Genomic DNA, 60,948 nt, shown 5'->3' with positions numbered 1-60,948 from the left:
AAACAAAAGGCTACATAAACCTCGTGACGAAAAAAAAGCAACATGAAAAAAGCGCCATGTACATTCGGCGAAGAAAAACGAATCATAACAAAGCGCCCCCCTCAGTGACAGCAGGGTGATATCGACGTTGGTGATTTCAAAAGAAGTTATGTTTGTTTTTCTCAAATAAAATTACGGAAATAATGTTTTATTGAATATGGATGATCAAGTATCAACAAATGCAACGTTTTTCATCGTTTGTTATCATTAGAACATCTTATTTTGCTTTTATATAAAAATGGTAATTGAAAATGGATGCTCAACATTCAAATGCGTTTTTCTCAAAACGCATGGTTTGTACATGATGCTTTTTGAAATGTTGGCATCGAATTGGCACCACAATTACCCAGACGACTTAAACCGACAGTGTGCCTTTCGATCAACGATGATATAGAAAGGACAGTTATTTAATCACTTCGGACACTTAAATATCATTTGCTTATGCAGCAATTCACACGCCGTCGTGCCTCCCGATCAACGATGATATAGGAAGGACTTTTTTGATTATACCAAACAATTAGCAAACAAAATAATCCTGTTCAGCGTCCACGCGTTCCAATTTTCCACAACCGACTCCCAATATCTCGGAAACGGTTGAAACGGAAACGATTTTCAGATTTTCCTCAAAACAGTTTCAGCCGGATTAAAAAACACAAAAAAAAAATCGAATGACGGAAATCTGAGAGAATTGCTCTAATCTAGTTATTTTTGAAGGACTTTATATTGTATCTTGATTATTCACCAATAAAATCGAATTGAATTGTAAATATAGAAATTTCAAGATTTTTATATTTTTTCTAATTTTTATTTTAAAATATTTGTTTTTTTATATCTTTTGTGTTAAGTTTCCGTGTTTAAATTTTATCTGCCAGAAAAACAAAATCCTTTCTTTTAATTTGAAGATCCTGCGTTCTGTGGCAATTTGGGATTTTGAATATTTTTTTTTTCATTTTTTCCTAAATTAAAAAAAAACCGCGTGGTTTATGGATGGCCTCTAAATTGCTTTTTTCAATGCAGCCGCTTTGCTTTACTTTAATCTCTTCTGTCTAAATTTTGAATACTTGACATTAATATATTCAAGAAAATCTGTGATATGTACAAATGAAAAAAATAACAAAACCCAATTTTATCGCATGATTTTATTACTAATTGTTTCCATTATTATTTACACAACTTTATATCTAGTCTTACGATCGTATGGTTGAGTTTTTACTAAATGACGCAACGTTAGTTTTAAAACTATGATTAACGGCTGGCCGGCGCCCTGAACTGTGCACGCGCGCTTTATTGTACGGCAATGAGAAAAGAAATAGTTCACCCGGTACGGTTGAAACAGGAAAATGAAAATTAATCAAAAAAAGAAATACAAAACACACATGAACTACATCCTAGTGGGACCACTCGTTGCTAGATGGATGCCATCTGTCTCAGCATTCCATCGCCAGCGAGTTGGAATTTTCGTTAAACTCCCGCGGCAACGCCATACTGCTGCTGTCGTCCTGCATCCCAGCGCCAGCGGACGAACCGGCCGCGCCAAGACCCGCCGACGAAGAAGTGGCCGGATTCATTTGAGCATCGAGCGCACCATCGTCCATCATTCCGTTGTCCTCCTCGAGGCCGGTTCCGGACGTTCCGTTCGCGGCACCGTTGGCCGGAGTGTCGTCCCAGTTGATTTTGAACCGGGTGACGCGCGGTTTCGACGCCAGAATGTTGCGGGTCATCTGATGGAAGAGCGGTTTGGCTGGGGGGTTTTCGCGCAATTCCTGGTCCGAGTACTCGTTGTTGATGAAGTAACCGACGCGGACAAACTCCTGGCCCCGGTACGAGCAGGTGAGCAGGACCACCGTGACGCCGACGGCGTCCTGTTCGGGGATGCGGGCCACGTTGGGGGGATCCGCCTGGAACACAAAGATGTGACGACCCTCGGGCACCGGTCCCACGTAGATGGTGTCCAGCACCTGGTCAAAGTCTTCCGATTCGGCCGACCCGACGTAGATCATCTTCCACTCGAGGTCCTCTTTGAGCTCCTCGATGCACTCGAACGTCAGCTCGAACTGAAACGGGTTCAGGAAGCTGCTCGGATTGTCCAGCACGACCACGTTGGTGATGTGAACCTTTGCCATTTCGGTGTGGAGGTTTCGACTGTGAAAAGATGGGTTTGGATTAGTTTCTTGGTGCTGATCAGGCCGATATTAAAATTCTATTTACCAAAAAGGGTCCGTAAGGAGACATATTTTAGCAAAATAATTTCACAAAACTTTTAGAGCTTGATTAGTTTTCTTTTGCGTGCTTATTTTCAGTTAAAATTTAAAATTGAGTACTCACTAATTTAACATGTACATACATGAAAATTTGCTGTTTTTGTAAGCTTTTGTTAATTGATCCTAATTACTATCTGTGATTCATCAAAGTAATTCAGTTGATATGCTGCATATTGCAAAATCACCTTATCAACTCATTACCTATGTCAGATAACAACGTACAAAGCTCCCCTTGAAAAATTAACCATGAAAATACCATTCCCAGAAGCACTCGGAAGTGCATAGGCGGATGACCCCGTTCCCAATCACCTCACACGTCCAACCTTCTAGAAAAGCCCCTTCCCTCGAAACTAACCTGCGCCAGAGCACGAACTTTCACGTCGCTTTTCAGTCACGGATCGCACCGTTTTGCAGCAACTTTTACCGGGACTCGACGGAGCGCACCTTCCGCTAGCTTCTTCCGGCTAAATCACTCGCTTTGGCACCCAAAAAGTCCGTTATTTTCAGAAAATCTCCAATTCCTTCGCAGAGAGCATCGGCAGGGAAATTCTGACACCAGAAAGTGACACTTTGTGCAAAACAAAACCGCTTCAAGCTTGCTTTTCCCGCTTTTGTGTTGCGCCAGCGCGTTTGACAGCTGGCTGCGGAGTGACGGCAAGGGGGGTGGATATTAGATCACTTTCGCGGTGGGTTGTGGATGGTGTGTGGATCGTGTGTGTTGGGTCTGTGAAGTTGGGGAAGGTGCATGCAAGTTCGCGTGGAGAAATCTTTTCGCGCCAAAAGGAAGAAAGTGTTCTGGATTTTGCAACAATGGTTTTATTAAAATTTATTATTTGGTGTTTTTAGTTATGAAAGTCTGTCAGTATACGAGTAAATTCATGGTAAAAAATGTTGATTTGAAGCAATTTAACTAATTCAAGTAATTAAAAAAAAGATAGAATCATTACAGTACCATCCCGATGGTTCAACAACTTGACACTTTTTTCAGTTCGCCTGGTAGTGAGAAAATTCGTTCATCCCCAAGTAACATTTTAGGCTTTATCTAAGCTGTCACAACCGCTATAAAACCTATCAGCCAAAACCAACATTAAAACCACTTAGTCGTAAAAAACTCCCCAGAACCTCGATAAACCACACTTAAAACCCAAAAGGACCTTCGCAAAAGGTTGTTACGGCCTATTTATAAAGCCCACATAGGAGTTCAAGGCTTTAAAATGAAATCCTAACAACCTCCTTAAAGCCTTGATAAAACCTTTGTTAAAATACATCTTCATGCGTCTTATGACAAACAGATTTTATTCTGGCAAAAAATAAGTCTTCGTCTTGCCAAATAAAATTATGGAGATGGTTGCAAAAATGGTGATGATGATATGATAGATATTGGAGGTACTTAAAATAATTTCAAACCTTATTTCTCGAAATTGGTTGCTCAAATTCAGCTGCGGTTAAATTTTTATTGATGATTGTAGGGGAGATAGAGCCAAAAAAATCAACTCGCTTCATCAAAAATCATTATTTTGTAATCATAGTTTTTAATGTGAAAAAATATTGTATTGCTAATCTTTGCAAAAAAAAAATGTTCAAATTATGTTTGAACTAACGATGCCACAAATTCATCATAATTGTGTGTTTTCATCAAATTATGATTTTTAATTTTTTTCTGCCTGCACTGAAAGAAACCAACATAGCAAACTCAAGTGTTTTTTCACGTGAGTGTCTCCAAAAATCTACACGATGCTTTCACGTGCTTTTCCATTGGCCCTCACGTGTTTTACATTTCAAATGGATGTGAAAATAACTTGAAACCAGCTGATCGTTAGCGAGAAACCTTCCACTCTTTTTTCCCATGAAGTTCCTTTCAAATTCAAATGAATTTCTCATCGATTTGCCCCATTCGACATTTCTTTTGATTTTGAAGTGGAAAACACGTTAGATTGGAATGTTTTGGTTTTGAAATGCGTCTGACGAAAAATCTCCATTAGTAAGATGGCCACCGACGATGGTGGTGGAGAATTTGCTTTTCGGATCGCTTCGTATTAAAATGATCGTTTAGCCAAATAACAAATTTCGATACTTTTACTATTTTGAGCAGGTGGTAGGTATAATCTAGTGAAAGAGTTAATCTGTTTGAAATTAATGCGTTTTATTTTTTAGAAGATCAGGGTTTTCTTCGGAATCTGCTCTAGATCCGGAGCTGTTCGTCCTGAAAAAGGTGCTTTTCGAGATGCATTATGGATATCCAGGGCGAGCTACGGATTCGCCAGCTACCGGACCGAGAAGTTCGTGGTCGCCTCGGTGCACTTTTGCTCGGCCAGGTTAAACCCGTTCCCGAACGTCCTGGTCGTTGTGATTCTCCGGTCCGGCAGGGCGTGCACAAACTTCGTGGTAGATCATCAAAACGCTGTCGGAACCTGATCAAAATTTAACAACGCAGCGTAACCACGAGCGTAACAGTGAAGTGAAGTGAAATGAGTGATTTTTTTACATGCTTTCAAAAATGTTTTTATTTATATTAATCATAGTTTAAACCGAGAAATAAATTAATAAAAAAAAGAAACCCCCTCTCATTTTTTACACAAATGAAAATCATTGGAAATCTGTTCCTATTACACTACAAGAAGATGAAATAATAAGAAAAGCATTGCAAATTCATGTGCGTCGTCACGTGAAGGTAACGTGTTTTGCTGTTGAATTTACCGTGTCGCGCGATGAGATTTTTCGAAGTGATTTGCACATGAGATTCACATGTAAAGTCGTATGGGGCAGATTCACGTGTGAAACATGTGACATTGCTGTAAGCCTTTCTTTCAGTGTAGATGGCGGTCAATCATATTCAATCAGAGCACGCGTTTAGCGCCATATTTGGAGCCTAACATTTCAAAAGGGCACATAATTTTTGTAAACAATAGTGTATCCCTTTCACTCAAATGACAGTTTACATAAGGTGTGAAAGGGACACACTCTTGTTTAAAAAAGTTAAATGCCCTAATGAAATGGCAAGCACGATTTATGCACTGCTATTTGGCCGCGATAAATGCTCTTTAAGGAGCTTATGGTTTTAAGTGAGCTACATGCCTAATGGCACTTGACAGCTACAACACCCTTGGTTTTAACAAAGTATACGATAAAACCGTTTGGCATGGCATTGCCATCTGGTTTTCAAGCCTCTATTAAAACTTTCATAAAACCTTATAGAAAACCAGTCGGCTTTTATTTTCACCCGGTTTTATGTCCGAGGCATAAAACCTTGTTAGAACCTATTAATTAGCTCTTGCTTGTTGGTTGCGGGTAATGCCCAAATAAAACTATTAAGCATTCAAGATGCTACAATAAAACCTTAATAAAACTTGGTGGTGGTTAGTTGGTTTATAAATGTTAATTGGGACCCTATTCACTTCAAAAAAGACAACTCCAATACTTCTAACTTACGTGAAATTGTCCGAGGATTCCGAATATGACAAAATTGAGACCAATATGTGCCGCTATGACGGTCTACAGGGCAAAAACTAACGTTGTAAAATGTTTATTATAGAAAAATCGAAAAACTATGAGAAAAACTGTGATTGGCCAAAAAGTTATTTCCAAAGGCTTATAGTCCATGAAATTACCTATCTTTTGATCTATGGGAGTATGGGTGTTGGAGGCTGTTGGAAAAAGATATTAAGGTTTTAAAAAAATCCATTTTTAAGATTTTTAACAGTAATTTGCAAAATCTATGAGAAAAAATCAAACAAATCCTGGATGTCTACGGCACATTTTGAAGTGCTTCAAAAGACCTTTCGAATGCATCTAAGAGAGTTGGAATTGAAAAAGTTTTACGGAAATGCGAGCAATTTTAAGATTTTTGATGTTTTTCGACCTCAAACTTCAAAGCCCGTTTTACCCCACTTTCCTTTGTCGTAAAGGGCTCATATTTGGCATGAGTTCATCTCATATATAGACAAACAAACGCTGAAAGTTTCATCTAAATCGGAGCACCTCGATACGACCTGTTACACATTGGTGAAAAACTCGCTCTTAATTCTTGACCTAATTTAATAACAAATTACTAAATTACTTTTTCAAAACAACCAATGCGCCATAAGTTTCCTATGTACAAAGGACCTTTTGAAAAAGTAAGCAAGTTATTGAGATTCGTTAAATAGTAACGAAATATGAAAAAAAGACAACATTGATTGTAAACCGTCTATATCATGTTACCAATCATACAGCTAATCGATCATCCCACAGGTAGCTAAACGGATGAACACACCTCCAAACTGAAGGGGTATCAATTTCAACCCGATGATCGGCTCTGTGGCCTCACCACATCATTCACTTCGGTGACTTGACACGGGTTTAATCAGCTTGCGGTTTCTTTCAGTATCTTTACGACGCAAAGTGAAGAACGGAACTAAGGTGTTATAAAACGATTGCCTTTCATTGCCATGGACACAAGCGTATCAGGAGTAACGTTTTATTTTTATTTCTCATTGAATATTTACATTCTTTGTCATTAAGTGTAGATAAGAGCTATCGTTGTTTAATAGTATTTATTCTTGGTATATTTTATGTATCACATCCATATAGTTTTATTTATTTACTGATCAGACCATCAACAAGCACATTCTTTTATTTTCGTAAATTTTTGTGCTTAAGCTTAGAATATTTCAAGTACCACGTGAAACTTACATTTTTTTTATCAGGAAATAAAACAGCTATTCAGGGAAAGGTAAAATATAAAACATTGCACACTTTTTACTGCGACGAGGCGCTATGCGTAAGCAGCATCACATCCTCCGGGAGGGGTTTACGTTTGTAGCCGACTTCGGTCACAAGGAATACCACCAGTCCACCGTAAACCAACAGCAGCATACCAATCATGTTGACCAGCACGGCCGGAGCTGGGAGGTTCGATAAGTTTGGGCTAAAATGAGTATGATTTTTTAAAGTAAAAAAAGTATTTTTGAATGCTACTCAAAAGAACTTACATTGAAAAGAACGCCTTCTCGGAGAGTCCCAGCAACGAAGCCGCAATGGCCAGTACGAAGCCAAGCAGTCCGAAAAACACGTGCACTGGCATGTAGGTTGCACGTAGCGGTTCTCGAACTCCCGGGAACAGATAAGATACGAACCCAAAAACGTATTGCAACTGTAATAATCATGTAAATCATTGGTTTTAAGTTTTTAAATAAATTAAAAAGTTGTACTTACTGAAAAGAGGACGACGGCTGCCATTCCGACCCACGAGTGAAGGGAATACATGTTGGGAATCGGTGGCTTGGCCAGATTATGCGAATCGAAGACGGCAATCAGGGCCACCACTGTGAACAAGAATGCCAATCCGTGAATCGTGGCGTGGGTGATCTTCAGAGGCTTCTTGCGGGCATACCTAAAGCCACGGTACACCAGAATTGCTGAAAAATCAAGAAAATAAGAAACAGAGGTCCACAAAAGAAAGTCTAAACTCACAGTTTCCGTAAAGGAAAATCATGCCCAAACTCATCAGCAGTGGGTGCCAGTTGAACTGGATCGAAGGTTTGGTCCAGCCGAGGCCACCCAAGTGGACGCCGATCCAGGAGCTGACCAGCACGACTATCGTCACGCCCACCATCTGGGTAATCAGGTACAGGATGCGGAAATTGCTGTAGGAGCCAACCGATGCGCCGTTGTTGTCCATTGTTTATTTTACTGAAACAAAATATTTTTTAGTTTTCTTTCTGAAAATATTTTGAAATACTTTTCAAATAGCTTTTTCCTGCTTCCCACGACTTTTAAAAGCACACTCAAACCCCGATGGTTTGACAACAACTGTTGTCAAACGAACGGGGTCGCTTTTTAGTTTGACATCCTTTTTACACGGAGTTCACACACACTACCAAACGTTTGTTTTGAAAGTGTGCGTGACCGCCGTATAAAAATTGACAGTTCGTCACTTTTTAGTTTGACTTTGACCAATCAACGGGGTACAAACTAAAAAAGTGTTAAACGAAAAAGTGACCAACCACCGGGGGTTCACAGCAAATTTTCGGTTGCAATTAGAGGGTGACGATTCTCGAGATTTTCAATTTCCCGGGAATCGAGAGTAGAGTTTGGACATTTCCCGGGAATGCCAATAGTGTCAAAAATTCAAAATGAAAAGTAATAAACTTGTTTGTTTTCAATGAATTCAATTACAATTAATTCATACTAATTCTATAAAACGGTAATTTATGTAGCATCATTATTTTGAGGAACTTTATAAAAACTTTTGATATTTTTTTCGGAATCTGCAAATAAAAATCGTTTCTTGAGCATTTTAAGGCTCGAAATTGTAGTTTGAAATATTTACGAATCTTAATTCACACTTATGATCTTTCGAAATTTGCACAAGTTGTTATTAGATTTTGTAAAAAATTAACTTATACAGCTTATATTTCATTTCCCAGTATCGGGAATTCAGCAATATGATAACAGCGACTCAAAACAACAAATTAAACTGTTTTTTTTTGTAATTTTTAAGGGTAACCGAAATATTCATTGAAGAAATATTTCAGTTATCAGGAAAACCCAAATATTCACAAAAAAATAGATTATGAGGATTGATATTCTCGAGAGATGATATGGAAATCGAAGTTAACTTGAAAAAGCTTGTCCCTCTTAGAAATAACTTAAAAAAATAATATTTGAAAATAAAATATTTGATATCATTTCTGGGTGCAACTGCTTAATATTTTTAAGGTAAATTTTGGGCTCCACATTTTTTTTGGCTTCTCTCAATAATAGTTATTGGAATTTTTGACAAGTTAAAATTTACACTTTCTGAATAAGAAGATTAGAGAAGCATTGGTTTATTCGAACTTGAACATCAAACATTGAACATTCAATGTTCTAAACAATTTTGAATTTTTCAAATGTTTTTCTGATTAGTTTATATAATTTTGCTTCGATGTTTATATGTTTAAAATTTCCCGGGAGTCTCGACCGAATTTCCCGGGAATCGAGAGGTCCAAAAATGGTCGATTTCCCGGGAAATTTTTCCCGGGAATTCCCGCTCGTCACCCTCTAGTTGCAATTTCAGTAAAATAATTAACTGAATGCTACACTCAAAGTAAAAAGTATACTTTCTTCAAGTTCACCCGTCGTCACCCTTTAAAAGGGTATCGAAAATGTACTGAATTTGACATACCCTTTTGAAAGGGTGACGCCGGGTGAACTTGAAAAAAGAATAGCAAGTATCCTTTTTGAGGATTGAAAGTACCCTTTTGAGGGATACTTCTGACTTTGAGTGTATTCAGTAATCATCACATTTACTGAAATTCGGTAATAAACAAAAACATTACTGGAAAATCAGTAACTGGCTATCTGTCAAACTGAAACGTCACTTCTGACTTATTGTTTGGATGCTGCCGAGAGTAGGTAAATCTTCTTTCAAATGTGTTTTTGTATTGTGATCTTTAGAAACAAAGGTAAGAAAAATGTTAATAACAAATGCCTCGATGCTAACCACCTGTTTTTTTAGGTTTGGACGATTGATGAAATAAATGAATGAATAACAGTATTTTAATGACAACCAAAATAAAATTTTGATAACTGAAAAACCAGCAATGATTGCTGAATCTTCAGCAAATGATTTGTCAAACTGCCACAAGAAAATTACTGAATTTTCAGCAAAATAATTTGACGTTTCTTTTGCTGAAATTTCAGTTGTTTTGACAACCATTTTACTGAAATTTCAGTAAATCATCTGTCAAAGTGACAAATATCAGTTAACTGAGAATTCAGTAAAATCTAAATTACTGAATCGTTTACTGAAATTTCAGTAGATGAAAATTCAGTAAAACTTTACTGAATTTCAGCAAAAAAAAAAAATGGTGTGTTGAGTGCGAGGTTGAGTGTATACTATCCAGGTTTTTAAGCGAAGATGGCGTTCGAATGGTGAACGCCCGAAATGTCAAAATCGCGCAGTAGCACCAACATTAGAAAAAAATGTGGCTGTCATGCCATGGCACACTTGTTCCGTAATGTTGGTACCACTGCGTGATTTTGACATTTCGGGCGTTCACCATTCGAACGCCATATTCGCTTAAAAACCTCGATAGTATATAATACAGAGTGGATCCGCTAATTCGAATGAGCGAATCCGAATTAGATCATTGGAACGACTGTCAAAAGCTTTAAACCACGTGCTCGGAAACCGTCGAACAATGGGAACAAACACAAAAAGACAAATATATGAAATTTATTTAAAAAAATAGTTGATTGCTTCGGACAGATACGAAAACGGCCTTGAAAATGGGGGTGGGAATTTTCATCGCGTACTTTCAGCTGCAACGTAATTGCGATAACTTTATCAGCCATCGATGCTGCTGCAACTGCATCGAATACATTCTGTAAACTATTTTTCCAACTAGTTGCGGCTAACCCTCTGAACAAACTGCACCGTTCACAGAATTCGAGTCACGCTTTCCGCACCACACCAATGACCGAGGCGCTGCCGAATGGCATTTTTACTGCCATTCTCAGCAGTTCATCACACACAATATGCCGCCGTACAGACGTTTTCATTAAAATGCCTTTCCAGCCCACACAGTTACTAAGTTTGAGACATCTTGAGTACGATTGGCGCTGGAAAATTCGTCACGTCAAGTCAGCCCAAGTCCGATTTGCAGCAATTTTCCCAAGCTTTAAGGTCACAACACAACCATATGTTGGGCTAAATTTGCGTGCAAAATTTTGTGCAACCGGTTTGCAATCTTTTGTTGTGCTTTTAAAACTATGGATCTCTTCAGCTAAGTGTGAAATCAGTTTCACAAAAAAATGACCAAATTTAGATTTTTTTTTCCTAATCAAGATGCCACCGTTGTTCACTGAACCTCTTCACCAAATAAATTATAATTATTAGAAGAAAGTTTTCCCCTCATTTAGAGTGGTCACACTTTCCACCTTTCACTTGAAAAGATCGATTTTCCCCTCACCTTAGTTTCCGCAATTAATCACGATTGCGATAAATGAAGATGCCTCAAACTTAAAAAATGCGAATTATGGCTGCTCTCCTGGTGTTTTATATCTCGTGCACCTGATCTAAGTTAGTACCATCTGCTAGAAGACAAGTTCTGCTCTGCAGTACCGTATGTTTTTTTTTTTGGCCAAATGCCTTCAGAGGAAACTCGCGTAAGAAACTGTGCTGCCTGCCACGACCGCGAATACCACCAAACTGGCCAAAACGCTGGCGTTTAGCAAAATAAAGCCCGCACACCAGCACCCGGGTCGACGACTCTATTCGCGTGTGTTGGTTAAAATATATATAAAAGCCGAGCAATTGAATTGGATAAAAGCTGGCGTGTATGAATGAAAGTGATCCAACAAGTATCTTTTGAGAGAAATGAAGAAGGTTTGAGAAAACGCGAGAGACGCGAGCGCGAATTTTGATAAAGACTGTGCTCTGCTCTCGCGAGCAATAGGGTTGGATTCTTTTTAACAAAGGTAAAAATGTGCTCAGAAAATTTAAAAATGAAACTTTTACAAAAGATTTGGGTTGATCCCAAGTCGGACTCAGAACATATTTAACTTAACTTTAAAAACCTATACCTTTCTTTAGTGAGAAAGACAAAAATCAAGAAGACTTCTTAGGTGGATTCTTACTCACGTGTTGATTCGCCCTTTTTAAATTTTATTGATTCATCTCAGACTCGACAAGTGTTTGTTAGAGAGTGTGCTCGTTGCAAGAGAGTGTTTGAATCAGCATGGGAGAGTGCGCAGAATTTGTGTTTGTGTGGACGAATCTGTGATAGAATTTTATCACCTTATCACCATCTGTTTAACGGTGTGTTGTGTTGGTACACAAAGCGTTTTATATTCGTGAAGTGTGTTGTCAGTAAATCAACAGTGCCAGCATAGGGGAAATGCTCCTACTTCAATCACATTTCTTTTTTAAGCCTATCAGCACATTACAAAAATCGTTTTTAAATAATTCTAACTAATGAAAAGCTTAAATGGAGATTTGCAAGCTACTATCTCTTGTTGACTTCTTAAATACATTTGTTTAGAGATTTTTGGGTGTTCTGAATTTTTGTTTATATGTTCAAATAAAAGAAATTCGCTTAGGCTGGTACAAATTTTACAAAATTTATTCAAATGATGAGACTATTGCTATGTCGCCCACCGGTCAGAGCCCGGTCAGAGCCGAGGGACAAAAATTTGGAAATATATTTGCATCGGCCTTATCGTTAGTAGTACTAGTCATAATAATTGCATAATTTGTCAACAAATTGAAACAAATTCTTAAGGTTTTTTTTATTCTCATGATCATGACTTTGAAACGTAAAAATAAATATTTTTGTATTGCGGTAGGTTTGCAGTTTCTTATCTTTATGGCTTAAGGATGTTTGCTATGCCTCAGACTACATGTAAACTCACACTTGATTATTTATGACACATTGTAGTGAATTTTATTCTAAGCACTTGTAAAACCACCGCTGAGTTAGAGCCGTCTCCGATTGGCCCTATATGTGATTTTGACATTGAATGTTAATGGTCGTTCTATGTTTCTCTGTTATATGTTCACGAATTGTATTGCCGTTAAGGCTGTCACATTCAACTCTTGATTTCTTACCAGAATGCTGACATTTTTATTTGAATCGGCTATATCGAATCATTATCTTTTGCAAAGAAACATCATGAGCATGAGCATGAGCATGAGAGACCACCCATGGTTGTCCTTCTCCGTTGCTGAACAGAACCGTAATATCCTTTCAGCACTACTGATCATAGGCTTCGACTATCAAGTGGTTTTTCCCTTATCAACAGCATGTATGAATGCGCTGAAAAGATAAAACACCATGATTGCCAAAACAAGATCAGTTGCGAATAGGTAACAGTCATTGGCCACCAACGGCGCCCGCCATGTCAGTTTGTAGATCTCGATTTTAAGGGACGGGAATGTTAGTTAGCGCAGGTTGCTACTAGGGCAGCTGATTTACTCTGTGCTTACACCCCACGAGCGCCAGGAACCTGAAAACTTGTTAGTAGGATAGGGTGTTTGGTCAGGATTCATCATAGAAGATGATGATGCGACCCAAAATCATAGTGTTTGTTGAAAGGTATTATATTTTATTCTCAAGGCAAACAATCGGTTGCTGCGGATGAGACATTTCCCGTTTAACTGTTGTTAAATTTTTAATGAAATGGTTTAATCTTAGACAGCCGGCTGTGGAAAGATAAAACCAAATAATATTTATTTATAAAATGAGGTGTTAAACGCAATGCTGCAATGATAGCGTAGTCTGATTTTTAATTATATAATCATTTAGTTCATGAATTTGTTACGGAATAGACGTGACGAACTCAACCATCAAGTGTCTTCCGATCTTCTTTCTGTTAGCTAGATAAGGTATTGATTTTCGTTGCTTTCGAGCTACGATGCTATAGAGAGGACTTAACACACAAACAACCTACGTCGAGCCCTCCGAGCTACGGAGCTATGGGAAGGTCTTTTCAACACAAGGGCTTGAAGCACACAATAACTCACCGATTAATATGAATAATTTTCAAGATCGATCTTGCTTTATAACTACAGCGCGAAAAAACAGGACAGCGCTTCCCCAGAAGCACTGTACTTATGACGGCATTATTCAATTATACTGACCAATCACCCCATGCACACAAACAGCCACACAAAAGAGACAAAAATTATCACGAAAAAACAGGACTGCGCGTCCCGAGAAGCACTGCACTTATCCATTATCTTTTGCAAAGAAACATCAAGTGAAATACCCGGGGAATACAAGCCATTCCAAGGGGTACTGGAAGCAAAAACCTTTAATGGTGGATACTTAAATGTCTTTCTAAACACCATAATATAAATGTGTTGTTATTGTAATTTTAAAGCACAATCTGAAAATGGATAACAATGAAAAAATAAACATATTTCGAAATGGTTTATGAAAGTAAAATTTTTTCCCCCCTAAATTTTTTAAACCATGCTAAATATTTTGGAATTTTTGTGGGGTTTTGGCAAAAAGAGATATTGTTACAGAGCAAAATACACTCAAACCCCGATGGTTTAACACCAACTGTTGTCAAACGAACGGGGTCATTTTTTAGTTTGACACCCCTTTTACACGGTGTTCACACGCACTACCCAACTTTTTTTTGGTAGTGTGCGTGAGCGCCGTGTAAAAAGTGACAGTTGAGTGTATAATTAGAACAACTAAATTACTGTTTAGATACTGAAGTAGAATTATTTGATGCATTGTTGATTTTTTTTAAGTATTTTCGATTCCAAATTATATACTTCTTTATTCATATCTGAGAATGAAAATTAAAAACTTTTGTCGAAGTTTTAAAAATCATCAAGGACTTTGGTAACTACTCAAAATTATGTTACTTTGCTTGAAATCGCCCAAACTTCTTTTAAAAATTATATCCCGTTTCTGTGATTTTAACTATCAAATATTTTTCTGTGTTTTTCTAACCATTTCTTAAATCAGGACTGAGGAAAAAATACTTTAGATTAAATCAGATTAAATCTGTAATAGACATAAAAATTGAAAGAAAATAGGGGAGAATGGGGGGACTTGATCCCCGAGGACACTTGATCCCAAGCCTGTATCTCGTCAGCATGTGGGTAAAACAATTTGCTTTGTTCTAGAAAGTTGTGCGAAATTGACTAAAACTCATTGTAGAAATCAAAGAAAAAAATTAAAAAATGTTTAGATTGAGTTAAACACATATTTCTAAAAAGTGCTGCAAAAAACTTCCAAGAGATCTTTTTTCTTTGTTTTGATAAGTATAGAAAACACTCAAAAACTATTCAAAAAAAATTTTTATGCATGAATTGTTTGATAAACATATCAACTCCAAAACCCTTACGTATTTGACGTTAAATTTATCGTCATACTATTTTTACAATCAATTGTTTCAAACAGTGCGTTTAGGGAGACTTGATCCCTGCATTTTTAAAGTCAATGGAATCAGCCTCAAGATTGAATAATTGGGTTGGGTTTTCGTACATAGTTTCCTTTAGTATAGTTGGGAGGAATTGCAAAAGTTTTTAAGATTATGTTTTTCCTTGTTTTGACAAGATTTTGATTATCATCCGCGTTGTATTCAGGAGTTTTCGGGAAGTCTAGGACTGCGCTTTTTAGCAACAGTGAAAATGTTTCGGTCGTTTCGCGTGAATTCGCCGTCGTCGTTTGAGCTGTTTCGTTGTATGATGGCATATTGTGAACTTGCGTCGCGTACGGAAACTTTCGCTATCGGGCATTACATCTGGGCGAGGAAACGACGCTGGATATGCAACATGTTTTTAACTGGACCTGGACATCATCACCATATAAGGAAAGCAGCAGCTGCTTCGAAAATTTGGTGAGATCAGTCCATATCGGACTTTTTGATAACTGATATATTCTTGCTTGCTACTTACTAAATACACGCTGGTCCCAGTTTTGCCTGATGGGATCGGAAGTTTAAAGATAGGTCGAGAACCCGTCTGGTTCTTGCTCTATCTTTAGGCGGGGCCAGACAATGCCCAGTGACCTCGGAATTGGACCGCAAGGAGCTCTGTCATTCTGAAATGGGTCACTGGAAGCAGCGCGAGGGCTGACACCACCTAATACCCGGGACTGAGATAAGCTGTATCAGCATAACCAAGTCTGATACAAACTATGCTTTCCCATAATTTCGCTGCCGGCCAGCGGGTATTGGATTGGACCACACACACACACACACACACACACACACACATAGTTTCCTTTAGTATAGTTGTACATAACTTACTGCAGTTTGAACCATTTTTCAAAAGTTTTGTAAACAAAAATTATCAGCTTTTGTAAACATCAGTGTTGCAAAAGAGTGATAGAAAAGCTATCAATAGATTATCTCTGCACCAAAAATATCCGAGAGTATAGCGGCCGTCACTATAGCTTGTGAGATCTCTTCTTGTGTCTCGTGATTCCCAGCGATGTCATTCTCTCTCTATCACTCCTTCCCTTTTCCTCGACTATGCGCTCTCACCGCTGAGTCTCTCAACCTCTCCGAAAACTGCAATGAGAGAACGCGAGATGGCGATTAGGAGCCGACCACGCATGACGCCCCTTCAAACTGCGTTTGCAAAATTGGTTTTGTGGCGGCTTTTGTGGTTAAACGCTGTTGCGGTAGGATGATCGTGGAAGCGAGAATGAGAGAGAAAAGGAAAATGTCAATCGCGAGTGGGTAAACACAAAAACGTGTTCGGCTATGTTCGGCGCTGAGAGTTTCAATGAAGAGAGAAGAGCAGTTGTATTTGAGGCATGAATATTCAGGCGAGATAATTGTAGTTGCTGAGAGGAGATATTTTGATATTTTAACAACCCTGGTAAACATGCTCATTTTTGATCTAAAAAAGAAGATTTTAAGTTTTTAAATATTTTGCATGCTTAACTTGTTATATTTTGAACATAAACGTACAGGTTTAACGTGAAATTGCTGTAACTTTTAGAAAATTAACAGTTTGGATGAATAAGAAACATTTTGCTTAAGATTTCTTAAAAATGTTGAAAGGGGGATCAAATTACCCCCAACATTTTGAAAATGCCGGTTTAAAATATTTTTTTAAAACGCTTGGCATGATTCGAAGAGTTTATCTGATGAAATACCCTTATCAGCCAAACATAGTTGAATGTTCAAGCTTTCCATTCATGCAAAAAGTTCATCGTTTTGTGAGAAATTGACAGAGTTATGTGCGATATAAAAAAGGGGATCAAGTCTCCCCACTCTCCCCTATGTTTCTTTACCACCTGGGTGCTGAAAAGACAGAATGCGTAACGTGATTTTCGAATGCTCCCAACTGCTCCTCACTACTACAAGTGCACTACTACTGTAAACATAAACAAAGTAGAAGGCTTTGTTCAAGCTCAAGCGTGACATATTTTTTGCTGCTGAAGTGACTTGTTTTGAAACATTTTGGATCTCTTAATGTTTCTTAATGTTAGACTTTTCGCTGAAAAATTGAGTGCTTCGCGCATTTTTTGTTCGTAGACTAAACGATGGGTGGCCAAAAGATGCTTTTTTTATTTTCCACGTGACGAAAAATTGCTTCAGAACTGGATGGAATTTTGTGAACCAGAAGAACAATGGAAGTTCCGAGATTATGTATCTTTGTATCTTAAGATTTGTTTACTTCGAATACTTCAAAAGTTCGAGTCATTTTTTCAATCCTGACAAAATAAATAATAGATCGATTTCAATACTTGCCACATCTTGGTATCATTTTTCAAACAGTAAATTGGTTCCACTTTGACAGTTCTAAATTGAGGCCGTTTTGCGAACCACTATTTTGCACCCAGTTTACCACATAATGCACAAAGATATGTCATTTTTTAAAGAAAATTATTCTCATGACCCATGAGGAGTATCGGGTCGCATTAGCAAAGCGGATTCAAAGACAATTTTTTTATTAACTTAATGTTGACATGTTAAGGTTAATGTTAACATTCTCTATATGTCGTCTCCCTAAAGTGTGATAAAGTCCATTTTGTGATGGTACACTACACTACACAAATTTGGAACGATGTTTTTAATAAGAGAAGTTAGAGAACTTATCAAATTAAGTTCAAAATTCTAGGCATAAGATGCTTTAAATTGCTGAAAAAATATAATTTGCCTAATCAATGTCAAGGTTATGATAATCGAGATCAAGAAAATAGAAGTTACAGTTTTAACTGACTATGACTTGTTATGAACAAACATTTTGAGGACCGACTTGGGTGTAAATATGCTCCAAAACTATAAAAAAATTACAGTAATAATTAAAAACAAAATAAACCATTTATTACATTATCTAATCATAAAAAAAATAGTTTCGAGATACTGTGTTGGGCGATATGCAACACAGAACGTGATATTTATTTTAAATAAAATCCGCGCGCGCTTCGCGTCCTTTCAAGTTTCAGGTATTGGTCACAACTTGCACGCAAGCCTGCGTGAAAGTGATCTAAACATGTGATCCACACTGATGTTACTTGAGCAGGGAAACGTTAGCAGGTGTAGGGTCTGACCTCTTCGAGTGTGCCACCCCTTGGCACACGAGGGGTGTCAGTGGAAGTCTAGCGTGAGAGGAGCGACAGTGCTCGAGAGAGGGGAATCAAGAGAATGACAGTGATGGAGGAACGGTTGGTGAATGCGCACGGAACGACGAGTAGTGATGCGGCGCGAGTGGGTCCAGCAGAACCGGAATTATGTTCCGGGAGGACTTCATGAGGAATCGGCGACGGACTACAGGTCAGGGGCGGTCGGGAGGATGACTGGCAGCTAATGAGCTGCGTCCGTTACGCCGGGACCTCACAATCTGGCGACGAGGATAAAGGTCAGGTAACGAATTGTGTTTTTTTTTGTGCGATGAAAGCAAGTTCTAATTCGAGCTATTGTTTTGAAGTTTTATTTCAAACAAGTTTTGAAGGGGAGGAGAGGCCCACAACAGTAGGTTTGAGTGATTTATTTATTGTATAAAGTTTCCTTGTACGATTTGTTTTTATTTATATTGGCCTGCCGCGAAGCCATGCGATTACTCAAATGCTACACTGGGAAAATTCGAACCTATGAATTCAAGTGTTTTGTATTATGAGATGACCAAAGCGGAATTAAAATTGGTTATATGGTTGATCTTGTTGCGTGACTGGTTTCGATGTGGTAGAAACAAAAGTTTCAAAATATCTCATTTGGTTAGCTGATGCAATGTTCACTTGTAAGCGACAAGTTCACGGTCTGAACATAGACTAGTCTATGGTCTTGTTTGATTGAATCATGTTTGATTATACATTTCACATAAAATTCAAATGTTAGTTTATAAAAGTCCAAGAAAAATGACAGAAAAGGAATTAGATCACAAGTATATGGAGTTAAGTAATTGAAACTAATAATTTTGCAGCTGGGTTAGAACGTAAAACTTCAAGTGATTGTGTCAGATATGAATAAAAGTTAATTAAATTAAATTTAAATAAGATTGCTCTATGGATTGTTTTGAATAGAAACATTAAAATAGGTATTTAGATTCGTGTAAAAGTTGCTGTAAAAAGTGAATTACATTTTCACGGTGGAAGTCTGCCTGCAGGAGTCGTTGTGCAGAACATGAGGTTGTTCACTGTTGGAGTGTCCCTGTACAATTCACAGGTGGTGAACAAGATGTTGGTCACGGGAGAAATGTCCCTGTATAATTTACGGGTGGTGAACAAGTAGTTGTTCACGGGAGAAATGTCCCTGTATAATTTACGGGTGGTGAACAAGTGGTTGTTCACGGCAGAAATGTCCCTGTATAATTTACGGGTGGTGAACAAGAGGTTGTTCACGGGAGAAATGTCCCTGTATAATTTACGGGTGGTGAACAAGTGGTTGTTCACGGCAGAAATGTCCCTGTATAATTTACGGGTGGTGAACAAGAGGTTGTTCACGGGAGAAATGTCCCTGTATAATTTACGGGTGGTGAACAAGTAGTTGTTCACGGGAGAAATGTCCCTGTATAATTTACGGGTCGTGAACAAGTGGTTGTTCACGGGAGAAATGTCCCTGTATAATTTACGGGTGGTGAACAAGTGGTTGTTCACGGCAGAAATGTCCCTGTATAATTTACGGGTGGTGAACAAGAGGTTGTTCACGGGAGAAATGTCCCTGTATAATTTACGGGTGGTGAACAAGTGGTTGTTCACGGGAGAAATGTCCCTGTATAATTTACGGGTGGTGAACAAGAGGTTGTTCACGGGAGAAATGTCCCTGTATAATTTACGGGTGGTGAACAAGTAGTTGTTCACGGGAGAAATGTCCCTGTATAATTTACGGGTCGTGAACAAGTGGTTGTTCACGGGAGAAATGTCCCTGTATAATTTACGGGTGGTGAACAAGTGGTTGTTCACGGCAGAAATGTCCCTGTATAATTTACGGGTGGTGAACAAGAGGTTGTTCACGGGAGAAATGTCCCTGTATAATTTACGGGTGGTGAACAAAATGTTGTTCACGGGTTGAGTGTTCAGTTGTCTAGCTGTTCACGAATGGAACTGGAGTTGTCCCTATAATTATTATAGGTGGTGAACAAAAAGTTGTTCACGGGTTCAGTGTTCAGTTGTCAAGCTGTTCACGATTGAATTTGGTGTTGTCCCTATAATTATTATAGGTGGTGAACAAAATGTTGTTCACGGGTTGAGTGTTCAGTTGTCTAGCTGTTCACGAATGGAACTGGAGTTGTCCCTATAATTATTATAGGTGGTGAACAAAATGTTGTTCACGGGTTCAGTGTTCAGTTATCAAGCTGTTCACGATTGAATTTGGTGTTGTCCCTATAATTATTATAGGTGGTGAACAAAATGTTGTTCACGGGTTCAGTGTTCAGTTGTCAAGCTGTTCACGATTGAATTTGGTGTTGTCCCTATAATTATTATAGGTGGTGAACAAAATGTTGTTCACGGGTTGAGTGTTCAGTTGTCTAGCTGTTCACGAATGGAACTGGAGTTGTCCCTATAATTATTATAGGTGGTGAACAAAATGTTGTTCACGGGTTCAGTGTTCAGTTATCAAGCTGTTCACGATTGAATTTGGTGTTGTCCCTATAATTATTATAGGTGGTGAACAAAATGTTGTTCACGGGTTCAGTGTTCAGTTGTCAAGCTGTTCATGATTGGTTTTGGTGTTGTCCCTATAATTATTATAGGTGGTGAACAAAATGTTGTTCACGGGTTGAGTGTTCAGTTGTCAAGCTGTTCACGAATGTAAGTGGTGTTGTCCCTATAATTTATATAGGTGGTGAACAAAAAGTTGTTCACGGGTTGAGTGTTCAGTTGTTAAGCTGTTCACGAATGGATGTTATGTTGTCCCTATAATTTATATAGGTGGTGAACAGAAAGTTGTTCACGGGTTGAGTGTTCAGTGGCCAAGCTGTTAACGAATGAAAATAGTTTTGTCTCCGTAATTACTACAGGTTGTAAACAAAACGTTGATCACGGATTAAGTATTTAGCTGTCGAGCGATATATGAATGGAGAGACCGATGGAGACTCAGTTTTCTTATTGTTAATTCTAATGGAGTCATTTTAATATTTGAGTGTTTCCGGGGTAATTGATGCCATTCAGGAAATGTAGACGAAGATCAGCCGTTTGCAGTTGTCATAAATAATAATGTATGGTTGATAATTCCAGAATGTATTTTATTATGGTGGTTGTTATCAGTATTTAGGCCATGTGGGAGTTTAGAAGGGTTCTGCGAATGTCCACTAAAATACCAAGCGGAGAGATGTTCAGTGAATATTCACTGTAAGGCCTGATGGAATTCAAAGGATTTAGGATGTTCACTCAAGCCTGGCGGAGAAATGGCTTGTGAATATCTTGTGGAAGGCCAGTGGTATTAAAAAGTTTAAATACTATATAATAGACTACCTTAGAACTGGGTTGTGGACGTTCAGTGAGAGGTTTTATAAAAAGAAGACTCGTTAAATTATACAGAGGTGTTGAGTAATCCGGGTAGGACTCAACAAGGCTTACAGCGGTCCTGATATAGCTTTTGTATATTTTGCGTTGTATAAATCAATATGTGTGACATTTTTAATATGAGTAAGAATAAATTAAAGTTATGTTGTAGCTGATGATAACAACAGTAATCACAACTGTGAATTAAAAAACGGTTTAAAGAAAATATTGTTCAGGCATGGTTGGTTTAAAAAAAAATAATCGTAAAGTGAGGAAGGAATGCGATCGTCAGCGATGTTTCATTTTTAATCTTATTGAATTAGCATCCGTTGGAACTAATTAACAAATTGGTTTGAGAAGTTACGCCAGTGTTTGGTTGACCTGCATTTTCTTCATGGGGCAATATAAACAGCCATTGGAGGGTTTGGCATTTTAGATCTCACTTGAATTAACTCTTTCTGATTCTAGGATATTTTATCATTTCTACTCACATGCTAGAATCAAGGTTTATAGTGATAGTGAGGTAAGAACACGATCTATTTAATTTGGTTTTATAAATAATGCGGAACATTATTATATCGTTGTTAATTTCAAAGTAGATTTATTCGTAGGACCGGTAATAGTCAATGACGTTTATTAGATGACCATTTGATTTAGTATACATTTGATTGACAAACGATTAGGGTTAAATGACGATTTCTTGTTTATAAACAAGATTCACATATAGCATTAATGAATTGCTGATTGGACAATTTACTGTACGATGTCGTTTGTAATGGTGTAAAATAGGTAGTTCAAAATATTGAAGATATCTGGAGGTATGTCTGTATAAGAAAAGTTTTCATAGCATAAATGGTCATTTTACACGATAGGTTTTATTTATCTGTGTCTTGTCTCACTTGATGGATAACTCCAGTTATTCCTGTTTATGTAAGGTCCAGAACACTGGAAGAGCTTAAATATTCGCAAAGAGTTTCAATAGATGAAATTCAAGGTATTGTGATTATTTAGAATAGACAGTGGACTCTTTCTGTGTCGATAATGAACGGACCGTCGGATGGTGTCGAATTGTAGAACGGAGAAATCAAAGAGTTCTTTTGAAGAGACTGATAGATTGGTTGACAGATGGAGTAGTTTTGGAGTCGAGAGAATCAACAGCCAGAAAGTCGACTGTATTTCACAAATGTACGTACGTCATTGGCATGACTTCTTGTCAATATTTTTTGTTAAATCTTGGTAAATTTGTTAAGGTGTATTTATATTTTCTTTAAAATAAAGAATACTATTGTTATGATTGGATTTGATGAACAATTTATTAATCAAAATTTAACATTGAATCTACTTTGCCAAGAATACTTTATTATTGTGCGGATCAATTATGAGATTTAGGAATAGAACGATTTACAAAAAAATCAAAGTCAATTCAAATTGATACGAGATTATGATTAGACAACAGGTAAGAACTTGTTTACAAATAAGAACATATATGATTTTCTGAAATACTTCAGATAGGCTGGAGATTGAAGTCGGAAAAAATAAATAAATAAAATTTATAAGAGAGAGGGAAGGGCGACAGGTATTTTAGAACATATTTTCGAACGATGAGTATTTCTATGAGTTCGTCTCAATTCAAGGCAACATTTTGAGATCAGGTACAATCATAACAGAAATAACACGAGCAGTTAGAAGTTATTAGATTCATGTGGGGTGATGCAATGAACACAGATGTCAACATTTGTTTGTTGGTATTATTGCAACTTTCTAGATCAGCATAGCATAGCAAATAATTACACGATGTTGGCGATACATAGCAGTAAACCAAGCTCGATGTTTGGTTGACATTTTATGGTAATGATGATTGTTCCTATGTAAAGTTAATTGTAATTGTAATTTTATTGAAACGATATCCTGTTAGTTTACACTGTATATCAAGGCAAGGAGGTAATTGTGGATAAGGTTTTACTTTTATCAATTTTATCAGGATGAACAGTCACGTATTTCAAAATAAAACCAAGGGGGGATTGTAGGGTCTGACCTCTTCGAGTGTGCCACCCCTTGGCACACGAGGGGTGTCAGTGGAAGTCTAGCGTGAGAGGAGCGACAGTGCTCGAGAGAGGGGAATCAAGAGAATGACAGTGATGGAGGAACGGTTGGTGAATGCGCACGGAACGACGAGTAGTGATGCGGCGCGAGTGGGTCCAGCAGAACCGGAATTATGTTCCGGGAGGACTTCATGAGGAATCGGCGACGGACTACAGGTCAGGGGCGGTCGGGAGGATGACTGGCAGCTAATGAGCTGCGTCCGTTACGCCGGGACCTCACAGCAGGGAAAATTTTAGTTCTCGTATTGGCCACCAGGTGGCGTCATTGAAATCCAATTTCCCTGCTCACTTCACATCGTCAGCAGGAAAAAAATTGTGAAGACAGCAGGGAAAGTGAAATTTCCCTGCTAACGTAAACAGGATTTTTTTAAACTATAATTTTTATCGTAAATGCAATCTTTTCAACAATATATTTGCTTTGATGTATTTAAATTAGTTTTTTTTACGTATTTCAATGCCTTCGAATCTGAACAAATATTTTCCCTGCTAACGTATCAGTTACTGAGCCAGAAGAAAATTTTAAAGTCATAGTCATGGATCACAAAAATCGGCGTTTTCAAACCAAAATAATAATTTAATTTTAAATTTACAATCAAACTTGTATACAAAGGTACTCAAATATGTTGGTGTAAAATATTTTCAAATCATTCCTGTTCTTCAAGTGTTCAGCAGTGAATTCTATCATTGGGGCGTGGCTTATTAATGTGATGAGCATTTTCCTTGCTAACTTCACAGTAACCAAGCTTTTTGTTTTTTTTTTTTATACAGGCTAAGGCCATGTAGAACTATTCAAAAAATAAAGGAGTAGGTATCTATTTAATTTAACACCTGCACATTTTACTACCTTTTCATAAAAGTACCATTGTAATGTAAACTCAAATAAATATTTTGTTTGAAATAACAATATCACACCTTTTCTGGTTGTATAACTCTTCAGGATTTGGATTACCTTGCAAATAATTCTTTACCATTAACCGCTTGGTATTAGAATTTTATTTTAAAACAATTAAATTTTTTTTTGATTTTTTTTTTATTTTTTCAGACAGATGTCCCAGAATCTATTTTTTATGTGTCAGTCCCAGACAAATCAAAAATGTTTTCCCTGCTTACGTAACAGTTTACTGAGTTAAGTGTTACTTCAGCAGGGAAAACGTAGGCCACGTCCCGCAAACGACCCACAACGTCGTCAGCAGGGCAAATAGTTCTTATCAACAGATTTATGTTTTTTTACAGGGCCGTGTATGGTGGCAAAGCTTTCACCTCATATGCGGTAGTTTGAGAGTTCAATTGCATTTGATATTTTTTCCCGACCTTATATGGCCACCTTAGGGAAATCGACCAATTAGTTTAACATTAACATGAATCATTTTATCATTACTTAAGTAATAACATTGTCACCAATCCGGATTGTAAATATCGGCTTGATACTTTTGAAGGCTTTTCCTCTCATGAACCAGGAAAAACTTTTTTTCTGTTTTTGTAATTTCAAGAAAATATTATTTTGTAAGCAATATATCTAATTGAAAATAACATGAAAGCCACAAAAATGTATCATGCCCCAACATGTTTTGAAAACATAATAAAAAATAGGCAGATTTTTTCCCTGCTGACTTCACTTTTTTTCACTGCTAACAACGTTGTGGGGGCGTGGCTTACGCTTTTCCTGCTGAAGTAACACTTGGCCCAGTAAACTGTTACGTTAGCAGGGAAAACATATGGGTCATTCCATCTCAACTGTGCACGAAAAAGTGCAAATTTGAAAATTACCCTCTCCGATCCTGCTCAAATTTGGCAGGGCTGTTGATACTATCGAAACATGCAAGAATCCCGAATTTCATCCAAATCGGACCACCCCCTCCATTTTTGTACCTCCCCAAAAAATCGACTTTTTAGAGATTTTTGAGCGAAACCCCTATTTTCAAACGGCGATAGCTCAGGAACCACAAATCTTAGAAGGTCGGTCTTAGACTCAATTTTGAAGGAAATTGGACGTAGAATCCATTTACGGGATCAAAATTTTGATTAATTTATTTTTTCTACCTGTATTGCGCAATTGAAAACTTTAAACGGCCGTATCTCAAAACACCCCATCTTATTTTTTTTATTTGACCTCACCATCGTGTTCCCCGGCCAATTTTACATAAGAATCACTTATCGACAGAAAGGAATATGTTTCGTTCCAGAGATATCGAATTTTAAAGTTTTTAGTATTTGAGATTACCTACATTAGCTTCATTCGCCGCATATACTAGAAGCACTCAGGAGCGCTATTCAATAATTACTACCTGATGTTGTGGAAAATGATTAATTAATTTTTTATTTTTATAATTTCACGCAATTTTCAAATAGCTAATACCTTAATCATTTTTTTGTTCAAGGAATATTTATTGGGTTATTTTGAATGTACCGTTTTTTACGAGTTGCTAACCGTTTTAGAGTACCCCGAGGCCATGACTAGGGCCTTTGTCATGAGCGGTAGCAAAATAGTGCCATTCAGCAAAAACCCCAAAATCTGCTTTATGGTTCAAAAGATGGATCATATTAAATCGATTTTTATATTGTGAGCCAGCTCCATTTACTCAATGGATGATTTTGGTCAAGGTACATCTAGCAGCCGTATTGTGTTCCAAGAATCCGAAATGATAGAAGAAAAAAAAAACATTATTGTTCGGACGGTGTCTAAATCATCGCTACTAAATTTTGGGAACTAGCTGAACTTTGTGATTTTCTTACATTTTTCAGTTTTATACCTTCCAGAAATCCTTTTCCTACTCCTTGTGATCGTTCTTCATGAGAATACAACGTATCAACAAATTTTATTCATTTTAATTCATATTTTTTACTCAATAATGTATCGTGCACTTATTGTTCAGAGTTACTTACAAGATCAATTGCATTTTTCTGCTCGCTGCATCGGAATCCAATTCTGCCCTGTACTGTGTGTCGTTATTGCTCTATCCTGTGGGTTAGCATAGAAATTCATCTCATTTTTTTTTAAGCGGATAAACATTTGCGATTTAAGGTGAAGCCTTTGATCATTTTCGAAGAAAATTGATCATCACTCTAAAATGTTCTGTACTAAATCCAATTTAACGAATTTCTGCACCAAATGTAATCAGCATGTGCCGGTTGTTGCCTTCTCAAAGCCACTGAAAGAATTGTTGGTCTAAATCAAATGTGTTTCAATTTTTTTATAATTTTGTGGTACAATCATTGACATCCTAGTTGGCAATCATTGATCAATGACGATTTCCATAACTTTGCAATTATTGGGATAATCGTTACCAAAAGGAATCAGCTTGTGTAGGGCACTATTCTAAACAACTTGTAAAAGGAATGTTGTCAAAATATTAATAGCGACGCAATATATCCAGAACGAAAAATCATGGCAATGATGGAAATCTTTACGTTAACGCCTACAGTGTTATACAGTTTATTTTGCCCAATTTGCTAAAGATTATTTAATATATTATCTTATTCCAATAAATGACCAGGTAGCAGTTATTGAACAGCGCTCATGAGTGCTTCTAGCAGATGCGGCGAATGAAGCTAATGTAGGTAATCTCAAATACTAAAAACTTTAAAATTCGATATCTCTGGAACGAAACATATTCCTTTCTGTCGATAAGTGATTCTTATGTAAAATTGGCCGGGGAACACGATGGTGGAGTCAAATAAAAAAAATAAGATGGGGTGTTTTGAGATACGGCCGTTTAAAGTTTTCAATTGCGCAATACAGGTAGACAAAATAAATTAATCAAAATTTTGATCTCAGAAATGGATTCTACGTCCAATTTCCTTCAAAATTGAGTCTAAGACCGACTCTCTAAGATTTGTGGTTCCTGAGCTATCGCCGTTTGAAAATAGGGGTTTCGCACAAAAATCGCCAAAAAGTCGATTTTTTGGGGAGGTACAAAAATGGAGGGGGTGGTCCGATTTGGATGAAATTCGGGATTCTTGCATGTTTCGATAGTATCAACAGCCCTGCCAAATTTGAGCAGGATCGGAGAGGGTAATTTTCAAATGCTGTTCCGCTTGAGCTGGAATGACCCATATTTGACTTGTTTGGGACCTCAGTTTGAAAAAAAAAATGTAATCAATTCTGGAACGCGTAAGCAGGGTGATTTTGTCCGTGACTTCAGTTAAAAGAATCAATTCAATTGATCAAATCAGTATTTTTTGTATATTTCAATGCAATTTAATTTCAGTTTTTTTAACTGGTCCGCGAGCCGGATTGATTTTCGACTTAAAATGAAGATAAAAATGACTAGTATGTATGTTTTTTTCAAACTTTTATCAAAGTTATGTTAACTGGTCACATGAAAACCGATTCCATCAAACAAATCATGAAAATGTAGGCAATTGTTAGTTAGACGATCAAAAATGTAAAAATTGAGCAAAAAGGCCTGACTTAGCTAATGGAGGAGTAGCTTTATTATCGGATGTATATTTTTCATGCTAAATAACGTAACAGTTACTGAGCCAGAAATAAACTTAAATTTCAGACGAAGCTAGTGTAAAATTAAATACACACTACTAATTTATTTTTTAAATAGTTCTACATAGACCTTGGCTTGCATAAAAAAAACAAAAAGCTTGGTAACTGTGACAAAAAAACTGTGAAGTTAGCAAGGAAAATGCTCATCACATTAATAAGCCACGCCCCTATGATAGAATTCACTGCTGAACACTTGAAGAACAGGAATGATTTGAAAATATTTTACACCAACATATTTGAGTACCTTTGTATACAAGTTTGATTGTAAATTTAAAATTAAATTATTATTTTGGTTTGAAAACGCCGATTTTTGTGATCCATGACTATGACTTTAAAATTTTCTTCTGGCTCAGTAACTGATACGTTAGCAGGGAAAATATTTGTTCAGATTCGAAGGCATTGAAATACGTAAAAAAAACTAATTTAAATACATCAAAGCAAATATATTGTTGAAAAGATTGCATTTACGATAAAAATTATAGTTTAAAAAAATCCTGTTTACGTTAGCAGGGAAATTTCACTTTCCCTGCTGTCTTCACAATTTTTTTCCCTGCTGACGATGTGAAGTGAGCAGGGAAATTGGATTTCAATGACGCCACCTGGTGGCCAATACGAGAACTAAAATTTTCCCTGCTAACGTTTCCCTGCTCAAGTAACATCAGTTGATCCACACCGAAAGAAGAAACGTCAGCCTCGGAGAAAGAAAGCAAGAATCTGTCAACCCGCCAAAACAAAAGCTGCTGAATTCAAGTGTACTTAATTTGATTTTTTCGATAATTTGAAGCTCGTTTTGGAGTCGTTTGTGGTTCCAGGATGTCCTCAAGGTATGTGAATGACGAACATGATATAAAATACATAATTGTTGCTTACTTTGTGGCAGTCTCAAAATCCCGCTCAAAAGTAGAGTAACTTTGAAGTTCAGTACGCAGCTCTGAAAGGACTCATCTCATTCCAGCAGCCCGAAATCCCCATCCCAGCGGAGTCCCCTCGTGGACAATACGCTCGATTTGTACCTCAACACTCGCCGCTCCCGCGAATGTCTCAAATGGGGTTCCATCAACATCGGCCTCCTTTCGATCGTCCTGTTCGACATCTCCAACAAGTGTCCGTATTCGTTTTCGCCCTGGTACTACGTGGAGTACGTCGCGGCTGGAATCCTCGGCGCGTCGGTTCTGTACTACTTTGCGCGTTACTTTTACTACCTGTTCAGCAAGAAGCCCCTCGAGGGAACCGACCAGCAACGGAAGCTGCTCAAGTTCGACGCCAACGACAATTCGTTCGTGACCACAACTCCGGTGGCCTCGAGGAAGCAGTCTAGCGCCGTAACTCCGGGTGGGAATTTGTCGTCGGTCAGTTTGCACTCGTTCAACGAAAGTGGCTTGACGGTGGGCTCGCCTGGGTGGGTCTTCAACCGGGGGAGTCCTCAGGGAACGCCGCAACAGCAGCAGCCTCAGGATCGCAACAGTTCCATGCAGAATTACTCGTTCGAGGGATCGTTCAGTACGAGCGCCAACAATTCGACCAACTTTTCACCGTCGGTGCGGAAGTTTGTCACCAAGAATGACTTTATTATGGACGAAAAGAGCTTGCAGAGCTATTTGAGGGAATACACGACCGAGGAGAAGAACAACAGCTCGTTTTTGGAGCGCATGAACACGTCGGGGAATACGTTCAACTCGTTCTGGAACAGTTACAAGCTGGACGACATGCAGAACCTGCTGAAGACGTCGCTGTACCAGCTGTCTCCGTCGGCTCCGCCGAGCAAGCAAACCCTCAAGGAGCACGAATCCGGTCCGTACAATCCGATTGACGCGGAGATTAGCTCCGAGGTGTTGAAGAAGATCTCGTCGGTTCAACTGTCCAACTATGTGGCGAATTTGAGGATGGTAAGTTTAGTTAGCTGCAATCAATTGACCAACATTAACTATACATCTTCTTACAGTGGATCTCGCTGACCATCCTGCAGCGGATCACCTCGGAAATGAACAGCATCGACCAGTCGTTCAAGACGCGTGGCTTCTCCGACATCCAACTCGGCAGCGTCGGCTTGGAACGGTTGAAAAAGACCGCAGAAAATCAGCAACTCGTTACCCTGTACATCCCGAAACTCCCCCTCTTGATTCCCTTCCTGGAGATGTCAACCAACCAGGAGTATCTAGTGCAGCGCATGAAAGACCTAGCCAACGGCAGCTGCATCGCCGACTACCGCTGGAACTCGGGCTCGTCGTACAAGGGGCTCAGCTGGGACGAACATCTGCCGACGGATTCGGCCATCGTCTTCCATCTGTTTTGCACCTACATGGACAGTCAGCTGAGACCGCTGCCGCAGCCCGGTGGACGGCCCTTCTACCATCGGTACGTCGTGCTGGCGGACAAGAAGAGCCAAAAGGAGACGCTGGCCGAGGTGGCCACCAAGAACAAGGCCAAGTGCGCCATTCTCTGCTCGAACCCGATGAAGCCAAAGTTTAACTTTATCTCGGACGATAAGATCCACAATTGTGCGCATGTGAGTTCGACGCGGTTTTGTTTGTTTGAGCGACTTTTTAAAAATATTTGGTTTTTCACAGGATCGCAACAATCTGTTTTACGTCCTCATTCAGTTCCTGATTTATATGAAGAATCATCACGAAGGATTGGTGGAGGGAATCAACCTCGGAAAAAGTGGGATCAACGTGATGTGCGTGGTAGAAGATTAAGTCTAAAGTAAGTAATTTCATTATTTTTCTCTCTTAAAATTGATTCATAACATCATCTTAAAATAGATAGGAATCTTTTGTTCAATTTATCGGACTGTTTTACTAGAAGAAATAGTAGAGAAATGGCCCTTTTTTGTATAAATCTTCAACGGCTTATTTTTTTTAAAGCTATATTTTTCTATTGATCAAAAATTAAAGAAACAGAATTTCTTGCGCGCACCCAATTTAATGAGTTAAAAAATAATTGGTTTAATCATAAACAATCCAAATAATAACAATCAATAACCTAATAATCGCATGCTACATTTCTACTTCTTTGGTCATAAGAAGTGTCAAAATCTTATTATATGTATTCCGAAATTAGCGATTGCAGGCCAAGGATTGATACCTAAGAGCATGCAATGGCACTGATCTTGTTGCGTGCTCTTCGGTTGACGTCCAGGTAAGGAACATCCTGGAAGGAGCGCAACTAACTACATCCGTAGTTCTGTTAGATCTCCGAATTATCTTGATCAGAACAGTACAGCTCTGGTTCCTTGCAAGTGTCCTATTTTCTTACCTCCACGTTGGCTTGGTTCATTTTGACCACCGCGGGTCAGAGTCGAGACGGCTGAAAGAAAGGGGCGCGACAATGTGGGAAAGGGAAGTAATTTGTAATTGTAGGCGGTATTGTTTTGATTGCAGTATGTTGAGTCAACTGCTGTGGATGTACCTGAAACATCGCACAACGGGGTTTCTCTTCTCTTCATTCTCAGCTACCACCTATCTCCTATTTTTATTTTGCTCTCAGAAGAAAACAATACACAGTAAAATAGAGGAGAAAAGCAACTCGCGACAAAATTTTGAGGCTAGGAATTTTGACAGGTACGATTTTCATAAAGTATTCGCCTCCTTTTCTCTCCCACAGAAAACCTGGGAACGAGGTAGCTGTCAAACTAGGCCAAAATGTTAAAGTCACTCACAAAATGAACTTTGAGTGATTTGAGTTCATTTCTGACGTCACGATTTTCTCCTCTATAACAACTAGTTTTTGAATTCAAACTAAAAATAAAACAGTTTTTGCTTTAATGAAAGTTGATAGGCACACTATAAATGGTTAGGCGCTTATACTTACATCAAACCCTACGTAATGTACCACCCCCGGCCGAATTAAAATGCGTAACCGGAAAAGAAGGTGTGCATGCCTGGCACGAACACTCAAAGCGTGTTCTAGCGTGCTGCTCGTACTGACTCAGAGCAAGGGTGAGATGTAGGTGTAAGGGCAGTGCGTGTTCGTCGGGAACCTGGTGCATAAGATCGGTCATATAGACATGCCCTACAAGGGGAACCATACTAAAATTTGGTCGGAGAACTTTTTGAAAAACGGATCGGTTCTCTCAGATTTCGGTCATTCGATTTTTTTTGTATTTTTTAATCCGGCTGAAACTATTTTGGTGCCTTCGGTATGCCCCAAAAAGCCATTTTGCATCATTAGTTTGCCCATATAATTTTCCATACAAATTTGGCAGCTGTCCATACAAAAATGATGTTTGAAATTTCAAAAATCTGTATCTTTTGAAGGAATTTTTTGATCGATTTGGTGTCTTCGGCAAAAATGTAGGTATGGTTACGGACTACACTGGAAAAAAATTACACACGGTAAAACAAATTTTGGTGATTTTTTATTTAACTTTTTGTCACTTAAACTTGATTTGCATTTTTTTTATTTTTTGATTTGTTTTAGAGGGCATCAAATGCCAACTTTTCAGAAATTTCCAGGTTGTGCAAAAAATCTTTGACCGAGTTATGAATTTTTTATTCAATACCGATTTTTTTCAAAAAAATCGAATATTGGTCGCAAAATCTTTTCAACTTCATTTTTCGATGTAAAATCAAATTTGCAATCAAAAAGTACTCTAGTGAAATTTAGATTTTAGGTAACTTTTTTGAAAATAGTCGCAGTTTTTCATTTTTTAAAATTAGTGCACATGTTTGCCCACTTTTGAAAAAAATATTTTTGAAAAGCTGAGAAAATTCTCTACATTTTGCTTTTTTGAACTTTGTTGATACGACCCTTAGTTGCTGAGATATTGCCATGCAAAGGTTTAATAACAGGAATATTGTCTCACCCAAACAACCCACCATTTTCTAATGTCGATATCTCAGCAACTAATGGTCCGATTTTCAATGTTAAAATATGAAACATTCGTGAAATTTTCCGATCTTTTCGAAAACAATATTTTCAAAAAATTTAAATCAAGACTAACATTTCAAAAGGGCCAAACATTCAATATAACGCCCTTTTAAAATGTTTGTCTTGATTTAAAAATTTTGAAAATATGTTTTTCGAAAAGATCGGAAAATTTCCCGAATGTTTTATATTGGCATTGAAAATGTATAAATTGATTTGTTAGGATGTCTAGATGATTCTAGAACTTTGCAAAACTCAATTTGATCAAATCTGTAATTTTTGCGATTAAAAACATCGTTCCACGTTTTTTTTTTCGCGAGTAAAAAAAAAATCTCCAAAAATTCCGCGGAGGCAGTCGTTTTAAAAAAGGTGGAACGATGTTTTCGGTCGCAGAAATTACAGATTTGTTCAAATCAAGTTCTGCAAAATTTTGGGATCATCTAGATATTCTTACAAATCACTGGAAACAAGAATCGTCCCGATTGGTTGAGTAATGCCCGAGAACCAGCGAGTTGAAGTTACCGTTCCACCTTTTTTGGGAGGCTTGGGCGTCCGTGTAAGTTGGACATGCGTTGGGCGTTCCAGTGTTAAACATGTCATAAGCCAACATTTGAATTCTCCCTAACATGCGAACATTTTTCTCTAAATACTTTTTTCTTTACCGACGAATTACAATATATTTTTTTTTACTGAGTAAATAATAATCATGTGTACAATCCACAGTAAGTAGATGGACATTTTTCGGATTATGACCAATGAAATAAAAACTGACTCGACTTTACATTCCCAAAAACGATTTATTCTCAACATCTCTTGCCGCCGTAAAGTCTTTTATACTCGCAGTGGGCATTGTTACACAACAGGTTTAGAAATTTGAATGTTTTTTTTTTCTTCTCATAAATTTACACCAAAAGGAGGCAATAAACACGCTTCTCTAGGATCGCAAACACTTTGTTTCTGCTCTATATATTTTTTTTCTCTTGTTGCCACACGCGACACACGCTGCGAAAGCAAATACAATAATTTATATATTTTTTTGTTAGTTTGCTCGGGTTAATAATAACTGATTACGGAACTAAAGTACTAAAGGAAGTGTGGTGCCTTGGAGGCCGCGCGATATCCGGTAAAACCCTGAAGAAAATTGTGTTAGTTTTTGTTTTGCTGTGTTGTTGTATTTTGTTTTAATTCCCATACAATACAATAAATACAAAGTTAAATATTCTTTCTTTCTCTTGAATAATTTAATGTTGGGAGGGGGAAGTTTGAAATCACATCGATCTGTTCTCACGCCACGTTCAACACTTGTCCGTCTCAGCTTCTTGGTGGTTTCAGTTTCGTTTTATATGTTGCCTTTATAATTCCTTGTTTTGGTTTGTTTTTGTTTTTTTTTTCCAAGTGGGAAGGGAGGTTGATATTCTACACTGCAGGAGCGCGTTGGTGGGTTTTGGGTGTGAGGGAGATTAACTATAATTCGCTAAAACTTCAAACATGCTTGGGGAGTTTACTTTGCTTTACAATGCCTTTTTCCGCTCTTATTTGTATAATGAGTAACAACGAACGCATTTCTGTTACAAAAACGGGAAGCTTCTTGCCACACCACTATCATTTCGAGTTGGTGGCGTAAAGTTAGCCAATAACAATTAGTTTCACACATCAACGAGACAACAAAAATCGAACAATATTCTGATGACAAGTTTCTTCGTGGCAATACACACCAATAAATGTTAAAAATGAAGCCTTTTTTTTCTTCTTCGCGTTCGCTCTCCACTCTGCTTTGTGTAAGTCTATCGTTGTACTTCTTGACTATTTTACTTTATTGGAATATATTTGATATCTGTTTTTTTTTTGTGTTTGAAAAATCTCGAAAAGGATTACTCTCAAATGTGGATTTATATTTGTAGTACCTGTATAATAGCGAAAACACGATATACTACTTCCGGTTTGTTTGTTATCTGTTTGCTGCTGATAGTCCTACGGATTTATTAATCTTTGATCAAGTATTGTCTTCTCTGAGAACAGTGTGTTGTTGTTTCTGGTTTTGTCAGTTGTAGTGGCGATCTATCCTCCTTCCCTCCCTTCACTTCATTTGGTTGATCATCTCGATCACCTTCCGCCGGTTCGCGTGCATGTATGCCTTCACCTCCCACATCATGTTGACGAGCGGTTCGTCAATCTTCTCGTCCATCGCAATGTCCACCGACATCTGCGGGTTGAAGCGGTAGTACGGCACTCCGATCATGCTGCACCAGGCGCGGGCACGGTCCACCACGCGCCCGTCCGAAGCGGTGGCCTGGTCGACGAGGAGGTTTCCTGTTTGGGGAGATTGGGAAGTGGTTATCAATTTATATAGATTTTTAAGAGGCCCGGTACTCCATATTCTTAATTTACAGAACGAAATGGGAGTGTTTAAATCGATTATCGTTTAAGATAAGAATAACCATGACTTAAATTAACCCTCTACAACCCAACCCCAACTCTAGGCGGGCTTCGTTCTAAAAATTCGCCAAAAATCCATTTTCAACGATTTTTGAATCTTTAAAAAGTATTCGGAAGAAGAATTCATAAAATTAAAAAAAATAGGGTTGGAAGCTACAATAAAAAAACTAGATTCGAGTATTTCTAAAATTTCCCAAACATCTTTAAAAATTTAATTTCCGGAGATTTTGTTTTATTTTCGCATACGGTATTTCTTTAAAAACACCTAAATGTTCACAAAATAGCGTATTTTTTAAACTTGAATATGGGACGCAATATTTTGTTTAAATTTCCACAACTCACAGTGAACGATCAAAGGAACAACCTACCGCGAATGAAATGATATTGTCTCGAATATTGTCTGAAAATCGGTAAGTCGGCAGTGCAAGTGATCACACTGAATAAAAAGAATTTCGACCTGGTGTATGAAGAATTGAAGCGTAGCAACTGCAACTTCTACACATTCAACCCTGAGAAGCCTTCTGTTAAGGTCGTCTTACAGGGTTACCAAGACCGTTCAGTTTCCAACCTGAAGAAGCACCTTTCGGACGCCGGAATATAACCGCGGGAGATAAAAGTGTTCTCGCGAAAGACAACGGTAACAGGTACTCACACACTGTACCTGTTGTACTTCGACCGCGGCACCGTCAAGATCCAAGACCTGCGGCGGACTAAGACGTTGGACGGTTTTTGGGTAAACTGGCGGTTTTACACCAAGAACCCGACGGACGTAGCGCAATGCCACCGTTGCCAGAAATTCGGCCACGGCTCGCGGAACTGCAACCTCCGGCCCCGCTGCGTGAAGTGCGGTGAGTCACACCTCTCGGGGGCATGCGCACTGCCACGAAAGGCAGACTTGGGGGACAAGGCAGAACAAACCAAGCCGCGTGTAAAATGCGCAAACTGTGACGGCAAGCATATCGGCAATTACCGTGGATGCGTCGCACGCAAGGCCTACCTCGAGGAGCAGGAAAAGAGGAAGAAGAAAGCAGCAGCGTCCCACCCTCCTCAGCGAAGTACGAGCGCAGCCGTTCCTGTAGCTGGACAGCTTACGGTTCCAGCGGAAAACTCAGCGTTCCCTCCTGGTTGGGGGCGTTCGTTCGCCAGCGTGGTTGCTGCCGGTAGCGGCAGTACGGCCCAGAAAGAAGTCACCGGGGAAGATCTCTTCACCCTGCCGGAGTTCTTTGCTCTCGCGGGGGAGATGATGTCGCGGTTTCGGAGCTGCCGGAACAAGGCGGAACAATTCCTGGCCCTTGGGGAACTGATGATCAAACACATCTACAAAGGATAATTAACCTGTGATCTAGTTATAAGCTTTCTCTTCCTCTATCCCCTTTCCTTTGCAATTTCTGTAAGTTTTTTTTTAATTTTGACAAAGAACTTTGTCCTAAGGTTTCTATACGTGGTGTCAATCCAAAATTTTCGCGAAGCGAAAACGTTACGTGACGAATTCCCCTCTCGGCAAATTTCCCCTCTTTTTGGTGCACGCTGGTTGGATGAACGAACGTTTCCCAATCAGTCAATCGAGAGACGTGAGATTGATGTATCTAAAATCACCCCCACTCTACCTCATAATTTTCGGATCGTCGACGAGGCAACAAAACGAGAATTGCCGAAAATTCATTCTGTTGCTGGACGTCGACGAGAACACATCAGAAGCAGATGGCCTGGTGGCCCGGTAGCAGACGGCCTGGAAATCCGGGAGCAGATGGCTTGGAGGCAAGGACCAGCTAAGACATGCCAGTCACGGGAGTCGATCATTGGAACTGGCCACCACCAGGACTGGAGTGGCCGGAGGCCCCGCGGATGTTCCGATGGGGGGGGGGACATTTGCCGAACCGTAAGAGTTGGGGCAATATGGGTATCAAACTTTATGGTTTTTGATACTGGACATGAAATTTGACATTTCGGCAGTAGTGGCCACAATCCGGAGTGGCCGGAGGCCCCGCGGATGTTCCGATGGGGGGACATTTGCCGGACCGTCAGAGTTGGGCCAATGTGGGTATCAAACTTTATGGTTTTTGATACTGGACATGAAATTTGACATTTCGGCAGTAGTGGCCACAATCCGGAGTGGCCGGAGGCCCCGCGGATGTTCCGATGGGGGGACATTTGCCGGACCGTAAGAGTTGGGCCAATATGGGTATCAAACTTTATGGTTTTTGATACTGGACATGAAATTTGACATTTCGGCAGTAGTGGCCACAATCCGGAGTGGCCGGAGGCCCCGCGGATGTTCCGATGGGGGGACATTTGCCGGACCGTAAGAGTTGGGCCAATATGGGTATCAAACTTTATGGTTTTTGATACTGGACATGAAATTTGACATTTCGGCAGTAGTGGCCACAATCCGGAGTGGCCGGAGGCCCCGCGGATGTTCCGATGGGGGGACATTTGCCGGACCGTCAGAGTTGGGCCAATGTGGGTATCAAACTTTATGGTTTTTGATACTGGACATGAAATTGGACATTTCGGCAGTAGTGGCCACAATCCGGAGTGGCCGGAGGCATCGCGGATGTTCCGATGGGGGGACATTTGCCGGACCGTAAGAGTTGGGCCAATATGGGTATCAAACTTTATGGTTTTTGATACTGGACATGAAATTTGACATTTCGGCAGTAGTGGCCACAATCCGGAGTGGCCGGAGGCCCCGCGGATGTTCCGATGGGGGGACATTTGCCGAACCGTAAGAGTTGGGCCAATATGGGTATCAAACTTTATGGTTTTTGATACTGGACATGAAATTTGACATTTCGGCAGTAGTGGCCACAATCCGGAGTGGCCGGAGGCCCCGCGGATGTTCCGATGGGGGGACATTTGCCGAACCGTAAGAGTTGGGGCAATATGGGTATCAAACTTTATGATTTTTGATACTGGACATAAAAAGTTGCATTTGGCCATTATCTGAATTTAAGCAGTTAAAATATATTGCTTATTAGGCAGGAAGTAATAAATAGATTACTGCGATGCACTTTTTTTTTGCGCCACTGCGAAAATCTGTTTCTGGAAATTTAGAATAACTATCTCGTAAACAATTAGAGCCCTGTTAAGGGCAGTTTTAATGTCTGCTGTTCAAATTTCCTTTACTGTCGCCGATTGCTTGCAACAGCCTTGCATAAACATTCCCGCATCTTGGTAACTTTCGAGTGGTGAAGGAAAGTCAATTGATTTCACTTCGATTTCTATTTCACCTCCACTTTCAATTTCCGTCACCTTAGTTCGATAGGACGGTAATTATAAGGGGGAAATTTGGACCGGACATTCTAATCGAAAATTTCAACAATCTTCTTGCAAAGTTCTTTGTCATACTGGTGTGTAACATAACCACCTGCACCTTTTTTCTTACTCTTGCTAGTGCCTTAGTTTTTTTTTTTTTTTTTTTTTTTTTTTGGGAGGGTGGTCCAGCCGCACATCGTTGATGTTGAAACCTCTAAACTGGGCCCTCGTCCTGTCACGTCCGTCAGTAGTCTTGTCGTACATTACAACTAGAATCAGATCTGCCAATGAATTAGAACACTTCGACCAAGTAAACACTGACGCTGTATGGATCTGACTCCTAGAATAAATGCACAGTTGTGAGTTATTCATAAATCCAACTTATTCAATTATTCATTTAAGTCCAAATATTCATTTGCTAACTACTTTGGATTGAAAATCTAAACTTTAATCTAAAATCCTCTAAACTTAATGTTCAAAAGTAAACGTTCCTTTAACTGTTGTAGTACTACTTCTATCAAAAACAATAAAAATTTATGAACTGATATACAAATAGGATAGAAATCGCGATTTGAAAAAGCAATGACCATTTACGTCAAACGATCCGTAGTTCCTCGATTCGCAACAATGGTCGATACAACCATAATCCGAAAACCGTTAGTTCAACAGATCAACAAATTTTGTCCGATATCATTACATTATTGATTGATCGAGACTCTGTGGACAATTTGACATAAAAGAATGCCTAGTATTCTACATCAATCAATGTTTATTGACAGCATTACTCTAACTTAACAATTGCAACTAAATTTATCATCAAATAGATTTGGAAAGCATACAGATTTATTTTAAATGCTAATGTTAAGCAACAAATCAATTGTACTATCCTACCCACCTAAATCCCAAGTGGTGTCCATAGTGCTTATAAAAAATAATGTATACCCAAATTTTAACTAATGCACTAGGATCAAATCATGCCCCTTGACTTTACAAGGCCCAGGGTACTCTTGCTAGTGCCTTAGTTAAAGAAATAATTGTTCCAAAATGGATTATGATGCAACACACAGCGGAAAGGAACTCCAAAACTCTGTTATGCACTTCAAAATAACTCACTGTATCTTGATTATTCACCAATAAAACCGAATTGAATTGAATTGAACTTATACTTTTTAACTGTCTAAATTATAGAGAATGTTTTAGTAAAAGCTTTCAGAATCTCAGATTTTCTTTGAATAGAGTTATATCTACGGGCGCATGTATTGCGTGTATGTACACGAAAAAGATTGAGGTTAAATTTTGTACCGGCCAGCAAAACAAATGGCGTGCTAGTGTGCGTGAGATTGGACTTAGATAACTCTTTAAGCTCATTTTAAGATTTTAAATTAACATTTAAGGTGAAACTGGACGTCGGCCATTAAAAAGTTCAATTTTTAAACTCGACAGATTGTTTGTTTACGGCTTATTCACCGTCTGTTTAACAGAGGAGATTTCTAAGATACGGCGTTTTTCTTAAAACTGCTTTCAATAATGCGAGTCGGGGAATACGTTTTTTTCGCGATTACTAACTCCTGATCAACTTTATAAGATTTCTGAAATCGAAAGTTTGCTTGCTATCGTCCTTTTCTCGTCCGTTACAAACAGAACACTTAAGTTATGGCATTTTCTTAAAAACTGCTTTTGAAAACTCGAGTCGTGGATTCAATATGGCGGAATGAGTATTCGTCGGTTATCGGCGAACCGGGATCGACTAACATCGGAAGATCAATTTTCAAAAAGGTGCAAACTAAGGATTTTTTAAAATTAAAATGCAATCTCAATTTAAGGCATGATTTAGAAAAAGTTGCGTAAATCGCGAATGGTTTAAAAAAATACGGCTTAAATAAAGAATATGGTTTACTCACCGATAGCGGAGATTCCGTAGGCCAGCTTCGCCGTGTCCCATATACTGTCCGGTCGGAACACGTCAATTTCCTTCAATTCCGTCACCGGGATCAGACCGGTACCGAGCGAGACCACACCCGAAATCTACGAGATAACCAAAAATCAGTAAAATTATCCCGAGAAAGCTTTGACAACCCAACTCACCGGCACCGCTTCGGCGTCGCGGCCAATACTTCGCAGCGCCATGTTCAGCTCGTGGATTTCGGTGATTGCGTCCAGCGTCGGGTTGTTCGCTATCAGCCCCCCGTCCAGGAAGCGTCCGAAGGCGCGGAAGTACGATGGAGCTGCGCCGGTAGCGCGGGCCGCCCTCCAAACCAGTTGATCCTCGGGCGGGGGTGGAGGTTGCCGTCGGCTGTTGGAGGGCGTCGCGATGCCCAGGAAGTCACTGGCGCACTTGTAGTTGCGGAATATGTGCAAATCTACGGGCTTGCGGTCGGCCATCACACCCGTGACCATCAGCTTCGGGTACTTGATGTCGGTCATGACGGTGAACTCGCCGAGCTGTTCCTTGAGGACCGACTCGAGGAGGTCGCTCGGGTATGGTCGTGACCCGACGAATGCCTGATCCTTCATGCGCAGGTACAGACACATGCATTGTTTCATGGTTTTGCCACAGCCCAGGGCGAGGGCCAGGATTCCACCGGTGCTGGTTCCGGCGATCCAGTCGAAGAGATGAATGATTGGGGTTTGTGCAAGGTTCTCGATTTCGAGCAGCATCTGCGCGAGCACGAGACCTCGGATTCCACCGCCGTCCAGGCAGAGCAACCGTCCCCGGCCGTGCCAGTTCTCTGAGGTAGGCGTTTCCGTGTGGATCGGATTGACCGTTGGTTCTTCCAGCATCGGATCGTCCTCGTCGTCGTTGATGAATTCACGCTTGCTGCTTCCGGTTGGGGAGGCTGCTTTTGAGGAAGATACGGATGAGGTCGGCTTCGAGGCCGCTTCCACCTTGCTGTTGGTGAACATTGCCAGCAGGGCGTCCATCACGCTGGCTCCTTTCCGTTCCTGGCTTGTATCGACGATCTTCTGCTCTTCCCTGGCTTCACGAGCTTGATTCTCTTCGCGGACCGTTCGGATCGTGTTTGATATCATGCTTGGGATACTGTTCCGTTGATTTCCACGACTTGTCCGCTCCAACACCTGAGTTATGTGGTCACGCTGTTCCGAGGTTTCCGGTTGTGCCGGCGGAATCCCATTGTAGGTTCCCTTGGCCGAACAACCCGGCGGACACTTGGTACCATTATCCTGGCATCGTTTCGCTCCGATCGAGTGCAAAATGTACAAAATCATCGCGTCCTTCGACCCCGAATCGTCCTTGCCGACCATGTGCCGCGGCGTTTTACCCTCCTTATTCGGTTTGTTAATGTCCGCGCCAAACACCACCAAACACTGCACGATCGGAACCAGCTTCTTCTCAACTGCAATGTGCAGCGGCGTGTTCCCGTTGTTGTCCACCACGTCAATGTCCGCCTCGTGCGCCAACAGTGCCACCACGCACTCCAGCCGGTCCCGGGCCACCATCATGTGCAGCGGCGTTTGACCGTTAAAGTTGACCAAATTGACGTCGCACCCGCGCTCAATCAACGAGTTCAACACTTCACGGCTCGAACTCCAGTGCAGCGGAGTTCCGCCGTGCTTCATGTCCTGCGTAAACAGCTTGTTCGGATTACTCACCAAAAAGTCCGCGACGTTGCCTGCGGAGGAAGGTTCTTTGGTGTGATTATTGGTTTTTTGCGTTTGAAAAAGCAAAAAAGAAGAGAAATAACGTTAGTTGGATCGCTAAAAATGACAAAACACAAATTCCAATAAAATATTGTTAGCCAACGTGCTACCTCGAACCCCCAACTCGGGTGAACCTCTCTGCTTTAAACAAGAACATGCTGCAGATTCAAGATTAGTCAAAGCGAAAAAAAACAACTCCCAAAACAAATACTCACTCGAGGTGGCCGCCCGGTTGTACACGTTGCTGGCGCACTTGGCCATCTTGTTGGTGTCCGCACCGGCCAGCAGCAGGGCCTTCACGCAGTCCGGCTTGTCGGCCAAACAGGCCAGATGCAGCGGCGTGTAGCCGTCGGTGTTGCAGTGGTTCAGGTTGGCGGTGCTTTTCGCCGTCAGGAGCTGCAAGGTGTCGAGGGTTAGAAAGAGGTATCAAGGTGTGGTTCGCGAAACTATACTCACGTTGATCATTTCTTTGGTCGTGCTGGCGGCGTAATGGAACACGCTGCTGCTGTTGTTGTCCAGGTGTTCCGCTTTGGCGATCGGTGAGAGGGCCTTCACCATCTCCAGATTGTTGGCCTTGATGGCGACCTGCAAATGGACAATAACAATGACAAAATATATTAAGATAATCTACGAATCTTCTACTGCTAGGTTTTATATTTAAGATCTTGAAGATTTTTAAACTAACAATAAAAATGCATTTAAGGCCCGCTCCTTGCAAAATTTAACATAATATTTTTTTTTTAAATCCCATACAAACTTCAACTCAGCGACCACTGAATCCTCAACCCGATTTAACCCAAAATTGGCACAGATGACCAATTTTGCCTAAGGAATCGGGCATGGGGTGTCCCCAAGGATTTTCAAAGTGTCCCATTTTTCTTGTCAGCCAAAAGCTAAGTACGGAGCTATCAATAGGGCAGCGAATGACCAAGAAGCTTAAAGCGGCCAGAAATAAATGAATTAACAACCACAACAAGTACGGAATTTGGAAGGAACGCGGTCAAGAAAAGTCGCACATTCTTGTCGTGACCCTCTTGTTTATATTTTTTTAATATTTGTGTTTTTGATTTAAAAAGTTTTTGAAGTTATTGAATTTCTAAATTTTGAAATGGTTAAATTTTTAAATTCTCAGATCTTAAAATTTATAAATATATATTTCTTTAATTTTCGAGTTTTCGATATTTTAAATTTTTAAATTAGATTTTTTGAGTTTCTAAATAAAAAAATATATTATTTTTCAATATTTATTTGATTTGAGTTTATTTGATTCCATAAATTTTTATTTTTTAAGTTTTTGAATTCTTGAAATTAAAATTGTCAGCTTCAGCTTTTGTTATTTTTTATTAGGTATTTGTATTTTTAAATTATTTGAATTGTAATGTTGAAGTTTAAGCTTTAAATTAAAATTTTTAATTTAGGACATTCATAAATTTAAAAATAATAGAAGACCCTAATTTTTATATTCTTGAATTTTGGTATTTTTATTTTGAAAATTTCTGAATTTGTTAATTTTAAAATGTTTGAATTTTTATATTTAAAAATCCTTGAATTTTTGATTTAAGTTTTAAATATTTGTTTGTCTTTATACCAGATTTTTTTATGGTTTTTTTCTGAATTTTTAAATTCCATTTATTTTGAATTTGGTGTTTTTGACTGATGTTTGAATTTTTTTATTTCTTGGTTTTTTTTTAAATATTTTTTTTAGTTTCTAAGTGTACAATTGTTTGAACTGTTTAATTATTAAATTTTCAAAATTTGAAATTTCTAAATCTCTAAAAAAATCTAAAACAAATTTAATTAAAAAAAATTAACAGTTTTTAATTTTTCAAACCAGGATTTTTTTAGATTCTTGAATTTTCAAAAAGTCCTAAATTAAAAAAAAAATATTGAATTTTTAATATTTTTGCCAAAAGTTAAGAACTTTAAAAATGCCTATTTGGATTTTTTATTTCTTAATTTTTGATATGAATTTCAAAGTTTATATTTTGCTAAATTTTATTTTTTGATTTTTTTTATCTGTAAAATTTTAAAATCTTCGATTTTTTTAATTATTACTATTTTGTATGGAGCGTGGACAACCGCCAACCTCCAGAGTAACCGAACAGTCCGAAGAAATAAATGTTAATTCATTTTTTGGCTCCATAAGGTTTGCTAATAGCAGGCGTGCGATGTACCACAAAGTGGAACCAAAAATCAAGTGGCAGTGTTAACTCTGGGTTACTCTGTGGTCTCTTCTTCTCAACCGGACAGTAACGCAGAAGTAACGGGTTTTGATGTGCTTCATCCGCTTCTCTTACTTGTTGCCATCTACGAGCTCGATTGTCCTCGTATATTGGCACAGGTCGGTTCATCATGATCCCGAACTCGCCCTGTAGCTTCTGATGACAGCGATACGCAGCTCTGTTCCCGGGAGCCCCAGCTGACCAGAGTTGGATTTTCGCTGTTTACAACAGACCTTCGATCATGCTCAGATAATCAGTGTTGTTGGGTAGCTGATCGTTCTACTCCTTCGGCTGTAGATCAAATCTTCGATTTCTTGGCATCCTTCAAACCGAACGTTACACTCTCGTGACTTTGTGCACCGAGCGATAGGGAAAGAGGGATTCCCCAATCACCATGTCGTGGTTACCACGGAACTCCGTAAACAGCTCGTCGTTTTCGCTCATCGCTTTAAGTCTGCTTTCCACGTTGATCGTCGTTTGTTCATTCGAAAACCTGCTCTGGCCAGACTTCCCTCGAACCCGACTAATGTTATTATCGATAATGTTATTAAAAGCAAATGATTGATCGCAACCCACCTGCAACGGCGTCAGCAGCTCGGCATGGTCCGGATCGTCCAGCGATTCCACAATCTTCGGGTTGGAGACGTAATCGACCAGGTTAAAGTGGGCCACCACGTGGGCCAACGACCAGGACGGGTGCTCGATCAGCGTGTCGCACAGCTTCTGCAGCCCGTTGATGTTGTACATCTAAAATTGCGAAGATTGACGCCAGATGGTTGGTTGAAAGTCAGCGTAAGAAAGTCTTTCTCACCTCACGAATCATCTTCACCAGCTCCGGCAGTCTCTGATGGAAGGCTTCGAATTTCTCCTCGGCTTCGGGTTGCGTTCCCGCCCGGTATAGACTAAAATTAGAAGACATTTGTTTTAGGATTATAAAAATTTAAACCAGAACTCTCTTCTCCCACCTGTACGAGGTGTTGATCGTCTCGGAGTGGGGTCGCTCCAGCACAATCTCGTACACCGATTTCTTGTCACCGCCACTTCCGTTTCCGGGTGCGTACAGCCGCATCGCGTCATCTCGGTGCAGCACCTGCAGGTTGATGTACATTTCGTTCTTGACTTCCTGCACTTTGTTGGGAGGTGCATCGCCGCCCAGCAGTCGTTGCAGAACTGGAAAAAATAAATATTTTATTAACTATCGACTATTCAATGTGCAACAATACATCACTAAGACAAATAGTTTAAAAGGTATACTTCAAACGGGATCCTACCTAAACCGGAAGCCAAAGCGCCAATACCGAGCCAAGCCATTTGCATAGGGAGAATGGTGGTGGTTGTGGTGTAATTTGCGTTTCGCAAATTATGTGCAATTTGTTAGTAAATGTAAATGTTTCTGTTAGTTTTTCGTGGGACAAGTGTAAATTTTGATGATTTCGGTGGGTTGATTGCATGGGTGTGTTGTCGCTTATCGTTCAAACTAACGCGGTTAGAGGTATCGCGAAATCGACGCAACAACTGAAATGAGTCAAGATTGGATACACACGGTTTGGTCGAATGCTTGTGGAAAATTGGCTGCTCAAATTTAACTTTCGAAGGCACAATAACAGACAACAACATTTTAACTAGCTGCGCTACAAGGGATACTGGATAGTCTTACAATTTTGATTTACAAAAACTACGACATTACCATGAATATACATGAATATACATTTACATGAATACACATTAGAAGGTGGCCTACAATTGTGAGATGAGATGAAAGAAATGAAAGAGAAATTGTGTTTGTGTAAGGACTTAATGCAAGATAAAATTTTATGTTTCAAGATATTCAGCGTATCACTTTCTACTTGCAACATAAAGGTGTTTTTTTCTGTTATACCTTGCCGAATGTCCCTTTCCACGATTGGTGGGTTTTTCCACAATCCTAACATAGAGAACGCAGGCATAGAAGTAATTAATACTTGTGAAAAACTTCAAGAAACAAAAAAAAAACGAGAATGTCTCTCAAATACGTATTTAACTATAAACAGTATAGGACTACACAGTAAAAAATTGTGTAAATTTGGGACGTGTAATTTTGGAAGGTTGAATATAACCTCTTTCATGATGTAACGTTACCTCAATTTAGACTGAAAAAGTGGCATTACACCAGAAAAAGTGGTGGAATTACCAATTTTCAGTGGTAAAATTACACATCTAGAGTTTTTTTTATGAAAAGGTCTTATAAACATATGAAAGAAAATAGGTTATAGGACCTTTTCAATAAAAACTCTGGACATTTTTTCTGACAAAAAAAATGTATCCCTTGCCAGATGTAATATTACTACGATATTACTATGAACTGTGTAGCAGGCCAAGGGTGAAATGATACCTTTTCGGTTGACACCCGGTGAGGAACATCCTGGAAGGAGCGGAACTACATCCGTAGTGCTGTTAGTTGATCTTGGTCAAAACAGTTGCTCTGGTTCCTTGCAAGTTACCCATTTTCTTACCTCCACGTTGGCTTGGTTTCGTCATCATGATGACAACACGTGACCTTGCTGGTGGCCTGTGGAAACGAACTCGTAAACCTTTGACCAGCGAGGGTCAGAGTCGAGACGGCCAAAAGAAAGGGATGCGCAATGTGGGAAGGGAAGATTGTAGACGGTATTGTTTTGATTCACAGCATGTTGAGTTGACTGTTGTGGATGTACCTGATACATCGCAATACGGGGTTTCTCTTCTTTCCACTTTCAGCTACTATCTATCTTCTATTTCTTTATTATGTATTACTGATTTTCTAATTCGGCTTCTGTTTACTATCCACCATTTTATTTTGATTGCATGATCCTTTGTTTCTCTTATTTTCATATACTAATGCATCTTTTTGTTTTTGTTTGTTTTCATTTTCATGTCGTGTCTGGGCCTACGGTTGGAGAACGATTGCACCACGACAACCACTTCGGAGTGATATTATCACACTGGAGACAACAGCAACAACATCAGAAACCCTGATGTCACTCAGGCTCCCGCAAGTAACTGTATCATTATTTTAAAGTGTTTATATTTTACTAACATCCCTTTCTTTGCAGAGCATGGACTACATTATAAAGCGGCAATGTGGGAAAGGGAAGTAATTTGTGATTGTAGAAGGTATTGTTTTGATTCACAGCATGTTGAACGAACTGTTGTGGATGTACCTAGAACATCGCAACTCGGAGTATCTCTTCTTATTATCTCCAACTACTTTAGTTCTGTTTCACTTATCTTTCAAGTCTCCTCTACTCAATTTGCCAGTTTTAACTGCTATGTGTTTTCCCTAACAAAAACTGATCTCCTTAATATGCGAACGTGGTTAATGCTCGGGTTAATTCCTGTTCATATTTCTAGATTAAATTTTCAAAACAACCTATCCCTCATGGGTTTCCTATGCAGATAGGGCCTTTTGAAAATTTAATCGAGATTTGATGTATTCTTTATTCATTGTCTAATTTATTTATTAATTAAAATATTATTTTAATCGGCTCCTAAAGTTGTCATTAATGCTATATTATTATTTATCCTTCATCACAAAGTTTTTTTCATAAATTATTGCCTATATTTTTAATCTTTTTCATACAGCTTTTACTCTTCTTTCCTTCAACATACAAATATTCTTTCAGTAGCGAACTTTATGTAGTATGCTTTTTCCTTTATTGTCTATTGTTTTAATCTACGCCCTTTTCTTCAAACAAGTAAGGTTTGAGTCCTTACTCAATACATTGAATGATCAAAGTCACACACATAACATTATTGTAATTTTGATAAATTTTTGAATAACATGCTTAGGTTCAAAACATTGTAACAAAACACCGCGACAGAAGAAATAGCAACAGATTAACACGACTCAACATTAGGCAAGATTTCAGGAGAAAGCAATACACTGTAAATAACAATTAGTTTTTGAATTCAAACTTAAAATTAAACAGTTTTTTGCTTTAATGAAAATTGATAGGCACACTATAAATGATTAGGCGCTTATACTTACATCAAACCCTACGTAATGTACCACCCCCGGCCGAGTTAAAATGCGTAACCGGAAAAGAAGGTGTGCATGCCTGGCACGAACACTCAAAGCGTGTTCTAGCGTGTTGCTCGTACTGACTCAGAGCAAGGGTAAGATGTAGGTGTAAGGGCAGTGCGTGTTCGTCGGGAACCTGGTGCATAAGATCGGTCAAGGCCCGTTCTTACACTGAAAATTGCGAATTGCGAATTGCGATATTACTATGAACTGTGTATTGATAAAATATACTTATTATAATAACATTTCTTAATCCTTCAAAATTCCATAACGCACTTCTAAAGTGAAGACATAAGTTTTGAGAATATGAAAATTCTATCCAATGTTATGATTACTTGAGTAAAATGCATACATTCCCTTCCCGTTTATGGAAACATGAGGTTATATTTATGTTGCCAAAATGAGGAAATTTGACAATTGTGAATCTTAAAGATTTTTTTTTGTTTTCTTTTGCCTTTTCATATTTTTATTGGTTTTTCCATTTACTACCAGTCTTCGTAAGGGGATACTGAGCTCGATTTGCTCTCCATCCGCATTAACCTTTTCTCATCTATATGATATTCCTTTTCAAAGCCGTGGGAAGGAGCATCATCGATGTTTGCGGACGTGCACGCAGAACACAGAACAGTGAGAACTAGCAAAAATGTCTCACTTTCTTCTGATACAAGTCGCCATATTGAAATTGCTTGAAGATTCATACCAGTGGTATACTGCCGCTCGAAGCTAGTCCGTCCCATTGTAATTTCGTCAACTTTGAGGTAATGATGCAGTTTGGTTCAAAATCATATAAACTATCAGAAAAACCAATAAAATTTAGAACTTTGTTCTAGAAAACCGTAGAAAATTCACTTTTTCGTGAAATTCTAACACGTAGCCTCATGGGCGGGACAACATTGACATGCGTTTTTCTCGGCTTGCTGATTTTACATATGGGACGAACTCGATTAGAGCGGCAGTATACTGTAATGGCAGAGACTGGGTGTGGATAATGAAACATCAGAACTACGTTGACAGGTTCAAAATAGTTTATTAATTGCACAATTTTTAAGGATTTTCTAATTTCTTAGTAATTTTTGGACCATCCACAAACCACGTGGACACTTTTTTGGGAATCTGTTACCCCCCCCCCCCCTTCGTGGACAATTGTTCATACAAAAAAAATCTTTTTTGTATGGATCGTGGACAATCGCCATACCACCCCCCCCCCCCCACCCCCCCTAAAGTGTCCACGTGGTTTATGGATGGTCCCCAAAGAACTTCTCAAGTGTTTCTTTTAATCCAAGACACAATGCAATCGTGATTGGGATCTTTGGTACTTGTTGATAAACTTCTTTTATGTAATTAAAATTGAAGAGCCTAATAATCATAGAGCTGCTTTTATTGATATACATTTTGACGTAAAATTAGGCTTTATTCGAAGGCCCCAGTCACGATTTAACTACTCCAACTTTTCAAGTGAGTTTAAGCTTAATTCATAACTGGGAAAAAGTTATTTATCTTTGCTATCGATTCATACGCCATTTGCCATAAGTGTACCGGAGCAGATCGGAAATAATGACTAATGGTTCAATGAAGACAAAGTACATAATTTACCCGGCTTTCTAACAGTGACAACAACAACAAAACATTAAGCCGATCGCGAATAAGCCAACTTTTTTGACGTTTTCATCGTCACCGCTATATATTTACACACATCACGCGATATTCTCTGCTCTCTTTCGATTTTTTTTCTCACCAACAAACGGCTTAGCTGAGATTCTTGTTATGGATTCCCTGGCCTGTACCTTTCACCTGACCCCTGTCCCCCGTCATCGTCGTTTAGCAATATTTTTCTCGTCAATTTTAATGACTTGTCGACCGATGGGTCAAATCTTGGCGTCGATTACGGCACAACAAACCCCAACTGAGCATTTTAAACCTAGTTTTCTACCGTAACAAAGGACAGAAAGGAATTTTCATGCAAAACATATTTCCACGCACGCACCCCACCCCCTGCCGGAGCATGCAAAAAGAAGAGAAAAGTGCCTCGAATTTTCCAACCAGGAGGAAAAACCTTCCACCCCAGCAAACTTACCGTTCAACATGTTTCCTTCGCTACCACCCGCACCGGAACTGGAACCAAACTAGTCGTAACGTAACCGGAAGCGCCCCAAATTCGCAATTTTTCCAGCGATTCTAGAGTGGCGTTTCACAATCGTCCAGAGATAATCGCTTTTTTCTTCGTCCAAGTTCGCCCTCGGCGTTCCACACTCTTCTCTCTCTAAAATGTTTGTTATGACTAATGAAACAGATTATTTTCTGACTGACAGTTTGGCCCGTTTATTTATGTGTGTGCTGTGTGGTGTACGGGTTTGTCACCAACACAAAGTAGGCGCCCGGTGCCTGACGTTTGATGGTTTTGCGATTAGAGAGAAGGAAAAGAACCAAAGAGCGACAACAAACAGAATGGCCTGAGTTGGTGGAGGTTTCAAATTACCTGTTATTTTTGGATTGCACATGTTTGAAAGTTATGAGAGTTCTGTACCAACAAAATTGGATTTAACTTGTATCAAAGAAGAAAAATACATTCTGTTTCATATGCAAACTCACTAAATGTAATTGTTGCGAATAAACGCAGAGTGACGCGCCCCTCGGACACTGTTGCTGCAGATCTTTCCCAGTGGGAATTTTGGCTCGAGTCGATTTGGTCTTGTTGGCAATTGGACTCACAATTTTAAAATGAAATTTTGTGTTCTAAATAAAAAAAATATCCTTCTGGGTTAGGGACCATCCATAAACCACGTGGACACTTTTTTGAAATCTTAGACTCCCCCCCCCCCCTACCTCCCCTCGTGGACAATTTCCATACAAACCAAATATTTCTTGTATGGAGCGTGGACAATCGATGCGGGAAATGGCAGTGATTTAAAATCTATTTTTAACTTAATTTTTTTTTCTAATTTGAGTACGCCATCGAACTTGGCGCCCAATTTTACACAAAAGTCCTTTTGACATCATATTTCTATCTCTTCATTGTTCCAAGCTACATATCACTGAAAAAAAGTCTTTTGGTGAACATCCTGAAAAATAAAAAGGGTCGTACCGCCTCTCCGTCACGAGATGTCGAAAAATGTGATCAGGGACCAAAATTACCCTTTAGTTTCACGGAAATCAAAAAGAAGTCGGGGTGGAGAATTACCCAACTAAACAAAAATCCAAATTCCAAATCCGATTTTGCATCTAAAGTTAAGTTGAAATGCGACGCCAACTTCTGTTTAACTGAAATCAATCTCTGCTTGCAATTTTATATTTTTCGTCCTCAAAAAAAAAAAAAAAAAAAGAACTTCGTATGTTACTGCATTTTCCTTGAAGGTGCTTCCAAAAACTGCAGTCCAGGCAAAGTGCTGGCATGTTTGTTTATGGAACAACAGTTTAAAAAAAAACTCCTGTTCAACTGAAATCAATATCTGAACTCGACAGATTGCATGCTATTTTATATGTATCGTCGATAGCATACAGAACTTGTTTAAGTTACGGTGTTTTTAATAGAGGTGCTTCAAAAAAGGTTGTTCAAAGGTTGTCTTTTTAAATCCTCTAAAAAATACCAGTATTCTTTTTTTTTCAAAAATACTACATTTTTACGCAGTTAAAATTGATTTGATCAGAAGATATTTGGCTAACATTTTTTATCGACAGCTGTTAAATATGTATGGAAACTTGTATGGACGATGCCGCAAAATTACATCTTTGGTCATATGGAAAATTTGACACTATTTGTCATAAGATGTTTCTATTTCCTCTTCGCGTCATGAATTTTGCAAATCCATGACTTCGCATTACTTTTTTGCTTTGAGCATTGACCAACCGTTCGATGCTTACACTCAAAGTCAGAAGTATCCCTCAAAAGGGTACTTTCAATCCTCAAAAAGGATACTTTCTATCCTTTTTTAAAGTTCACCCAGCGTCACCCTTTTAAAAGGGTATGTCAAATTCAGTACATTTTCGATACCCTTTTAAAGGGTGACGACGGGTGAACTTGAAAAAAGGATACTTTTTACTTTGAGTGTACGGTTTGTAATGCTCTCCGGAACGATGTCTTGTATGGAACATTGCATGCAGTATTGCACGCAAGCGAGTGGGGATTTTTGCGAACGTTTTTTACATCTATCTTGACTTGTACATGGGTAATTCTCTACCAACTCACACTAAATCGGGAAAAGTTGCCCCGACCCCTCTTCGATTTTCGTGAAACTTTATCCTAAGGGGTAACTTTTGTCCCTGATCATGAATCCGAGTTCCGTCTTTTTATGTCTCGAGACGGAGGGGCGGTACGACCCCTTCCATTTTTGCACATGTAAAAAAGAGGTGTTTTTCAATAATTTGCAGCCTGAAATGGTGATAAGATAGAAATTTGGTGTCAAAGGAATTTTATGTAAAATTGTACGCCCGGTTTGATGGCGTACTCAGAATTCCGAAAATTCATATTTTTCAACGAAAAAAAAAAAACACTTAACAAGTTTTAAAAACTCTACCACTTTCCGTTACTCGACTGTATTTTTTTTTGGAACATGTCATTTTAAGGGAAATTTAATGTACTTTTCGAATCTACATTGACCCAGAAGGGTCATTTTTTTCATTTAGAACAAAATTTTTCATTTTTAAATTTCGTGTTTTTTCTAACTTTGCAGGGTTATTTTTTAGAGTGTAACAATGTTTTACAAAGTTGTAGACAATTACAAAAATTTTGATATGTTAACATAAGGGTGGTGGTGGTAATTAGTTTATTTCCGGCAGCTTTAACCTTTCGGTCATTCGCTGCCCGTAAACATAAGGGGTTTGCTTATAAACATCACGAGTTATCACGATTTTACGAAACAAAAATCCTCAAATTCTATCTTGTCTTAATTATTGAAAAACACCTCTTTTTCGCATGTTCAAAAATGGAAGGGGTCGTACCGCCCCTCCGTCACGAGATATAAAAAAAAACGGACCTCGGATTCATGATCACAAAGGTGACAAAGGTTACCCCTTAGGATAAAGTTTCACGAAAATCGAAAGGGTTCGGGGCAACTGCTGTGTGAGTTGGCGGAGAATTACCCTCATATTTAATGTAAATATTAAATGTATTATTAAATGTAAAAGAGCAAAAAAACAATCAATTGGGTACTAAAGCCCTATGTAAATTTTTATGTACAACGGTAAAAAACACGATTAAAAACCATTTCTGATAACTTTTTTTCATTTTAATGCAAAAAAAAATTTGACAGGACAACATTTTTTCGATGGATCAACTATGGTCCCCTTGGAACGAGCTGTCAAGTAGGAGCTTTTCTGTCAAGAAGGACCGCGAGGTTAATTTTTCAAAATTGATTTAAAAATCCATTTTAAACTCTTTGTGGTCGAACAAAGGGTCATTGTACTCAGAAAAATAAGCTTTATCGCTGTAAACAATAATATCAGCAATCTAAGCTTCATTTTAGGACCCAATTACAATTACAAGAGCACAGTTTAAAATGCAGTATTGTTTTGGTTAGTAAAATTATTCAATTCAATTCAGAGATTTGGAATACCTTTCAACCGATGTCAGTTCATAAGCCTTTGCAGGGGGGGTACATATTTCTAAGTTTAGATTTTGCTAGCTGAGTGCACTTTAAAAGAAAATATATTTTGAGAAAAAATAAAAAAACATATTCATCTTGAATAAAACCATCAAAAATTATTTTTGGATCAATTTTCAATGTTTTTTTCTGTTAAACAAGCCTTACCCGACAAACTTCGTTCTGCCTTTTTTCGTTTGTTGACGTTTTTAACTATTTTGCTTATTCAGCCTCCTGTGATCAAAATTTGATGTAACGTAACTTTTCCCATACAATCTGCAGATTTTCCGGAATCGATTCCAGAGTGGCCAAAGTTGTAACTTTTTGGCGTTAGAACCTTCCTTAGACTTATACGAACCCAACGCAACAAAGAGCACCTCGATCCGACGTTCCGTGTTGAATTGATTCGCGTTCGAACAAAACTGTCGGAATTTTTTATATATATAGAAGATAAAAACATGACGTTTTGGTTTAAGTTATTTTGTTGGCTCTCTATTTTAGATAAAATTTGAAGATGGGTTAGGCATACACATTAGAATACATGAAATGTTATTAATAATTACATTTTGAAGCCATTTCAAATGTTTTATTGTATAACTTATAGCATTATTATTACAAACAATTTCATCTTTTTCCACATCACAACACCAAGGGCCAATGAAAATGATACAGGCAATCGGCATGGAATGCAAACTGGAAATTTCATACTCCAACTTTTCAACTGCACCTCCCCTTCCTGGCCTAACATATAAGATTGGCATATAGAGGTTTTTAGTTGTATATGCTGGTGGGGGAGATGAGTCAGGTTTTAAGTTAATTTTACTCGAAACCATTATCATCAACTTCCATTCATAAGTTCAATAATGTGTAACTTGAGAAGGATGACACGATTTTATGATTGTCGGTAACACGTTTTTGTAAGTTTTTTTTTTTTCAAAATCTCCTTTAATTTGAAAAAGTGCAGCAGCATACTTTTTTTGAAATTGTTTTTTTCCCAAAATGAATCAGCTTTACGGATCATCGTGCCCTTGAAATGGTTACGTCACGCATATCTTAAACTAACCTATCCCACCGCAAAATAAAAATCCAAAAAAAAAAAACCTCTTTGGGTCATAAAAGCAGAGTGACAAGCCCACGTCGGTACCGCCACAAAACTTGGGTGTTTCAAAAGCGGCCGCGTGCGCGAAAAATGCACGCACATGCCGTCAACCTGAGGAAGGTTGGAGAAATTGTAGGTGCCACAGGCAACAGGGGAAAACCCGATTTTTAGGGGTATTTAAAGACCCTGCTGTCCTTTGTTATGTAACGCGGACGGATAGATGCACTTCTTTGTCGTGACTGAGTCAACGACTTTTCGAATTGGTCTGGTCTGGTCAGGGAGTACCGCTGCTACTGCGGGAATGACAAGAGGACAACGAACCGTGACCGGTTGACCGTATTTTGGTCGTTGGTCCGATTGTAGGGAACAGGTTTTTGGTAATTACGGGCTACGTGAGAAATAATCTTACAATACACAGTATGACCCGGTGGAGTGGAAACGGGAATAAATGTCAAGCTTTTGGTAAAAGTGGGTTAAAGATCTGAAAATTGTGATGGTGGTCACCTCAAGTTCTCACTTGGCATTAAAGCTGATCGCAGTATTTACTTTCGAGAACTATCTAAATGTTTTAACATAAACTAAAGCAGTCTATCCTACTGCGTTGCATCAACTGCCAGTTGAGGATGGATGCGTGGACATACCGTACAAAACGCTTCGAATCAGTTTTGGTGTGATTTGTATGTTTTAATTGGCCAAATCTAAAAATATATATGATTAGTGTGGAAGTGTTTTATTTTTTCGTTTACATAACATCTGTAGTGCCGTAGTCACCGCACGTTTTGGCCTGACAAGCCGATAAAGTTCATCGCGTAAAACACTGTTAACCCCAACTAATTTATTGGTCAACAGCACTTCACCCATATTGCTCCCCATGCTCAAGAGTGCTGCGCGGACTTGGCGGCGGCACGTGTGATGAGGAACGTGTGTGAGAGAGTGCGCTTCAGACGACATAAATTGCCATTGAAAAATTTGCATTCACGCGAGTGCGTTACGTTCTTGATTTGCATAATTCAAGACTAATGTTTGAAAAGGGGGTTATTTCTATGTGTATCATTTAATATCATTATTAAGATATTTATAATGAAGTATATTCTTAATTATTGTAATGGAATATTGGTCATTCTGAAAAAATAGTCATGTTTTAAATGTATTTGTTCACAGCCATTTGTCAACGATCATGAGAAAAAAAAACCGCCATGAAAGTAAACCGCACAAAAAAAAAAACATTAATTTTTGAAAGAATCAATCAAACCGCCATTTTGTTTAAGCACGCGCAAATTTATTACCGATAAATCTTGTCCAAATGCCGTTTGCTTCAAAACGTGTTAGTTCAGACGTGAGAAGGTTTTCGTTTTTTTTCTCAACGCGGTATTTATTTAAAATCTTTTCAATGGTCACTTCAAGAGCACAAATGTGGGTCATCGAAACCGAAACCTTTGGGCGCGTCGTCCAACTGAAGAAAGCAGTTTTATTTACTTTCGCTGCACCGTTGAACGAACGAAATTTGTGGGTAAATACACTTGATATCATATTTGCAAAGAGAACGGAGGGTTGGGCTCTGTCTCCTCCTCCGTGTTGCATAATATCTATTGCATTTCATATTTCCATGTGTACTGAAGATGTTTTCCTTTTCGCTTTTTGGATTATGAGAGAGAGAGAGAGAGAGAGAGAGAGAGAGAGAGAGAGATAGAGAGAGAGAGAGAGAGAGAGAGAGAAAACCCTATGGACTCTCGAACACAGCAAAAAAAGTAGTAATCCAGCTGCGTGTAAAAGGCTTGGGTGTAAAATAAATTTTGCATTATTTTAGGAAATTCTGTGTAATATTACACCATGAAATATGTATCCCATCAGTATGGGAAACCTACTTGACCGAAATGTCTAGCTCATATATGGGTCATTCCACCTGAAGTGTGCAAGAAAAAATGCAAATTTGAAAATTAACATCTCCGATTCTGCAGATGCGGTGAGTGTAGCTGATGTAGGTAATCTCAAATACTCAAAACTTTAAAATTCGATATCTCTGGAACGAAACATATTCCTTTTTGTCGATAAGTGATTCTTATGTAAAATTGGACGGGGAATACGATGTGAGGCTGTTTTGAGATACGGTCATTTAAAGTTTTCAATTGCGCAATACAGGTAGAAAAAATATCTTAATCTAAATTTTGATCACGGAAATTGATTCTACGTCCAATTTCCTTCAAAATTGAGTCTAAGACCGACCCTTTAAGATTTGTGGTTCCTGAGTTATCGTCGTTACAAGAAAGGGGTTTCGCTCAAAAATTGCCAAAAAGTCGATTTTTTGGGAGGGTACAAAAATGGAGGGAATGGTCCGATTTGGATGAAATTCGGGATTTTTGCATGTTTTGATATTCTCAACAGCTCTGCCAAATTTAAGCAGAATCGGAGATGGTTATTTTCAAATGCTGTTCCGCTTCAGATGGAATGACCCATATGCGTTTATCCTTTCCATTCTTCATCGGTTTGATGGCCGAGCGGGCTAAGGTGCCAGTCCTTACTATTGGTGCTGGGTTTGAATCCCGTCGGTTGCAACTTTTTCTTGTGTTTACAAAAATTGTACATGCAACGTGTTATATTAAGTGTCTTTTTTGACGAAGGTGATGTGCACGCTTTTGCATGCGATTTTACCATCGGATTTTTGCTATGAAGACTAGGAGAAATATGCCTTTTCGATTTATCATTTATATTAAGCTCTCTGAAGCTTGGCACAAGATTATTAATTATTTGATTTATCTAAAAACTTTCTAGTGCCGAAGTGCAAATATTATGGAGATAAAAGAGACAATGTTTTTCCAATTGTTTTTATGTTCTTTCGCTTTATTATTCTAAGCTTCTTTTATTCTACTCAAAACTTCACATTGTTTGTTATGTATTATTCTTTTAATTTCGAATACTTTTAACTGCATATTTCAATTTTATTTAATTTTCTGAACTTTCACTACAGTTGCTAATCGCTATCTCTTGGCAAATTTAAATTTTCAATATTAATAGCTATTTCTAACGTTATTGTGTAACTTTTTTCCTTTTCCTGCTCAATTCGTTCTCCCATGTACCAGTAAACTCTTACCCAGTTTGAATTAGTCTGCTGTTGAAAGGTACCCCGTATTTCAGCTTAGGTTGATTACTGCACTACCAAAACAATCCAATTAATGAAATGAAACGAAATAATCTAACAAAAAAATCTTCCAATCACTTTTTTAATTTTTGTCGCAAAACTCGAATTCGATGTGAAAATAAGAAAATAAAAAAAATAAAACGAAACTTAACATATTCAAGATTTTGGATAATCGAGGCTGGACCCAGGGTTACCAGGTCTGAAGAGTAAAAAATCTGGCAAAAAATCTGGGAAAAATCTGGCAAGCCACTTTTCTCAAAGTAATAAGTTATTTTTTGTTCAAAAACTGTGTATTTTCACTTTTTATACATTATAGCTTTATAAAATAAACAAAATACGTCAATAAAACAATGTGAGGAAGAAATAGAAAATTATTTTTTTCTAATTGGCGCTCAAAAAATCTGGCAATGCCAGATTTATCTGGCAACCTGGCACCCCTGGCTGGACCTATGGCTGGACTAAAATACATTATTTTTATTATTTTGCAAAAGAAATATTTTTATATTTTATAATATTCATATTTTTCAATATGTTTTGTGTCATTGAGAAATTTTTTCAAATGTTTGTACCAATTTGTCCTTTCATAATGTTGCCAGTTAAGCAATATTTTACTTATAGAAATAAAGAAGCTATTACACTACGGCAAACAGACAAACAAACAAACTCGCACTTTTTGGCAGTTGTCTGTGTATTTGCCTGGATTTGTTTGTACAAACGTCAGCCTGCAAACATTTTGCCTGAGTTTGTCGCAAACAAGTTTGCGAGTTTGGCAAACTGTCACACACGAAAAAGTGCGAGTTTGTTTGTTTGCGGTAGTGTAATGGCTCCTTAAGTTTTTTAGATTACTGAAGGAAATTTTTATCACTATAAAGTCACTATATCTCAGAACAGTGTTGCCAAATGGCATATTAATTTTCAAAGATTTTAATTTTGAAGGGCTGTTACACACCAAAAGTTTGGTTTAGTTTTAGTAATTCAGTGATTCTCATGTGAAATTGTCTGGGGGACACGATGGTAATCAAATAAAAAAATATAAAAATAGAGAATGGGTCAAAATCACGTTTTAAACATGAACTGCAAAGAAACATAGGGAGACATTTGAGGGTTATTTTTTACATTTTTTTTAATTCCTTTGACAATTAACAATAACATGCAACCAGAAGAAAGTCTTTGGATCTAGTACTCTCAACCCCCGGTAGTTGGTCACTTTTTCGTTTGACACTTTTTTAATTTGTACCCGGTTGGTTGGTCAAAGTTAAACTAAAAAGTGACTAACTGAACCATCGGGGTTTAAGTGTAGTTGTTTTATAGAAAATGGAAAAAAGGGCGTTACCAAAAATAGAGGGATGGTCCAATCGGCACCAAACTTGGGGTTTCTGTTAACTATCGTTAGATGAACTTTCCCTCCAAGTTTGATCCAAATCGGTGAAGGTCGAGTCCAAAAGTGTACTCGGTTGTTTATATTCTAAAATTTTTACTTTAACCCATTCAGGCCAAAATTGTTTTGAAAATATATTTTTAACCGAAAAAAATAAGTTTGGGTCATATATGACCCATCAAGCCAAAAAGGGTTAAAAGATCATAATTTTAGACAGTGTTGCCAATTGTCTCCATTTTGAATGTAAAAACGATTGTAGTTTTCATAGCTTTGGACACATTTTTAAATACTTATTCTTGATTATATTTGTTTAGATACAACGCTTCAATTTGTTTCAGCCAGGTGTAACAAATTTCAATCTGCAGAAACTCGATGTGGAATATTCATGAAAAATCCTAATAAATTTAAAATTCAAAATGGAAATCTTGAACTTCAAATATCGTAAGCTTCAAGAACACAGTTAGAAGAGAAAACAGCGGAAGAACAACAACAAGGCGGATCCAAATTTATTATTCAAATTAGAACAAACATTTGTCAAACCGTTTTCTCCGCCAGCCGTTAAAACAAATCCGAAGGTTCCACAAACATCCCGCGCCCGTCTAATATTCATGTTTATTGCACGGCCCTGGTGTACAACACATCCGTCTCCTAGAGTGAAACCGCCCCTAACTGCCTAAATGTCCAAAGATGAGATAAGCGGTTCAGGGATTTGGGCAGTAAAATAAGATGCGAATTTTCTAATTTAGTTCAAGGGGTCATCCATAAACTGCTCATTTTCTCTAGCCAAAACCGACGACGTAGTTTATGAACTTCCCCCCATAAAACAAGCCAAATTTGCCCCTTCCACGCATCGAAAGCCCGGCGATGATCATCACGATCATATAGTGGTGCGAGATAAATTTTTGGCTAAACAGCGAGCAGTTTAGGCGGGTTTCTAGCTTTTTCGAGTTGTGCAATCTCATTAGCATACTGAACTATGTGTGTGTGTGTTTGATC

General features: G+C 38.6%; 4 protein-coding genes across 9 annotated transcripts; 1 reads left to right on the top strand and 3 right to left on the bottom strand.

The window, feature by feature from the left end:
- Positions 1–1,158: 1,158 nt before the first annotated feature.
- Positions 1,159–2,797, bottom strand: LOC120413231 (histone chaperone asf1). The gene is made up of 2 exons (XM_039573958.2): positions 2,656–2,797; positions 1,159–2,181 (listed from the first exon to the last, which is right to left on the bottom strand). Exon 2 carries the CDS (start codon positions 2,160–2,162, stop codon positions 1,467–1,469), a length of 696 nt encoding a protein of 231 aa, XP_039429892.1. The 5' UTR covers positions 2,163–2,181; positions 2,656–2,797; the 3' UTR covers positions 1,159–1,466.
- Positions 2,656–11,487, bottom strand: LOC120413230 (plasma membrane ascorbate-dependent reductase CYBRD1). Its single transcript, XM_039573957.2, has 6 exons — positions 11,237–11,487; positions 7,752–7,970; positions 7,494–7,696; positions 7,271–7,431; positions 6,553–7,206; positions 2,656–4,711 (listed from the first exon to the last, which is right to left on the bottom strand). Exons 2-5 carry the CDS (start codon positions 7,957–7,959, stop codon positions 7,038–7,040), a joined length of 741 nt encoding a protein of 246 aa, XP_039429891.1. The 5' UTR covers positions 7,960–7,970; positions 11,237–11,487; the 3' UTR covers positions 2,656–4,711; positions 6,553–7,037.
- Positions 11,488–29,032: 17,545 nt separating this feature from the next.
- LOC120413222 (transmembrane protein 209) lies at positions 29,033–31,070 on the top strand. Of its 2 annotated transcripts, none has more exons than XM_039573949.1 (4): positions 29,033–29,109; positions 29,244–30,171; positions 30,228–30,791; positions 30,853–31,070. In XM_039573949.1, the coding sequence occupies exons 1-4, from the start codon at positions 29,099–29,101 to the stop codon at positions 30,979–30,981; spliced, it is 1,632 nt and encodes a 543-aa protein (XP_039429883.1). In that variant the 5' UTR covers positions 29,033–29,098; the 3' UTR covers positions 30,982–31,070. The 2 variants fall into 2 exon arrangements, with proteins under 2 accessions (XP_039429883.1, XP_039429882.1); XM_039573948.1 differs by having other exon boundaries at positions 29,241–30,171.
- A 3,613-nt stretch (positions 31,071–34,683) lies between these two features.
- Positions 34,684–51,050, bottom strand: LOC120413215 (85/88 kDa calcium-independent phospholipase A2). Of its 5 annotated transcripts, none has more exons than XM_039573933.2 (10): positions 50,838–51,050; positions 46,604–46,648; positions 45,690–45,894; positions 45,536–45,626; positions 45,301–45,471; positions 42,959–43,087; positions 42,718–42,898; positions 40,928–42,489; positions 40,744–40,867; positions 34,684–35,461 (listed from the first exon to the last, which is right to left on the bottom strand). In XM_039573933.2, exons 1-10 carry the CDS (start codon positions 50,845–50,847, stop codon positions 35,229–35,231), a joined length of 2,751 nt encoding a protein of 916 aa, XP_039429867.1. In that variant the 5' UTR covers positions 50,848–51,050; the 3' UTR covers positions 34,684–35,228. The 5 variants fall into 5 exon arrangements, with proteins under 5 accessions (XP_039429867.1, XP_039429869.1, XP_039429868.1 ...); XM_039573935.2 differs by having other exon boundaries at positions 40,928–42,474; XM_039573934.2 differs by lacking the exon at positions 46,604–46,648 and adding an exon at positions 45,996–46,239.
- Between the last annotated feature and the right edge of the window lie 9,898 nt (positions 51,051–60,948).

Source organism: Culex pipiens, chromosome 3 (assembly GCF_016801865.2).
Source record: "Culex pipiens pallens isolate TS chromosome 3, TS_CPP_V2, whole genome shotgun sequence".
NCBI classification, from domain to species: Eukaryota; Metazoa; Arthropoda; class Insecta; order Diptera; family Culicidae; genus Culex; species Culex pipiens.
The sequence above is the reverse complement of the archived record's forward strand: the minus strand, read 5'-3'. Positions and strand labels throughout refer to the sequence as shown.

Coding starts and splice junctions, on each gene's coding strand:
- LOC120413231 (XM_039573958.2), bottom strand. CDS start 2,162: ATGGCAAAGGTTCACATCACCAACGTGGTCGTGCTGGACAATCCGAGC.
- LOC120413222 (XM_039573948.1), top strand. Junction 30,172..30,227: donor ATGTGGCGAATTTGAGGATG/GTAAGTTTAGTT, acceptor ATCTTCTTACAG/TGGATCTCGCTGACCATCCT. Junction 30,792..30,852: donor AGATCCACAATTGTGCGCAT/GTGAGTTCGACG, acceptor GGTTTTTCACAG/GATCGCAACAATCTGTTTTA.
- LOC120413215 (XM_039573933.2), bottom strand. Junction 45,627..45,689: donor ACGATCAACACCTCGTACAG/GTGGGAGAAGAG, acceptor TTCTAATTTTAG/TCTATACCGGGCGGGAACGC. Junction 43,088..45,300: donor AGCTGCTGACGCCGTTGCAG/GTGGGTTGCGAT, acceptor GTCCATTTGCAG/GTCGCCATCAAGGCCAACAA.
- LOC120413230 (XM_039573957.2), bottom strand. CDS start 7,959: ATGGACAACAACGGCGCATCGGTTGGCTCCTACAGCAATTTCCGCATC. Junction 7,697..7,751: donor GATTTTCCTTTACGGAAACT/GTGAGTTTAGAC, acceptor TTGATTTTTCAG/CAATTCTGGTGTACCGTGGC. Junction 7,432..7,493: donor CAGCCGTCGTCCTCTTTTCA/GTAAGTACAACT, acceptor TGATTATTACAG/TTGCAATACGTTTTTGGGTT.